Below are 72,089 nucleotides of genomic sequence, written 5' to 3'. Positions count from 1 at the left end.
AAGTATTTGCTTTGCTTGACCCAAATCCTTCATCTCAAAGGACTTACTCAAGTCTTTCTTCAGCTTGGATATCTTGTTGATGTTCTGGCCAACTATCAACATATTATCCACATAGAACAAGAGCACTATGAAATCCCCATCAAGAAATTTCTGAATAAACACACAATGATCGGAAGCGGACTTCATGTAGCCATGCTTTACTATAAAGGAATCAAACTTTATATATCACTGTCTCGGTGCCTGCTTCAATCCATACCAATTCTTTTTTAGCTTGCATACCAGGTGCTCTTTGCCTTTGACCTCAAACCCCTCTGGCTGGTCCATGTAGACATCTTCTTCAAGATCTCCATAAAGAAAAGCTATCTTGACATTTAGTTGCTTAACCTCTAGGTTCATACTTGTGGCCAAACCTAATACTACCCTGATAAAAGTCATCTTAACTACAGGAGAGAAAATTTCATCAAAGTCAATACCTTTCCTTTGACCGAATCCCTTCACAACAAGGCGAGATTTGTGCCTTGGATGTGGATTATTCTCCTCATGCTTGACTTTGAAGATCCACTTATTTTTGAAAACTTTTCTTCCTTTTGGTTTCTCAACTAAGTTATAAGTGTGATTCTTATGCAAAGAACTCATCTCACCATGCATGACCTTCAACCACTTCTCTCTGTCTGTACCTTAAAAAGCCTCTTGATAGTACATAGGTTCTCCACCATCAGATATTAAAACATACATGTGTGGTGGATACCTGGTTAAAACTTGTCTTTCTCTCTCTGACCTCCGTACCCCATCTTCTTGTGGCTTAGGAGGATGCACTTCTTTTTGCTCAGGTGGTGGTTCATGCACTTCATCTACATCTTCTATATCAATAGGTTCTATCCCATCATGAGCAATAGGATCATCATCATAATCTTTAAACCCATAGTTCTCCGCATTCTTAATGCCTTCTACACGTTCCACAGTAGGAACTTCTGGTTCTAAGTCAACAAGATCATCCATAAAAGTTTCTAGCTTCTTACCATTTGCAAAGTCTGTTATGGTTTGGTCTTTCAAGAACACAACATCTCAACTTTGGATTACCTCCTTGTTGATCGGATCATAAAGTTTGTAACCAAACTTCTCATCCCCATAATCCAGAAAAATGCACTTCTTGGCTTTGTCATCAAGCTTGGATCTCTCATCCTTGGGAATATGAACAAATGCTCTGCACCCAAATACCCTCAAGTATCCATAATCAACATCTTTGCCTGTCCATACTATCTCTGGATAATCACTATTCAGAGGCTTCGAAAGCGATAGGTTGATCACATGTACGGCTGTGCGCATTGCTTATACCCAATAACTCCTTGATAACTTAGACTGAGACAACATGCATCTCATCCTCTCTACAATGGTACAGTTTATCCTCTCGGCTATACCATTATGTTGCGGTGTCTTGGGAACGATCTTCTCATGATGAATCCCATGATTCTTGCAATACTCTTCAAATGACCCAATGTACTATCCCCCATTATTTGAGCGAATACACTTCAAAGGCTTCCCTGTCTCTCTTTCCACCATGCTATGGAAAGTCTTGAACACACTAAGTACTTCATCCTTGGTCTTCAGACTATATGCCCATATCTTTCTGGATGCATCATCAATGAAAGTCAAGAAGTACAAAGCTCCCCCATAGGACTTCACTTTCATAGGACCACATAAATCTATGTGTCTAGCTCAAGGACATTCTCCTTTCTATGAGAAAGGAATCTTTGGAAAGACACCCTGTGTTGTTTTCCAACTAAACAATGAGTACATCTATTTAAATGCGTACCTTTTATGTTTTGCAAGACCTTTTTCTTAGCAAGAACTTCCATGCCTTTTTCTCCCATATGACACAGTCTCTTATGCCATAGTTCGGAGGAAGCTTCTTCTTATGCTGTATTTAACTCTGCTTTACACAAACTAGCCGGTGTCTTGTAAAGCGAGCAAGTTTTCTTCCCTTTGGCTACTACAATAGAACCTTTGCTCAGTTTCCATACTTCGTTACCAAACGAGTTTTGAAAGCCATCATCATCTAACTTCCCAGTATAAATTAGGCTTATATGAATGTCAGGGACATGTCTTACATCCTTGAGTGTCAAAGTGTAGCCGACATTGATTTCTAGATGAACATCCCCAATGCTTATTATCTTTGAGATGCCACTGTTACCCATCTTTACCCACCAAATTCACTACAGCTGTAGGTAATGAAGAATCCCATGTGCGGTGTGACATGATAGGATACTTGTCACAGCCCAAATTTCTAAACAATTATAAAGTGAATATTTGAAATATAAATATCTCAAACATCACTATGTTCAATTGTCTAAAAACCCAAACTATGACGGGGTGGATACAACTCATGCCAAAACCGAAAACCCACATCATAAAAGAATCAACTTAACAACAAAATATCTCCAAAATTTCTCAACCATGACTTTATTAAAAGACTATCTTCCGTCCAAAAATCATCAATATAAAACTCTAAGAATAATAGGTCTTCAACATCATATTCTCATGTCATATGAATATGAAACTATATTATTACATACTTCCAATAAGAATCGGATCTAATAAAAGAAACTAATGGACTGCTCCAAGGAAAAATCCAAATCAAACGCCATGATTCCACTGCCTTCCACCTATGTTCCCAAGAACAAACCCACGTTGCCAAAACAAATCAAACATGGGTCAGCAAAATGGAATTTGCTGGTATGAGTAAACTAACCACATAAAAACAATGCCATACTTTAATCATCCAACAAACACTTTATATGTACCCATATCTTAATCATTCTCAGCTTGGAAGACAGGTAGTTCCATCATTACAACCGACATAGTTTCTTCCCAAGCAAGACTTCCATTCTATTAACTCATTATAATAACTCATTTTAATAACTATGTAATTGAATTAAAACTTACCGATCTCCACTTCTGTATAAGGGTAGGACCGCGTCCCTGCACAAAATATTATTAAGTCATACCCTCCTGCAAACGGAAGTTAGAATTTCTAAACAATATAAGTAGATATTCTATAAGTATTCAAATGCAAGTTCAAGCACACCCGCACCATCAAATCAATTTATCTTATTAATTAATTAATTACTTTTTTTATACACCCACCTTTTAGTACCTATGTACCATAGGTCATTCCTGCCACATTCAATAAATACCCGGGTCATTCATGGCACAGTCAATGAATACTCAGTTATAACGCTAACGGGCCATTTAAGGCACATTCAATAAATGCCCACCTATCACATGACATCTTCAGTCATAAAATCTCATTTCCAAAACTTGAGGCGTGGAGAGATTCAAAAAGGGTGTGGTTAATTTGTTGAGAATACTATTGAACTTTATTACATATATTATTTCAGAGAACGGAAGAGTATCTTGTTTCTTATATTATTGTTTACGCATTATTAATATATCGATGTCTAAGTGTCATAACGTCATATATCATAAAAGACTGATATATCACATAGTAGTTAATACATGATAACCCGTAAAAACTCAACTAGATTACTCTAACTTCATTCTTACGGTATCAATTTTTTTATTTCCAACTCTCACATATATATTCATGTAATATATAGAGTACGAAATCGTTCCACTCTTAACTCTCTAGACTTAAACGAATTCAACTAACCAAACACAAGGAACAATGGTGAGAGTAATGTGTGATGTGAAATTTCGATTCTACGATTATACTATGGATTCAAATAACTCTAAATTAGCTAAACTAATAAAAATATAGATGAATCAAATATGGAGAAAGCTAGAGAGAGATTGAAATCCACTTTTTAAGTTCTTAACATGCTAGAATAGATTTGTATAGAAAACCCTAGTCTAGATATTCTCACACAAGATTAAAATATAAAGACTAGACCTTTAATGATCCCTAATTACTTTATACTATCTCTAGTCAAAAAATAATTAACATGAGAGAAAGCTTGTTCCCATTCTCATGGAAAACTCACTATTCTCTAGTTTAGGTTAAACTCTTCTTATCTCTAAGTCAAGAAAAACATAAACTTAAAATCCTAAACAACCAATCTATACTAACAAATCAAGTCCTCTCAAAGCTTCATTCAACTCCCTCTAATGGAAGTTTAGCTTTGATTTATGGGACTATCATGAACAAAATAATGAAAAGAATACAAAATAGAAAGAGAAGCAATTGAATTGAATAATAATTAAGCTTTTATTAAATGGTTCTAATGGAGGCTACAAAGCTAAATCTAAATTAAAATAAGATAATAGAACTAATTACTTGAATTCTAAAACTAATTGTGATTCTAAATAATAATCTACTTGTTCTAAAACTAATTAATTGAATGTAAAAAACTAGATCTAAAACAAGTTATTGGAACTAATTAATGGAGTCTAACCTAATTTTATAATCTAGATCTAACTATCCTTCAGAGCTAAGTCTTCTCCATACAAATGGAAGAGACCAGATCCATTTTTTCGTGCATGGGTTGAGGAGCCATGTTTTGGGCCGAAAAATCGAGCCCAAAACCTAATTTCTTCAGTCTACAGAGGCCTTTTCAGCTTGATTTGACTTCCATAGACTTTTTACCTACTTTTGCTCCTCTGATTAAGTCAAGGCTTGAACCATTGGAAATCTCTTTCCGAGCTGGTCGTTTTGACATAAGGTAGGCCCAATTCTGAGGTCTGAGTCCAAAGATACGACCTTCAGAATTTCTCTGACTTTTGTACGCTGTTTCTGCCCGCGTTGACTTTGACTTTTCAGCTTTGACCGGGCTTTAAAAAGACTTTTTCTCCTTGAATCTTGGTCTTTTATCATAGAACTTCTTAGCAACCAACCCTTGCTTCTTTATCTTGCAAAAGGGACGTATTTCTGCACATATTCTACTCCAATGCCTGAAATACACAAAATCACGATAACAGTACTAACTCTTACTTATTAATCACATAATTGGTCTAAAGCAATATTGTTAAAGGAGTTAAAACTACAGTTTTGGGCTCTTATCAAACCCCCAAACAACATTTTGCTTGTTCTCAAACAAATATGAGAAATCAGAATAAGTGACCAAAAATGGAGTTCTGACTAATCTCGTTTCACCGAGTGCGATTATATTGACCATATGCAACAAGGCCTTAAACCACTAGGAATTCCCTAGTGGATGAGTTATAGCCTCGTGAGAGTTTTCCAGTAAAGGTACTCACAAACTTCATCTATACTATAACGACTAAGAAATAAAACTATTGTTTCCTTATTTATGTCTCAATGATCTATACATCTCACTAGTATTTAAACAAGAATGATCATTCTAAAACTTAAACTAATACATGCATAATAATAAAATCATCTTAAGATAAACAACTATACAATGAACTATGATATGAAATGCAATGGCAGGTCCGTTTCTGAAACTTTTACCTAGCATGCCTAAGCAGGTTCTCACAAGGAATGTGTCAAAACACATAACACTCTGATTTTTCCACTCAAGTTTGCTAACTCCAGTGTGCAGTGGGCACACATTTCCTCACAATCTCAATGACAATCCAAGGAAGCCGAGGTCAATCAAACACATCTACCACTTACTATCACACCAACCTATTCCTAATTGAGCTAAAGGTCTTTATTAGGTGATACGGGGCGTAGGTATTGGTTAAAGAATGAAGGAAATGGATATTCAAAAAGACAAGTCTGAGAAAATAGGGTCTTCATATTATGTAACTAGAGAAAACCTTGTTCTTTTGCTTTTACACTTTGTTTCCATCCTTAGCCTTTTTATTTTAGCTTTTTGATTCTTTTTATTCTACTTTTGGATTTTTTATTTTATTTATATTTTTCTTTTTCTTTTCTTTGGATGGAAACTTCATTTCTTTTTCTTTTCTGAAGCAACTAACTAATTTTTGTTTACACAGGTTTTTCTCTTTTCTTTTCTTCACTCATCCTATTTCTCATACTTATCCAGATAGGTAGGCTGATTTTATTTTTTATTTTGTTTTATTGGGTAAATGATTTGTGGTTTGTGAACAGGCTAATAAAAGGCACAGTGGGGCGACTAGCGGATAATAAATTTTATATAAGTGTGAATTTTTGGCTATATCGATCCAAAGAGGGCCTAAATTCTCGCTTAGGATATGGTGTGGTGATCAAGTAAGTGGATGTATGATTTCTCTACTCGGAATTGACTTCTCCCTTGTGTCATCACTCAGATATTTCATTCTTATGAGACTTTTAGGCTAGATGCTCACAGGATATGTATTAAGTACTCTAACCTAGATCTCAGAAAAATACTACCAAGTACAATCAAAGATGCTCATGCAAGATGTTCGTGAAAAGATGTAATGACTATTACCTATGTATTAATCTATATTTCAAAAATTAAATCCTAATTCAAGTACTACATGAGATTTCTAGACTAATATCATCATGGAGAAGGGAACAATACCATTATCACTAAGTGCCTAGTATAAACAATATTTATGATTTTTAATTTTTTTATATAAAGAAAAGTGTGTAATTTACATTCTAAAAGTGCCTAATTTTTGCAAATATTTCTATCCCACCCCCAAACAATCGAATGCTTTGTCCTCAAAGTGTAGAGAGATAAGAAAAGAATTTACCATAGAAACCTGGCAAAAATTGGCAGTACCTGTAACAGAAATATTGTAAAAATGATATGATAACATGAAGCACAATTAAACTGTTACGTACTAACTAACACAAACTCTACTGGAGTAAACATGACAAGTAAAGGGTGGCAAAAAAAATTTGAAATGAAATACCAAAATACGCCACCCCCAAACAAAATTGGAAAACTCTTTTTAAGTTTGAAAATTTTTGTTTGGCCTATACTCCAGAAAGTTGGTATTGTACAAAAACTTGGGTCTTTTAAAGTCAGATTCCCTAGACTTAATGTGATATATATGTATTAATATGCAGTTTCCCATATATCAATAATAGAAATAATTGTGGATCTTTCCATAAATAGTTAACATGGAAAACACCATCAAACAAAATTAAGCACTAAGATTTCCTATGGGATGGCTTAGTAGAATAGGAGTGAATTCTGATGGATCTGGAACCTAATCGAGCATAAAGTTTCTTCTTTTTCTTTGAACGAAAAGGTGTCCAAGTGAATGATCGTGAGAAAATGGATGGTTGTGGAAGATATGTAGGGCATGGATAAGTTTTAGATTGAAGGAATGGAAAAAATGAGTGCGTGGTTTTAGCATAAAACTTATTGGTGGCATGGGTTGGTATTATCACACATCTAAAAATGAAGGTACCAGGTGGCTCTTTAGGTAGTTCTTGAGAGGGTGGATCATCACAGGCTCTTAGAAACTCGTCAAATTCCTCATCTAGGTTGTTCGCATCCATATAATTATGGTATTCATCTCCATCTTTGAGGAATTCATCTATCTCGTCTATTGTGAGGTTTAGTCCGTCTCTTGTAGGGTCGGAAGGCAGGGTGAAAAATTCTTTCGCTAGTTCAATTATGTTCAAAGAGTCAAAATTATGATCTTTGTCTTCTTCCATAAGAGGGGTATCTACTCGTGTGGGGACAAGATCGTTGGAAGCAGTAATGTGATATACAAAACTCTCAATAGACTTAACTTCACATTTTACAGGAAAATCTAGTTGTCTCTGCTTTTGTCTAAACATGTTAACTTCCATAGAAAGATTTCCAAAAGAAAGAGTCATTGAGCCATCCCGGCAATTGATTTGGGCATTGGCGGTTGCCAAGAAAAGACGCCCTAAGATGATGGGAATAGAATCATGAGCAGCTTTTGTGTCAAGAATAACAAAGCCGGCTGGATAGTAAAAATCTTGCACTTTAACGAGAATGTTTTCAACTACACCCTTGGGATACGTAATAGAACGATCGGCTAACTGCAAAGTCATTTTGGTTGGTTGAAGTTTTGTTAGATCCAGTTGTTTATATAAATAAAAAGGGAGTAAGTTAACACTCGCTCTCAGGTCTAATAAAGCAGTTATTATGAAGGTATCACCTAAGGTACATTGTACAGTAGGACGACCAAGGTCCTTGTACTTAACAATTTCGTTATGTTCAAATAAAGAGGGATATTGTTCAGTTAATAAGGCTTCATTGGGTATGTTAGTTTTCCTCTTCTTGGTGCACAACTCTTTTAGAAACTTAGCGTGTCCAGGTAGACTTTTTATAGCATCTAGAAAAGGTAGGTTTATAGTCAGATTTTTAAACACTTCCCTAATCTCATCAAAATTTTCATCCTTTTTAGACACAATTAGTCTCTCAGGATACGGTGGTTTATCTATATATTTAGCAATATTATTAGTCTTTGCTTTATCTCTAGCCGTTTTCCATCTAGGTGTCCATATTGGAACCTCTATAGGTGTAGGGTCTTCAATTTCTATTATTGGGTCTTGTAAGATTTTCCCTTTTGGTTGTGGTTTAACTGGTACTTCTACAGTTGTAGGGTCTTTAGTTTCTATTACAGTATTTGGTATAGTTTCATTTTCAGCTTTTGTTTGTGGGTAGTCTTCAGGCATAGTTACTTTGTTATCAACTACTTTCCCTGAACGAAGGGTAGTGACTGCCTGTAGGTCCCCTCGGTTTATATTACCATTAGAGTGAATACTGTTTATTTCAAAGGCGGTATTTGTTGGCTTAGGATCAGGCACTGCTTGACTTGGAAACACGCCTATTTGGTTATTATTTTGGTTAGGAGACATGTCAATAACCTTTTGGCACAAAGACTGCATCATTTGCATCGTTTGTTTCATCATATTAGAGTTTTGATCATGCTGATCTTTCATCAAGTTGGAGTTTTGTTGCATAATTTGATTTTGTTTTTCCAACAAGGTCACTACTACTACTTCTGTAGATGGTTGAACTGGAATTAAGGCTTGTTGAGCGTTCATGTCTTGATGTTGATAGTTATGGGTCATGGGCACTAAACCTCTATTCTAGTTACCTAAGTTCCCTTGTCCTTGATGTTGAGTTAACTGGTTGAAGTGTGATGGTTGTGGTGGTGGTTGTGTATAGACAAAAGGACAATAGAAGTCGGAATGCTCAAGACTAAAACAGACATTACAACGAGTATAGTTAATGTTCATGATAGGAGTGGGTTGTTGTTTAACAGAGATGGCATCTACCTTTTTAGTGAGGGCATCGATAAGAGTTTTAAGCTCGGAATCAGGTTTAACCTCAAAAGAAGAAATAGTAGAGTGGGAAGAGTCGTTACCTCCCCAATTGTTGTTCCTCTTAGATTGATCTTCTAAGAATGAATAAGCCTCCAAGGCTCCTTTATTAAGAAAACTACCCCCAGTCATGATATCTAGAACCTCCTTATGATGATGTAAAAGCCCCTTGAAAAAGGCACGAACAAGCATGTCCTTCGCAAGATTATGATGCGGGCATTCAATGAGAAGATCAGTGAAACGATTCCAGGCCTCTGAAAAGGATTCATGAGGATTCTGGTGGAAGAAATGAATCTTTTGAAGCATTTCATCTGTCTTCAGTGGTGGGTAAAACTGTTCCATGAATAATTGAACAAGATTAGCCCATGAGTCCACAAAGTTTGGCGTTTGGGCAGTTAACCAAGACGTTGCCTTGTCGGCTAGGGTGAATGGAAACACCCTAAGTTTAACTTGATCTAGACTTACGCTAGGATGATGGAATGTAGTGAGAACTTGGTCTATCCTACGCATATGCTGGTAAGGCTTCTCATGGTCTAAACCATGAAAAACTGGTAACAAGTTAAATATATTAGGGGGAATTCGAAAATCCCCCACTAGGTCTGCAAGAATGATGCACGACTTAGGGCCATCGTTTAGGGCTTTATAAAAATCAGAGAAAGGAGTCACTTGTTCTTTAGCCATTGATGCAGGTGTAGTGTGTGAAATTCTAGATAGGCGTGTGGTATTTATGTCTACTAAAAACAAGTCTGATTATACTAGAATTAAAACTCCTCTGACAGAAGAGGCGAGGAGTGGAAGAAGGAGTACCTGAATGCCTCCTTGCTACGCTTTTGAATAGTGTCTTGTATACGCGATCTCAGTATTTGTATGATGTTAAAAACACTGAATAACTTAAAGAAATGGAATTTTGGACTGACCTGTGAAAATCGGGCTGCTCCAGAAGAGGGTGCGGGTCGCGCTCAGAAATGGCCTTGGTAGGGTGCGGGTCGCGCTCCTGTCTAACTCAAGTTCCAGGTGGTCGAGTGCGGGGCGCGCTTGGAAATAGGCTACCTAGGGCGTGGGTCACGCTCGTGCTTGACACAATGTCCAGGTGGTTGAGCGCGGGGCGCGCTTGGAAATAGGCTATCTAGGGCGCGGGGGGCACTCGTGCTTGACACAATGTCCAGGCGGTTGAGCGCGGGGCGCGCTTGGAAATAGGCTATCTAGGGTGCGGGGTGCGCTCTAAAAAATTTGAAATTTTTACAGTAGTTTGCTAAGATGTCTATCAAGTAGACAGTAAAATTTCAAATCAATCGGAGCTATGAAAGTCCTTCTACTGCCCTTCAAAGTTTGTGAAATAGTTTTCGGACACAATACAAATGATAAGAGCCCAAAACTGTAGTTTTAACCCCTTAATAATCATACTGTTAGACCAATTATGTGAATAATAAGTAAGAGTTAACACTGATTACGCGTTTTTATGCATTTCAGGCTTCAAAGTCCATTATGTGCAGAAATGTACCACTTTAGCGAGATACAGGAGCAAAAGTCAGCAGAACTTCCGAAAGCCGTATCTTTGGACTCAGACCTTGGAATTGGGCATACCTTATGTCAAAACGACCGGCTCGGAAAGAGCTTTGTAATGGTCTAAGCCTTGACCCAATCAGAGGAGCAGAAGTGGACGAAAAGTCTGTGGAAGTCAACTGCAGCTGAAGAGGCCTTTTTGGACTGAAAGAATTGGGTTTTGGGCCTGATTCTCTGGCCCAAACCCTGGCTCCAAGCCCATGCACGATTTTTTAGATCTGGATGTATAAAAACAAAAGCTTCATTCTTTGTTAATGGTAGATAGTTAGGTTAGAAAATAAATTAGATTAATTAGCCTCCATTAAACCTTAATTCTAGATCTAGTTTTCATTAGATTAATTAAGTTTAATTTCATTTCAATTCTTGTTTTAGATTAAACTCTCAAATTATTGTTCTTGATTGATTAGATAATAAAAATAGTTATGTTGACAATTTCGATTTATAGATCTAAATTCCATTATTGTTTGTTATCATTTCATAGTTATTAATTAGATTTCGATTATTGTTTAGTGAAATCGCATAAAGTTAGAATCTTTTCATTATGTTTAGTTTAGATTTAATGGGAATTGTTAGTTTGATGAATCAAGGCTAAAACCTCCATTAGAGGGGTTGATGAAGCCTTGATGAAAACTTAATTGTTAGTGTAGAATTGTTTGTAGATTCTATTCCACTCTAGAAAGTCGTGTTTCGCCATGAGAATGGGTGGACGATTTCACATGCTAGTTAGTACTCGGTAGAAATGCCATGAACACTAGGGATTAGAACTCGAATTTCTTGCCTTAAGAACGTGAGAATCGAGATACAAGAATCTATACTAGGTTATTAAGTTGGATTCGAGGTGGATTCAATTCCCCTCTAATCCTTTATCTAGATTCAAAAACAAGCATATTTCCATAGTATTCGTAGTTAAATTCAACGTAGACTCATTTTAGTTTCATCGTGAGTATAACACCGCCCGTAAAAGCTCTCATTGACTTAAGAGCGACTAGTTAGACTTAGAAAACAATCCATGCTAGGGAACTAGGAGTGGAACGAACTTCATACTCCATTTAGTGCAATTAGCATTGAGAGTTGAAGCTTTGATAATAGACACGTAAAAGGAAAAGTTTAGTTTACTTACGTTGTGGATTCATCGTTCATTTCGTAGGTAAACTATTCATTTTATAGTTATCAAATGGCGCCGCTGCCATCTTAGTTGCATTTTAGCATCGTTTTCTTTGTAGAAGTAGTCATTTTTAAGTCCCATTAAACCCACCCACCCTTGTTTGATTCATACTGTGGTTATTCGTTGCAGCGTCGAAAAATTCCGGAAAAAAATACCTGAGCGCCACGCTTCAAGGAGAGCCACCAGCTATGTTCTTGAATTTCATCAATACACCGAAGCGCCAGCTTCAAAGAGAGCGACCAGCTAAGTTACTGTATTTTTTCTTCCCACGAGGCCAGCCAGCAAGGAGAGAGCGACCAGCGCTAAGTTCTGGAACTTCGAATTTACCGAGAAGCGCCAGCTTAAGACAGAAGCGCCAGCGCTAGCTGAAATTTTCGGATTTCCCGGTTTGATTCGAACTTCGAAGTTGTCAAGTTTTTCAGTGTTCTAATCTCTTATATATACACACCGAACACGCGTAAACAAGACGCTTATTCAAACGCGTAGCAAGGAGGCATTCAGTACTCCTTTCTTCCACTCCTCGCATCTTACGTGGAGGAGTTTTAATTCTAGTATAATCAGGCTTGTTTTTCGTAGAAATAAATACAACACGCCTATCTAGAATTTCACACACTACACCTGATATTATGGCTGAAGAAAGAGAGACTCCTCTCTCTGACTTTTATAAAGCTTTGAGCGATAGCCCTAAATCTTGCATCGTTCTAGTAGACCCAACGGGGGATTTTCGAATTCCCCCAAACATATTTAATCTGTTACCCGTTTTCCATGGTCTAGACCATGAAAAACCTTACCAACACATGCGTAGGATTGAACAAGTCCTTACAACATTCCACCATCCTACGGTTGGTGCGAACATTAAACTAAGGGTATTCCCTTCACCTTAGCCGATAAAGCGCGTCTTGGTTAACGCGCCTGCCTAATTCTCGTGGACTCGTGGGCTAAACTTGTTCAAATTGTTTATGGAACATTTTTACCACCCCTAAAGACGGATGAAATGCTTTCCAAGATTCATTTCTTCCGGCGTAACCCTCATGAATCATTTTCTCGAGGCATGGAATCGTTCACCGATCTCCTTATAGAGTGTCCACACCATAACCTAGCAAAAGACACGTTAGTTCGTGCCTTTTCAAAGGACTTCAACATCACCATAAAGAAGTCCTTGACATAATGAATGGGGTAGTTTCTAAAGTAAAAAGGAGCCCTGAGGCTTACAAATTTTGGAAGATCGGTAAAGCGTAATAATAATCGGGGGTAGTGACGATTACTCCCGCCCGCTAGTTCTTCTAATACGCTTAAAGGCGGTATGTTTGAGATGAAACACGATCCCGAGCTTAAAACTCTAATCGAATCACTCACTAAAAGGTAGAGGCCATTTCAGTACAACAAAAGCCTATGCCCGCCATGAATGTAAATTCAAATCCATGTAGTTTCGGTTGAGTCCCGAGCATCCCGACTCCCATCGTCCCTATAGCCTATGAACATTCTTGTTCTATTAATAGTGAACCTAACGCCGGAGACAAAATCCCAACTTCGGTTAGAGAAATAACCAACAAGTCACACCTCCGTGGTACAATAATCAATATGTTAGGCCAACACACGCTTATAACCAAGCTCCTCCGGGGACAAGGATTGGTCGTGGTAATTATAATAATTATAACAACCAAGCACAACCTCGACAAGGTCAAGCACAAGGTCAATATAGTTATAATAATTATAATGCTAATAGAGGTATCGTTCCGGTAAATAATAACTACCACAATCCGCCCATAAATAACCAACAAGTCACACCACCCATGACCACTACACCCACACAACCGGATCGTCTTGACACCTTCATACAAGTGAGCCAACAACTTTTCCAAACCATGGCTCAATCTAACCAACACATTCTACAATCCGTTAATAATTTAAACCAACAGTTAGCCCAAGAGAAAGCCCAACCCAAAGGTGTGTTTCCAGGTCAAGCGATACCTAATCCTAAAACAGCAAACACAGCCTTTGAGGTAAACGGTAATACTAGTACGAAAACTACAACCGTAGGGTGAGCTAAATGCCATCACCACTCTCCGCTTAAGAGTGGTTGATAACAAAGTAACTATGCCTATAGTTACCCCACCAAGATTTCTACAACGGATATCGAACTAGATACCAAATAGAAACTCAAGAGCCTACCACCGTAGAAGTACCGGTTAAACCACAACCTAAGAAACAAAAAGCCAAGGTTAAACATCCTGTTGATCCATATGCTAATTATAGAGAGAAAACACCGCTTCCCCAAAAATTAGCCATGTTAACTAGGGATACAAATTATGAGGAGATTAGGAACGCGTTTTCAAAAATCTAACTATAAACCTTCCCTTTCTCGAAGCTATTAAAAGCTACCACACCATGCTAAGTTTCTTAAGGAGTTGTGTACTACTAGGCGTAAGACCAATATACCAAAAGACGCTTTTAATGCGTAACAATTCCCAACGCTTATCCGAAAATAATGGAATTGTTAAGTACAAGGACCCCGGTCGCCCTATCAGATAATGCACCTTAGGAGATTCTCACACGACGACAAGGCTTACTAGACACGGGGGCTAGTGTTAACTTACTCCCATTTTATTTGTATAAACAAATAGGTCTAGAGGAGATGCAACCTACTAAAATGACATTGCAATTAGTCGATCGGGTCTATTAAGTATCCTAAGGGTGTGGTTGAAAATGTGCCGGTTAAAGTCCAAAATTTTACTACCCAAATTTACTTCGTTGTCCTCGACACGTAAGTCACTAACGACTCAGTACCTATCATTTTAGGGCGCCCTTTCTTGGCTACACGCCAACGCTCATAAACTGCCGCGATGGTTCGATGTCCTTGTCCTTTGGCCATCTTTCTCGTTGAGGTAAATGTTTTCAAAACGAGGACACGCGATATCCGATTCACCTACAAATGGAGAGGTTAGCATGATCGAGAGCTTAGCTCAAGATTACTTCAAAACATGTTTCCGGAGAAACAAATTAACAAATTCCTTTCCTTCGAAATTCCGACTTTAACAATGACTCCCCGGTAGTAGAGCGCGAAATCGAAGAAGAATTCCCCGCAACTCTTTTGCACCACTTCTTTTTACCACTTCAGAGTCCCCTTGCCAACAACCATTCATCCCTTGATGCTATGACGGAAGATGAATTTTTCAATCTTTATCCCAGTGATCCTTTTGACCCACCTATTGAGGAATGTCTTGCATATATCAAGATTTCGATGATATGGACTTGAGAGCTTAGCCGAGAATCATTCACCTTCCATCACCAATATTCCCCACCCTCCACCTTTTCAAAGGAACCTCGAAGTTTGCACTCGATCCTTTAGTTTCTCCCGTGCTTCATGATTTTTAAATCCACCTAGTAAACAAATACTTCCCAAGGATAAACCACTTGACACTTTCATTTTCGGACTTGAGACAAATTCCCTAACTACACCATGAATGAGTTTTGTGCTAAACCCACATCCTCATTTTTTCCATGCTTTTTCTCTAAAACTTATCCCAATCCACCATATCTTCCACAACCATTCACTTTTCCACATTTATTCACTAGGACACCCTCTCGCTCAAAGATGAAACCTAAGGTGTATGCTCGGTTATGTTATAGGTCTATCCGGCCATTTCATTCCACTAGGTCGTCCTCCTAGGAAATCTTGGTGCTTGATTGTGTTTGGATATGTATGCTGTGATATTTATTTATGGAATGATCCACAACTATTTCGGTTGTTGATATATGATAAACCGCATGTTCATACATATGTTTAGATAAAGTCTCGAGTATCCGACTATCAGAACGACTCAATTTCGTGTTTGGTGCACTTCCTTTCATTTCAATATATTATTGAGTGCACCATTCAGGTAACCGGCCCTCCCTATGGAGTGTGTGGCTGTAAAGTACCGGATCCTAAGTCCACGCTTCACATAATTCACGCTTTCCACTCTTGCATGTTTTCTCGGTTTTTGAGTCATGTTTCTATGGTGTGAATTATGTCTTTATCGGCTTATTGTTTTCCTTTTATATTAAACCTAATTCATAAAAAGTAAAAAAGTTTAAAGATATATAAAAATAGTAATCTAGCACGCCTCGAATCGACTTTAAAAGACCCACGTTTTAAAACAAATTTTACAAACCCGTTTTCAAAAATTTGTTTGGGGGTGTTGGTTTTTCCATTCTTGATCACTTAAATTCCTATTCTTACCCCACCTCGCCCCTTGAAGAGTAGCTAGATTTCTACTTGTTTGTTGTTTTGATGTTGTCTTTTATTATTTTTAGTAGATAGGATGTTACGTTGTTAAATTCGTAGTTAATTTTGACTTTTGTAGTGAAATGTTGTTTGAATGACAATATGAATATAATGTCGTTATTTTCATTGTGCGTGATTAGTTAATGTTGATCCCACCTTCCCAAACTGTTTGGGGTGGTGTTATCTATTCCAAAGATGATTTTATATAAACTTCATTCATTCTACACTCACAACCCACACTACACCTAACTTCCATCACTCACCTTTCACTCCCACGCTTCGCCTCATTTTTCAATTTTCAAGAACTCCGAAGACTTCAAGCTTTCTACAGAGCGACTCAAGGCTCAGATATTTTTGTTCTGAATTTTGCTCGAAGGCCAAGGCTTCAGTTTGAGCGACTTCAAGCCAAACACTGGAATTCCAAAATACAAAGAGAGCCGACTTCGCTTCTAGTTGAATTTCGGCCCACCGCGCTCCGTGGACCAGAAAAATTCCAGTTTTCCGAAGTTGTGCCCGGTTGTTTTGCAGCTGTTCCAGGCGTAGTTTTGAGATGACATCTCCTATAATAATACCGTAACAGTCTTTCAAAGATTTGTTCCAAAGAACTACTTATGGTGCTTGGTTTTGAGGTGATCACACACGTAGGCTAGGAACCGCTTATGGGTCTTGCTAGCAATTGTTCTTGGACTTGCCATGCCCGCTGAAATACAAGACCCATGATGCTATTAGGTAGATAATATGCATGTCCCGGGAGTGGAGGTAAGTTTTAGTTTCATTAGTGTCCGCTTATGTCCCAAGCAATTTCATTCATTAACCCCATAATGGGTGGAACTCTTATAGAGTTCAAGTCGGTTTTGTATTTCCTATATTAGTATGTTCTAACCTTGTTTTTGCGATGTTCCACAATTTCACGTTTCCATGGTATTTTCCTACCCTCTTTATTTAAATGCTTTGAGGACAAAGCATGCTTTTGTTTGGGGGCATAGAAACACGTGTAATTAAGTCATCTGTTAGGATATAGATATGTATAATATGCACTTGTTTTCTAGTTAAAATTTCAAAAACTCAAAAATATAAATAAAAAGTATGCTATACACTTAGGAATATTGGTATTGTTTTTTCTTTCTCCATGCTCTTAACGATCTAGAAGTCTCAATGAGCTTTTGCATCGTAATAATAGTTAGAAACTTAGGTTAATATGTAATGTAATAATCTTTGCATCTATCTATAAATATATTACATGAGTATCTATGATTGTTTGGCAAGAAGTTTCTGAAATCTAGGCTAGAGTACTTATTCTACAAATCCTGTGGAGAATATAGCCTAAAGCCTTATATGAGCCAAACATTTGAGAAATGACACAAGGGAGAAGTAAAATCCGGATAGAGAAATCACACGCCCACTTGCTTGATCACTAAACCATATCCTAAGTGAGAATTTAGGCCGCTCTTTGGATCGATATAGCCGAAAATTCAAACCTATGAATTATTTTCCGCTAGTCGCCACTCGAGCCTCTTCTTTAGCCTTCCATACACCACAATTCCTTTTACCCCTGTTACAAAACAAAACAAAATAAAAAAAAGAGAATAAATCAACCTACCCAATTTAGAATAAGTCCGAGAATAGAATGAGTGAAGAAAGAAGAAGAGAAAACCCGTGGTAAACAAAAATTGTTAGTTGCTTCAGAAAATAAAGAAAAGAAGTTTCCATCCAAAGAAAATAAAAATAGAAATAAAATAAAAACTCCAAAAAATAGAATAAAAGGGAGTCAAAAGCCAAAGAAAAGAAAAAAGAAAAATATGGCTAAGGATGGAAACAAAGTATAGAAGCAAAAGAAAATAACAAGGTTTTCTAAGTTACATAATAATCAAGAGACTCTATTATCTCGGACTTGTCCTTTTGAATATCCATTTCCTTCCTTCTTAAACCATCTCCTAATCCCCGTAACACCTAATAAAGACCTCTAGCTCAATTAGGAATAGGTTAGTGTGATAGTAAGTGGCGATGTGTTTGATCGACCCCTTCCCTTGTTGTCATTGAGATTGTAAGGTAAAGTGTGCCCACTCGCATTAATCGGAGTAGCTTAAACTTGAGTGCAAAAATCGAGTGTTGTTTCTTGACTATTATTGTGAGAACCTATTTAAGGACGCTTATTCCGAAGTTCTCGAAAACAAACCTCGCTAAACATTTGATAGTACTACTCATTGTATATATATGTTTATTGTAGATGATTGATTATTATGCATATATTAACTTAGGGTTTTGACTGGTTATTCTTATGTAATTGCTAGAGAGATGTATAGATAGTTGAGCATGAATAAGGAAACAATAGTTTTATTTTCTTAGTCGTTGTAGTATAGATGAAGTTTGTGAGTACCTTCACATGAAAAACTCTCACGAGGTTATAACTCGTCCCACTAGGGAATTCCTAGTAGTTTAAGGCCTTGTTGCATATGGTCAATGCAATCGCACTAAAGCTAAACGAGAGTAGTTAGAACTCCATTTTTGGTCACTTATTCTAATTTCTCATATTTGCTTGAGGACAAGCAAAATGTCAAGTTTGGGTGGTTTGATAAGAGCCCAAAACTGTAGTTTTAACCCCTTAATAATCATCTTGTTAGACCAATTATGTGAATAATAAGTAAGAGTTAACACCGATTACACGTTTTTATGCATTTCAGGCTTCAAAGTCCATTATGTGCGAGAAATGTACCACTTTAGCGAGATCTGAGGAGCAAAAGTCGTGAGAACTTCCGAAAGCCGTATCTTTGGACTCGGACCTCGAATTGGGCATACCTTATGTCAAAACGACCGGCTCGGAAAGAGCTTTGTAATGGTCCAAGCCTTGACCCAATCAGAGGAGCAGAAGTGGACGAAAAGTCTGTGGAAGTCAACTGCAGCTGAAGAGGCCTTTTTGGACTGAAAGAATTGGGTTTTGGGCCTGATTCTCTGGCCCAAACCCTGGCTCCAAGCCCATGCACGATTTTTTAGATCTGGATGTATAAAAACAAAAGCTTCATTCTTTGTTAATGGTAGATAGTTAGGTTAGAAAATAAATTAGATTAATTAGCCTCCATTAAACCTTAATTCTAGATCTAGTTTTCATTAGATTAATTAAGTTTAATTTCATTTCAATTCTTGTTTTAGATTAAACTCTCAAATTATTGTTCTTGATTGATTAGATAATAAAAATAGTTATGTTGACAATTTCGATTTATAGATCTAAATTCCATTATTGTTTGTTATCATTTCATAGTTATTAATTAGATTTCGATTATTGTTTAGTGAAATCGCATAAAGTTAGAATCTTTTCATTATGTTTAGTTTAGATTTAATGGGAATTGTTAGTTTGATGAATCAAGGCTAAAACCTCCATTAGAGGGGTTGATGAAGCCTTGATGAAAACTTAATTGTTAGTGTAGAATTGTTTGTAGATTCTATTCCACTCTAGAAAGTCGTGTTTCGCCATGAGAATGGGTGGACGATTTCACATGCTAGTTAGTACTCGGTAGAAATGCCATGAACACTAGGGATTAGAACTCGAATTTCTTGCCGTAAGAACGTGAGAATCGAGATACAAGAATCTATACTAGGTTATTAAGTTGGATTCGAGGTGGATTCAATTCCCCTCTAATCCTTTATCTAGATTCAAAAACAAGCATATTTCCATAGTATTCGTAGTTAAATTCAACGTAGACTCATTTTAGTTTCATCGTAGTATAACACCCTTCGTAAAGCTCTCATTGACTTAAGAGCGACTAGTTAGACTTAGAAAACAATCCATGCTAGGGAACTAGGAGTGGAACGAACTTCATACTCCATTTAGTGCAATTAGCATTGAGAGTTGAAGCTTTGATAATAGACACGTAAAAGGAAAAGTTTAGTTTACTTGCGTTTTGAATTCATAGTTCATTTCGTAGGTAAACTACTCATTTTATAGTTATCAACAAACAACTAAAAGGTTAACCAATCAAAACAGAGACAAAAATCTCCAAAATTTTACTGGAGACTCCAGACAGATTATGGCTATTCCTATACAACTTTTAGAGCAATTGGAGTTCTAAAAACCCTCCTTACTGGCTATTGTTCCAGAAATTAAATGTTTGCAAAACTGCAAAAACACACGGGAAACACTCCACTAGTTAGGAGGTCAAAACAAATAAAAAACTCGTTAAAATTTTACTGAAAACTCCTGACTTAGGATAGATACTCCTGTAAAAATTTTAGAATTTTTGGAACTGCCTAAGTAACCTTACTCGTCTGTTTTTCAAGAACTTACAGTTTGAAAACTGAAATGCAGCACTGTAAAGATCGTATTTGTTCACAAGGTAAAACAATTAGGAAAAATCTGATAAAATTACAGTAAATCAATAACACCATAAGGATTACGCTTGTAAATTTTTAGAATTTTTCGAAATTTACAAATACATTTACTGCAGTGTTTTCCTCTGTGAATCCGCAGCCCCTATGCCTAAAACATTGAACAGTTCCGAAAATTCAAGAAATAAGAATGAAAAATTAAAAAGGTGGGTGGGTAGAGAATGGGGGATTGTCTCTTGAATTCAAGCAATTGAATTCTTGTCTTGAACGAGATTAAGATGGCAGCGGCGCCATTTGATAACCCGTAAAAACTCAACTAGATTACTCTAACTTCATTCTTACGGTATCAATTTTTTTATTTCCTACTCACATATATATTCATGCAATATATAGAGTACGGAATTGTTCCACTCTTAACTCTCTAGACTTAAACGAATTCAACTAATCAAACACAAGGAACAATGGTGAGAGTAATGTGTGATGTGAAATTTCGATTCTATGATTATACTATGGATTCAAATAACTCTAAATTAACTAAACTAATAAAAATATAGATGAATCAAATATGGAGAAAGCTAGAGAGAGATTGAAATCCACTTTTTAAGTTCTTAACATACTAGAATAGATTTGTATAGAAAACCCTAGTCTAGATATTCTCACACAAGATTAAAATATAAAGACTAGACCTTTAATAATCCCTAATTACTTTATACTATCTCTAATCATAAAATAATTAGCATGAGAGAAAGCTTGTTCCCATTCTCATGGCAAACTCACTATTCTCTAGTTTAGGTTAAACTCTTCTTATCTCTAAGTCAAGAAAAACATAAACTTAAACTCCTAAACAACCAATCTATACTAACAAATCAAGTCCTCTCAAAGCTTCATTCAACTCCTTCTAATGGAAGTTTAGCTTTGATTCATGGGACTATCATGAACAAAATAATGAAATGAATACATAATAGAAAGAGAAGCAATTGAATTGAATAATAATTAAGCTTTAATTAAATGGTTCTAATGGAGGCTACAAAGCTAAACCTAAATTAAAACAAGGTAATAGAGCTAATTACTTGAATTCTAAAACTAATTGTGATTCTAAATAATAATCTACTTGTTCTAAAACTAATTAATTGAATGTAAAAAACTAGATCTAAAACAAGTTATTGGAACTAATTAATGGAGTCTAACCTAATTTTCTAATCTAGATCTAAGTATCCTTCAGAGCTAAGTCTTCTCTATACAAATGGAGGAGACCAGATCCACTTTTTTGTGCATGGGCTGAGGAGCCATGTTTTGGGTCGAAAAATCGAGCCCAAAACCCAATTTCTTCAGTCCACAGAGGCCTTTTCAGCTTGATTTGACGTCCATAGACTTTTCTCCTACTTTTGCTCCTCTGATTGAGTCAAGGCTTGGACCTATGGAAAGCTCTTTCCGATCCGGTCATTTTGACATAAGGTAGGCCCAATTTCGAGGTCTGAGTCCAAAGATACGGCCTTTGGAAGTTCTACTAACTTTTGTGCGCTGTTTCTGCCTGCGTTGACTTTGACTTTTCAGCTTTGACCGGGCTTAAAATGGATTTTTCTCCTTGAATCTTGGCCTTTTATCATAGAACTTCTTAGCGACCAACCCTTGCTCTTTTATATCGCAAAAGGGACGCATTTCTGCACATATTCGACTCCAATGCCTAAAATACACAAAAGCACGATAACAGTACTAACTCTTACTTATTAATCACATAATTGGTCTAAAGCAATATTGTTAAAGGGGTTAGAATACAGTTTTGGGCTCTTAGTAATACACGCATACACACACACACACACACACACACACACACACACACATATATATATATATATATATATATATATATATAAAGTCTTAGCCTAATGCCAAGCACGCATATAGCCCTAGTCCTATCATAATAGACCTAATCATTTGCCGAGTCAAAAGTCAAACTTGGTCAACTAGTCAAAGTCAACCTGCCAAGGGTCAACAACAATCAACCAGTCCTAAACTCATCCAACCAAAAACTCAAATACTAAGGCCTAAAGTGTTTAGTCTTTCCTAGGCCCAACTAAACTTAAGCCCATAAGTTATAACCTGACCCACTTGGATTTATTTTAAGTTCTATGGACATCACTCATCCAAAATAGAACTGGCCCAAAACTAATAGGTTTCGGCCCAACACAACTTATTGATTTCGACCCAACCAAACAAATCAAATCTAAAGCCCAAGCCCAACCGAAACAAAACTTACTGTTCACCTTCTCCTTCCTCACCTCACCAGCGCCTCCACCACCAATGCAACCACCACATCCACCACTCACCACCACTACTAAACCACACGGTTTTAATCCCTACCAAAAACCCAAACTATCTATACCACAAAATCGCAATTCCCTCCCTTCTCAAAATTCGTGTTTTGTCTGCCATTGATGCTCCTGTCAAGGTTCACAGCACTCAAACACAATTCAACCCACACCGAAACCACTCGGTTTCAATTCCCAATCAAAACCCAACACTATTGTACCATCTACTTGATTTTCCCCACTCACAAAATAACATTCGACGGCAATTGAAGCTCTTTCAGAGCTTCAACAGTATCGCTCGGCACCACTGAGCAGTGTCCACTCCACACAAAACCCTCAATACCTTACCCAACATCCACCATGTTCAATTCAACAACAAACCCACAAGATCATCCACATCAATTACAACCAACAAAAATAACTACCTATATCCACCATTAACAATTTATAACAATTTATAGGATTTAAATGAAAATAGGCAGTTGATTGTTCAATTTACAATGTCGACAAATATGTTCATTCCCAAGTTCGGCAGTATGTAAACTAAACAGAACGAACAGAAAATAATGAGCAGTGAAATAAGTTTCGTAAAATTTTTAAATAGCAAACTAGGAACAAAACTATGAATTCAATGAAAAGATAAAACTATCTACTCACTCGTGATTAGCTCCGACTATCAGCTAGCTATCAGAAAAATATTTTTCCTTTTCCTCTCTCAGTAAAACTCTTTCTTTTTCTTTGTATAAAACTCTCTGTATTTTTGAAAACTCTGTGTGAACTCCTTTTTGTTTTCAAACTCCCCTAAAAACAAGGAAGGAAAGTTTGTCTCCTAACCCTACTGGGTTTCCTATCCTTACTAATATCTATCCTATTTTGTTTTACCTATTATTATTATTATTATTATGGTAATAGGAAAAGTAAAAGAAAAACACAGAGTGTTATAATACTCATATATCTATCACCCACTCTGTATCCTAACATGAGGTGCTAACACAACACTTATCACAATTTGACACAATTCCTATTTGAGCATCGTCTGCTAGTGCGGTATTATCTCGGCATATTCTTCCGTTCCTCTTTACCTTATCTTCATGTACACAGTTATTCTTCTCATCTCTCTTTAGTGTTCTACACTCATACCTGAAGTGTCCCTTGGTGGCACAATAGTAATATTGTCTCTCTACCTTAGGAGTTCTAACTTCACCCCTAGATTTGCTTATGCCATCACCTCTAGAATGAGATGGTTTTCTGCTCTTACCTCTCCCCCGCTTCTCTGTGACAAGGATCTCCAAGTGAGAGGAGCTGCTTCGTGAACCCCTTCTTGTCTCCTCTTTCAACAATGTCCCGGTAGCCATCTCCATGGTAATTATTCCATCCTTAGCGGCTCTGCCAAGAGAAACTACTAAAGTATCCCAACTGTCGGGTAGAGAGTTTAATAGTAGCAAAGCCTCAACTTCGTCACCCATATTAATGGTATTATGTACTTTATTAAGATGCTCAGACATTGAGGAACTTTCTTTGTACCTCGTGTTAGCAAACTTCTTAATGAGAAGTACCTTGTTTCCAGTCGACTTCCTCTCATAGAGGTCTTCGAGTTTCTTCCACAAACCAAAAATGGTAGTATTTTGGGATACATGGTGGAAGACACTGTCATTAATCCACTGTCGAATGTGCCCAATTGTTTTTCTGTCAAGCTTGCTCCAGTCAGCCGCCGCTATTGCATCTGGTTTTACTCATTAATTCTCAATGAGTTGTGCCAAGTCCTTGCAATAGAGCAAGTCTTCCATTTTGGCTTTCCAAATAGTGTAGTTACCTCTATTCAGACTAGTCATGTGAGTGTTTACAGAATGGTCCATCTCAACAAGCTATTTCAACTCAAACATCCTCTCAGAAATTTTATCAAACCCCTTCCGGGAAAGATTTGGATAACTATCTTTGTGATTAATCTAACCACAGCTCCGATACCACTTGTTGGGAAAAATGATACCAATCGATCCCCTCAAAGATAGGTTGAATGAGCACTTTATACTCCAATCGAAAAATCTAAACTTTCACCACAACCAACCTAGCAACCCTAACTTTCTAAGCAATCAACAACTATCACAAACAATTAATAATAATGCAAAGAAAGTAAAACATACCACAACACAAGATGTAACATGGTTCGCCCAATGATACCTAATCCACATGAGCAAATCATTTATAAGATTGGGAAGGAAGATTACAATCACTCCTGACAAGTCTCTCCAACACTTACTAGATCTCTCTTCTACAAATCTCTCTCCTTACAAGTTTTATCTCTTTGCAAGGGTTTTCTCTCAATGTTGGTTGCTCTCAAAATTGGTTTTCTCTCACTCCTGTGTTATACTAACATATGAGAGTATTTATAGACTCCCAACTTCCAATTTGGTTTCCTAAAAGAATTAGAAACTCAAGTCCAATAGTCAAGTCCAATTGGCTTCCAAAACGAAACCAGTTTCCAATACTCTACGAGGTGAAGGACCCAACAATCATTTCTCCAATCTGGTATTCAACTGGGCAAGACTAGTTAACGGTCAATGGTAAGGTGGAAATCTTAGTATCGAAACTGCACATACCACTAGAGTGTTTGATACTTAATTGTACTTAGTTTCTTCTTCGCTACAAGTGTGAAGATCTCTCTCACTATAAGGCAGCATGTACGTTGGCTCTCTTTCGTATTGTACCTCTTTCTCATTATCTAATATATGTTACTGTGTGAACCAAAATTACACCCTTTAACCTTACTACCGATCAATGTGTATTTCTCTCTAATTCATCTCTTATAAATTGGACAAACACTTTCTTTTCTCTTTATTCTTTACCTCTCTCTATTTTCAGTTTTCCTCCCTCTTCTCTTTTCACCTCCGCCTCTTTTATATCATTGCTCTCTCCTTTTATCCGTCAATCTCTTTCTCATCCTATGGTCACTCTTTTCCATACGTGTCGCTATGTGGACCAAGTAACTTTAGTGTTTCGCGGATCTGATATCTTGCTACCTATCATCTCATTTTTATTCTGCACCGGGGCCATGTGACATATAACCTTGTAGGTCATGAATTAGGCTATTACAAGTGCCCCCTCTCGGTCCCAGGAAGTTCAAAGTCCGCAGACTGTGCTCAAAGAAATTCGTGGGACCGAGAAATAATCTTATTCTTACACTTTATCCTATACTGCGTCCTATCCCTCATTTGCTCTTCCTATATTGACACATGTCATGGGCACGTGTGTTGCTTGACTTGACTTTTCAATTTTTGTGATGCCACACGTTGTTCTTTCCTTGGTCTCTTTTTTGGCCCTTAGATTTTGCTTCCTCCGCATTTTCTTCAATTCCTTACCCCTGGTCGTTCAAGTCCCGCTCAATATCTTCCTTCCCTTCCTTTCATTCAAACACTCACTCTCTCTTCTTCCCACTCCGAAACTTATTCCTCATTGTTCATCTCTCCGAAATCCCTCCTCCATTTCTTTGTTCCGGTGAGTTGCTTACAAATCTTGCACGCGTTCCGGTCCAGTGTCTTAACCTCTTTCCTCGTCACTTAAGGTTCGTGATTTTCTATCTTCTCATTATGTTTTTTTTTTTCTTTTCCATGTGCATTTTTCTCTTTTGGCACCTCTAAGTTGCCTTTGTGCGCTCTTCCCCTTCTTAGCGTATTTCTCTCTCTTGGCCAAATCTTTTATGCTTTCACCATGTCTGGTTTTGATTCGGAGGATTCGTCCGCCACTAGGTTTGATAGATTTGAGTCACTGAACCCAATTGATCCATCCGTTGTCTCCTCCACTTTTGAAAGACTGATAGCTCTTCCTCTGCCCCCATCATATTACCGTAGACCTAATCTAGATACGGTCAAAGTTGCTTATGGTATCCCTAGTGACGTGGTCTTAGAACACGTGCTTGACATCACTCACTTTCCTCACTTAATTAGTTAACCACGTCCAGCGTGTCTAGTTGCTACTGTGGGACAAATAGCATTCGGCTTGCATTTCCCTTTATCTCTTATGAATGTCGAAGTTTGTAATCACTTCAACATTCCGCCATGTCAAGGTATCAACAATTTATGGCATGTTATGTATGCCGCTAACTACTACTATAGGACTAAATCTCCAAGGATCACCCTCCGCGATATAATAACTCATTATTACATAAAGAATTGAAGAGCACCAAGTTTGGGAGCGTATGGCTATCAGTCATACTGTATAGGGAAGAAATCTTTTATTCTCCGCATCACGACGTCCGACAAAGTGTGGCATTACTATCCGTTGTATGTGTTTGGGAGTTTCCTTTCCACGGATATCCCTCCCGAAGTTTCTCTCAGGCATTTCAACTTCCTTGAGCGTGATAAGTGTAAATTCTCGGTCCATATGTCTTCTTGTTTATCACGTTCCTAACACGTTTATTCCTCCATGATCCAGGTTGGAGATCGGACTCTCGCTCCCACATCTACGCCGACGTTTCTTCTGAGATTTTCAAAGAACTCCATAACTTGGGGGGTGCTCAGTGTGATATTTTTGGCATCGATTCTGACAAAGGCAGCCCTCTTCTCCTTGATCCTTCTCTTAAGGACATTGGTAAATATTATGACCCCTCTCTACCGTTTTCTGCCGCCCAAGGAAAGGAAACCAAAATCTTCTCCACTCTAGACTAAGAAGAAGAAGTTTAAGAGCAAGACAACGAGTGGTAAACACGTTTCTTCTGTATCCGCGACTAGAGGGTACACTTGTATAGTCACCCATTCCAAAGCCCTTGCTTAACGAGCTGCGACCTTTAGATCTAGCCCTCTTTCCAGTGGGTCTTCCCTTCCCACTACTAAAGACGCCCATACCTCCTATTTTTCCCTTGATGACTGGGAAGATGACTTCTCAAATCTTGTCTCTCCTCCATATTCACATGCCATTGATATTATGAAGCTCAAACTCTTTGACAGTGATTCTGACGGCAACACTCCCACTGACTCAACTGTTGAAGGGCCACTTGCCAAAAAGAGTAGGATTTTTGTGCCTGCCGCTGAACCCTCCTAAATAGCTTCTCCCTGTTCTACGACTCTTGCCCCTCCTTCACGGCGCCCTGGTAAAGATCCCGTATCCTCTAGGCCTGTCGAAGTCTGGCAACCCAAGTTCAAGGCTTGCGATTGAGAAGTTACCACCCGAGATTCAGCTTTGGAAAATTCGGCCATGGTCGTCGCCTCGCTCTTCTTTAGTTCTCATCTTCCTAGCTAGGGATCAATCGTACGTATGGCGATTCAAGCTTTTTTGCCTCGCATAGGCCCACTATCTATACTGGCTGGGAGAGGGTTTGTCTCTTGTCCCTCTTTTATGTCTCTTCCTTAGTTGTAACTTTATCTAACTGTTTCATTGTACCCAGATGAGCCTGGACATTGGTTATGTTATCCACGGACTAACCAACACATTGTCTCAATTAGACAAGTTGAAGCTGGAGATCAATGGTCCTGATGGGTGGAAGGTTGCTTGTGCTCGTTTGGAGAAAGAACGTGATGATGTCCAAGCCACGACATTGAAGGCTCAGAATGATCTCAAGTCGACTGAATATGCTCATCGAGACTATGTGGCTGGGATTGATGCCAAGATAGAGAGTCAGAAAGAGGCAGGAAAGGCTGATTTTGACCAAGCTTTGAATGCCGTCACCGAATGTTATAGTGACTTGGAAGCCAAGAAAGTGTCTCGAGAGCCGAAACAATAGTTGGCGAACCTCACTGCGGCTGGTAGACTCCTCCCCGTGCAGCCCCAGACTAGCGATGCCAATCCCTCACCTGAATCATCCACCTTTGTGCTCGAGACTACTATTCCCCTTCTTCTTCTTCTTCTTCTTCTATGGGCTGCCCTATATAGGCGAGACTAGTGTGGTGACTTCTCTTGATGTTGAGCCGAGAGAATGCAGCCGTGACAATACCATATGGATGCAACAGATGATCAACAATCTTGACTTTTGCTCCTTGATGTTTATTCAGACTGATTGTTTTTTATTCTGGCAATTAGAATCTTATTTTCCTTTATGTTTTGTATGTATACTCCATATCCTGGATTTCTAGGTGCTCCTAGCAAGACCTCTGTTTTGTGTTATTTTCTCCTTTTGTTTCTCATTAGACTTTGCATTTTATCTCCAAATTTTGTTTTAGAAGTACTTTACTTCTCTCACTTTGCTCCCAAGTTTGATTTAGACACTAGGTCCGCGAAGGACACCCTCCCTTTGCTATTGTCTCCGGTTTGCAATGAAATTTGTCGGGGACATTGATAAACACAAATTTATAAGAATAACTATTAATGTAAAAACACAAATAATTACTCAAATAAATACGTATTTAAATCAATACTCTACTCTCTCTCTCTCTCTCCCTCTACTATCAGGTAATATAGATCTAGTAAACGTTCAAATTCACTCTTAAACTACCAAGACTAAATAGAATTCAACTAATTTAAATCAAGAAGAAGTGTGAGAGTAATAATTGGTGAAGTTAATTTTACTACTATTAAACTACGAATATAAATAAACTAATTATACTAAACAATTAAAACTAGGGTTTTGATGGAAGGGAAGTTAGGAAAGAGTTTTAAATCCACTTTTTAGCAAATCATTGATATGTCTAATTAGTTTTATTGTAAAACTCTAATATTTTATGTTTTCCCTCAATGTTCCAACACATATATTCAAACTTTGTTAAATTCGATCCCCAACCAACCAATCTCTATTTTTTTTTTTATTGGCAAACTGTTTTAAATGAGATCAGTAACTCTTTGATATAGGCGGGGTTCGAGCCCCAGACCTATGATATCATCACCCAAAGGTTTTACCGGCTTTACTAGTCACCACCTGCTCAACCAATCTCTATCTCTATGCCAAAGGTTGATTAGTGTTAGAAGAGAATCAATCCACCAATCTCTTGTGAGGATTAATTAACTCATAGTCTAGTACTAACATCTCTTATCTTTAGAACAATGAAATACTAAACTTTAAGCACAAACAATAATTAAACATTCAAAATCTTCACTTAAGCTTAATATAAACTCTTCATAATGGGGAATTTAGCCTAACTTCATTGGAATAACATAATAATAATGATAAAAACAATGAAACATAGACATAAAGAAGATGAACTCTGTGAATTTTATTGATGGTGGAAGAAAAAGGAGGCACAAATCCTAATTTCTAACCCAAAAAACTAAAGTAAAGTTGGATAAGACAATAGATACCTAGACTTGAATTTAACCACTACTTCTATAGAGAACAAATAGGATTTTACATATTGTGGTCGAAATTATATCTCTCTATAGGCCCATGAGCTTCGAAATCACACTAGTGCACTATAACAGAAGAGGTCTGTTGCAACTTGCAACGCACCAAAATTGTTAGTAAAATTCATTAATTACCCTGCCTTCTAGTGTTGCTAAACATTTGCTGTTCTATTAGCCCTAGCCTTACTTGGATTTACAATTGCACGTTTGCTGAGCAGCAAATGTTCAATTTTTTTTTTAAGGAGATTAATCTTTTGCAACACTGTTATCATCCTTATAGTAGAAGTGATTAGTAGCAATTGTACTTTGGTTATGCCCTTGTTGCGACGACATTGGTGTCGCTTAAAGGCTTCTTTTTATGCGCCTCACTACCCGGGATATTCAATTTGCGTCCAAAGTTTTTGGGCGGGCCTCCAACAAACCCCTAAAAACACTTCACTCTCTCTCTCTCCAGCCGCTCCATTTTCTTTTCTTCTTCACTCAAAAAGTTTCGACAAGACTTAATCCTCCTTCCTGCTATGGTAAGCGCTCTTTCTCTCTCTCTCTGACTCTCTTTTTATTACGGTTTAAAACTTTAATTTTGATTTCTTTTGAAACCTCGTATTAAAGGGCTTGAGACAAATTTAAGTTCTTGTCTTTGATGTTTTAACAGACCAACGTTCTTAATTTGGTTTTCCTTTAATCTGTTGGCCACCACAAGAAGGCTTCATCGGTTGAGGTATCTCTACCAACAGTGGGTAGTCGACGTCTCTTTTTTCGCCTCTCTACCGCCTTTAATTTCTAACCATCCATGCAGCAGCTGATTCCTCAATTTCAGCTTACATGAAGTACCTTAGAGAGTCTATTCCTTCATCTATGGGTTTGGCTTCGGGCATTCTGTCTTTGGGGTTTGAGCTAGTTTCGTCGAGTTCACCTTACCTTGTTTTCGCCAAAGTCGCCTACCACAGCTAGTTTGGAGTTTTTCCAGTGACTTAAATTAAGGAAGGCTATTTCGAGGTTCAGGAATCACAGCTAGTTTTAGAGGTAGCTCTTTTTCTTTACTGTGAAAATGAAGTTAGGGGTTTTATATTTTGTTGGTCAGATAGATATTTATAACTTTTGGGGTGGTATTAAAATCGGTAGTTTGTTGAAAGGGAAAAATCGGTAGTTTGTTGAAAGGGAATGATTTATAAGTTCTGACACTGTTAAACATGTAAACGGATGTTTAATTTAATTACATATTTCTCTAGATTTTGTTGTTCTTTTGATATGGTAATGTAAATTAAAGAAAATTTACTTCTTTCATATTGGCCTGAGTTAAATTATTTAAATGCTTATGTTGATCGATGATTTAGACAAGTTTTTTTTTTTTTTTTTTTTTTTTTTTTTTTTTTTTTTTTTTTTTTTGTGGCATTTTAGTGTTGATGTGAAAGCAAAATTTATTGATGTAACCTGTCCACTCCAAGGTTTAGTATTCAGTCCTATCCCCTTTTGTGGAATTTTGTTTACTAGAACTTCTAGTTTTAGAAAGGCCTGCTTAATGAAGTTCTCTATTGCACAAATGTCGTGTTCTTTGTACATGTTATGTGATTAGATTATGTTCAATTTATAAGAGTAGTGTTGGTGGGTGATTTTGAGGTGCATGTTGAGATGGATGCCTCTTATGTAGTTCACCTATCCTGAAAACATTGAACTACTTATGTACTTCAGCAATGAATGTAGTAGATATCATTTCGAGTTAATTTTGTAGAGATTTCTAGATTTTTCTTTGTTTCATATCATTTTCATTGATTGAGCATTACTGTTAAGAAATATAAGGTTTGATTGCTCATACTTTCTATGAACGTTGATGAATTTTATGTTGCTTTGGTCCAATTAGTGCCGAATTGATTGTTCAATGTGTTCTAGAATATCTGGCTTTCAGATGTAGTGCATAGTGAGAGGCACTTGTATCTTTGTAGTATTCTCAAGGTTGGCTGGTTGCATTATCTAGGAAGTTCATTGTAGCTGTTGCAACTTCCCCATGTTAACAGTAAGTTGAATACCTGCAGGTTCATTTGTTATATGACTTTTAAATTTGTAAATCTGCTGAAACTTACTGAAATAATTCTACTACTAAGTACTAAATAAGAATCTACATTAATTGCGACATACTACTTCGAAACTAGGAAGTATGAGATGTAAACAATGCATACAACATATATAGTTTAAGTGTTGTAAGGGAATGGTGTTCTTGGTATGACGCTATGGGTTTTGTACATGGCTTTAAAGTTTTGGTCCAATTTTGACATTTTCATTCCATAATTTCTAAGTAATATGTGGCAGAGTGTAGGCTTTGAAAAGAGTTGGTGTGTGATAAATGTTTTGAATGAGATGACCTATGTTTCATTAAGAAACGTGTTCAATTATGCTTTACGTGCTTGGTTTTTGTAGGTGTTGGATCAATGAGTGAACGACTTGGACCTCGAGAGAAAGACTTGGTTTTTGTAGGTGCAGTGCTTTTCAAACCCCTTTTGAACCTTGGTGAGAGTCTTTATAGTTTTGTTTTAATTCGGTTCGACATCTACATTACTGTGAGGTACTTGTGTTTTAGTCTTTGCTTTGTTTACTTGTTTCAGGATGGTAGTAAGTCTAACACAATTTTGAGTAAACACTATTAAGTTCTACATTTGAAAATTTTCAATCACAAGCATATTTTATTATTTGATAAACATATTAGATAGATTACATTGGCTTACTGTCCTTATTGTTTCTTCCTATTAGCCATTATTCTCTGTTGTTAAGTATATATATTTTTTTTCTTTATATATTCGTTGTACCAGCAGATTGACATATTAGTTTTTAGTAGATTAATGAAGAAAACGTGGACGGGTGTTGTCTAAATGACAAACTATGGACATTTGTGCATTTTGATAAATCCTAGTTTTGAAGAACTTGTCTAAGTTAGTTGGTCGAAGAATATGTGATGTTATGTATTGGCAAAGAGTATGTAATTGTGTAGATGTTTCATATATGTTTTTTTGTAATAGATTATATTAATTAATTATACTTTGTTCGGATTCATTGTGTAATGAAATGGGGTTATTATTATATTGCATTTGGAAGAACTCTTGCAAATTCAATAGAATCAAAATATATTGCGTAAAATACAGTTGTTGACTATAAAAGGTACACTAGGAAGGCGGGGGGTACACCCTTTTTGCAACACTCTGTATGTATCAATAGGGTTAAATAATTTGCGACAAAGTTGAACTGTTGCTAAGTTTTTAGCAACATCAAGGGTGTTGCTAAAAGTCAACATTTTGCAATGCCATCATGTGTTGCTAAAAAATGTTTTTTGCGACGCTAGTTGTTGCAAATAATTTGAAATCTTTTAAAAAACAATTTAGTTTTGGAAAATGAAGTAGCGATGCACATAAACTATAAGTAACGTAGGGAGGCGTTGCAAAAGACTATATTTTTTTGCGACCCCATTATTTACGTTGCAATTGATCTTTTGTGACTCATTTTATTGCAACGCCTTTGTGATGCCTAGTTTAGTGTTGCAATTGATCAATTGTGTTATATTTTCATAAAATTAGCAACGGGGTATAGCGCTGCAAATGAACTTTTCTGTTGTAGTCCAACATATAGAATTTAACTTAAGTCAAATATGTAGTGTTTTACTGTTATACACTTTTTGTTAATTTATACTATTTCAAATGGGTCGAGGCCTAGACCATAATAAAGCTATTTTCGATCCGGTTTTTTTTATATAGAATGGGCCCAATCAGAGCTCTGAGTCTAAAGATATGTCCATTTGAAGTTTTCTTAACTTTATGTAGTTTTCCATCCGAATTAACTTTCGCTTGATTCCTTTGGCTTGAGATTTTTTAGGGTTTTTTTTTTCATAAATCTTGGCCTTTTTTCTATGATTCTCACTTAACAATCAATTTAGATTCTTTTCATGCACAATTAACATCATTAAAGCAACTCTAAAGTCTGAAATACGAAAAAGCAAGTAAATAGTGATAGACTCACATTATTAATAACATAATTAGCTTAAGTAAAATATTATTAAGGAGTTTAATTCGGACCTTAGATCCGCGAAGGGCTCTCCTCTTGCTATTGTCTCTGATTCACCCCCACAAATGTTAGTAAAAAGGTTTTGCGTTTCTTTATTCATCCAGTTAGTCTTTTTACAAAATAATTGGAAGATGTTTGCTCTCTATTTCACTGATATATCATTCTACACAAAATATCCTCCAAATTCTCGCTCAACACTCTTAAGAAGCAAATGTATTTTCCTTTAATTGAAAGCTAAAAATAAAAACAAGCACTCATATGTAGAACTTCTTTAACATTATTATGATGTTCTATGGTATTTCGGCTGTCTCTCCCATTGAAGTCTGCAATTGGTATGTTCCAGACAACCCTTTCTCTACCACGATATAAGGTCCCTCATAGTTGGGACCCAATTTCCCATCACTCTCTATCTTGGTGGTTGGGGTAACTCAAGATCCCCCACCTTGAACCTTCTGTGGTGTTCCTCTAGTCTAATTCGCACTATGTCCCTAGTTTCGTATGTAAGGTTCAAGTCCTTTGACAATATCATTTCATTTACACCATTTTTACAGCCCTGTTTCTAGTTGTCAACGCCTCTATTCTATTGGGATGATCGCTTCCATGCCATATGCCATAGAAAGTGGTGATTCTTTAGTCGAAGTTCGCGGAGTTGTACGATACACCCAGAGTATATGATTTAATTCGTCCGCCCAAACACCTTTCCGCTCCTCCAACTTTCTCTTCAAATTCTCCATAATTATCTTGTTGGATAACTCAGGCTGTCCATTCCCCTCGGGGTTGTAAGGGGTGGAGAACCCTTATTTTACCTTTAAAGCGCTTGGAGAAAAGCTCGTATCTTTCCTCCAGTAATCTGTGTTCCATTATCAGTGATAACATTATGGAGTAGACCGAATCTACATATGATATTTTCCCACAAGAACTTCTTCACTTGCTCTTCTTTAATCTGCTATAGCGCCACGCCCTCTACCCATTTTGTAAAATAGTCCGTTGCGGCCAACAAAAATCTCCTTTCCCGCTCATCATGGATAGATGCCCAACGATATCTAGGGCCTACATGGCGAAAGGCCATAAATTGAACACATTATGTAAGGGCTCAACTGGTGCATAGATCAGCAGTGAGAATCTTTGGCATTTGTCACATTTCTTGGCGTATTCTATCGCGTCTCTCTTCACATGGGGCCAAAAATACCCCTACGATATCAATCGGTGGGCTGTCGTTCTTCCTGCCGAATGACTTCCACAATTCCCTTCATGTACTTTCACCAATACCTCTTGCATTTGTTGCGGCCCCAGCCATTTCAACATCGGTTCGCTGAAATTTCTCCGTTACAGCTCCCCGTCTAGTAGGGTGTATCTCTGAGCCACCTTCTCCATTCTTCTCTTTTCTTATTTGTTCTCTATCTCCAACCCAACCATAAAATCTTTTATGGGTCCCATCCAACTGGGATCAATCTCATCGATTAGCCAAACCCTCTCCTCCTCTGATGTACTTGGCTTGCTTAACACCCAGACTTCAATGGATTTGCCATCTGTCCCAGGAAGCACCGCCACCACGTATGCCAATGTGTCGGTGTGCCTATTCTCTCCACACATGGGGCCAAAAATACCCCTACGATATCAATCGGTGGGCTGTCGTTCTTCCTGCCGAATGACTTCCACAATTCCCTTCATGTAATTTCACCACGTATGCCAATGCGTCGATGTGCAAACTTGATCTTAGTGAACTTGGCTGCCTTCCTTCGCAGGACCTCCAGGTACCTCGCCATTTTTGGGTAGCGAGCAACAAACCCTCCATTCACCTAACTAGGTTAGAATCAGAATAAACTAATAATTCTTCCACCCCCAGATCCCTTACCAAATCCAATCCTTCTATCACGGTTTCGTATTCGGATTCATTGTTAGAGGCAGCGAAACCTAGTTTCATTGATAACTCTAGGCGAGTGTTCTCTGGAGTGACTAACGACACTACTCTATTTTCGTTTCCTGTATCTGTGGCCAACCCATCCGCAAATACCCTCCATGCGTTTCGCATATCCCACGGATCCATTGGGTCACGGCTGACGTTGCCTTCTTGTTCCATAATCATCTCTTCCACTCAAGTAGGGTCCTCGGCTGGGAATTCTGCTAGAAACTCCGCCATTGCTTGTGCCTATTCCATTGCCTATACTTGGTACTCAATACCGTACGAACTAAGCTTCACGACCCATTTCAGCATCCTCCCAGATTTGTCTGCTTTCAAAGACTGTTTGAATGGCAAGTTTGTCACTAGCACTACTGAGTGGGCAACATAATAGGGCTTCAACTTTAAAGCTGAGAAAATCATAACTAAGGCATATTTTTCGATTAGACTATATCTCGTCTTTGCGTATATCATTGTTTTGCTCTAAAAGTAAATCGGTTTTTCCACTCTGTCTACTATCTTGACTAATACTGAGCTGATTGCATATTCTGATACCCCTAAGTATAGGTATAGCTTTTCTCTTTGCCTCGGGCTTAACAAGAGCGTTGCCCTCCCTAAATAATCATTTAATTCTTGAAAAACCCTTTCACAGGCCGCAGTCCACTGGAATTTGGTTGTCTTTCTCAAGAGAAGGTACAAAGGTTTTCATTTGTCGGACGATTTTGATATAAACCTATTCAATGCCACAATTCTACCGGCCAACCTTTGAACCTCCTTTAGATTTTGGGGTGATTGCATTTCTATAAGGGCCCTGATTTAATTCGGGTTTGCTTCTATTCCACAGTATGTAACTATGTATCCCAAGAATTTCCCAGACGTCACTCCAAATGCACATTTTTCAAGGTTTAGCTTTAACCTATACTTCCGTAGTATGGCAAAAGTTTCGCTCAGCCCTGCGAGATATTTTTCTTCAGCCATCATACTCTTTTCTACCGTATTATCTATGTATATCTTCATTCCCTTCCTGATTTTGCTCCTAAACATTTTCTCCCCCAACCTTTGGAATGTCGCCCACGCATTTTTTTTAACCCGAAGGGAATTCTCGTGTAACAGTAAGTTCTCCCTTCCACCACAAAAGCAATTTTTTCCTGGTCCGGCTCATACATCATTACTTGGTTGTACCCCATCAAAGCATCCATGAAAGAGAAAATTTTGAATTCGGCCATTTTGTCCACTAGCTCATCTACTCGCGGCTTGGGATAACTATCTTTTAAGCATTCTTTGTTGACATCTGTGAAGTCAACGCACATTCTCACCTTCCCATTTTTCTTGGGAACTGCGACTATATTCGATAACCACTTCGTAAACTTGCATTCGCGGATTATTCCCGTTTCCTTCAATTTTCTTCCTCTCGAATTCCTTCTACATATTACGACCTTATGCCCCTCATCTTCTGCCTCACGGGTTTTGCATCTTTTCTCATGTGTAGTCTGTGACACGCAAATTCTGGGTCCAACCCTGAGATGTCCTCTATTGACAAACCAAACACATCATTGTTCTCTGTTAAAAAGGCCGCCAGATTGCCTTCCACTCCTCCAGCAAATTCGTTCCCATAGCTGTAAATTTCTCTTCATCTGCTAGACCTATGTTCACTATCTCGATCTCATCCATTGTTTTGGATTCTACCGGCAGTTCTTTATCCGCAGATATGATCTGTAATTGCTATGCTAGAGTACTCCCTTCCCCTGTTATATCCTTCCTTAGCCTGCGAACTAGCCTTTTAATCGTCAACTGGTGGATATTTTGTGCCGCTACCTGGTCACCCCTTATTTTGTACATCCCCGTTAGTAGGGAAACGAATTACCTGGTACTCTGGTAGTACGTGGATGAGATTGCCTTCATTTCATGGATCCATCTTCTCCCTATGATTACATTGTATTGTGAGTTGGTGTCCACTACCATAAAGCGAGTGAATAACGTTATTGGGCCCGCTGTTATCAATTATACTAGCTCCCCTATGGATATGTCATGTTGTCGTTGAACCCGAACATATTTGTGTGTTGGGACTTCATTTATTCCCTTTCGATGCTCATTTCCTCCATTGTCCCTCTGAATAATAAGTCGACTGATTAAGCTTCCACAGTCTATCAGTACCCTCTTTACCATGTAATTCCCCACTACGATTGTGATCACCAACGCACCCTCATGAGGTGAAATCACCGACTCCAGATCCCTTGGGCTGAACACTATCTTTCCCTCTCCCTCCGTGACTCCTGAAGCTAGCCGCGGAGTACTCACAACCTCATTGATCTGTCGTAGACTCATCGTCCTCCTCATCTTGTCCCTATATGCATTCCTTCCTAATGTTTCTCCTTTGAAAATGACGTTGATCGTACTAAAGATTCTAATCGGTGTTGGCTCTCTTTCAACTTGGTGAACTTCTGGACAAACTCCCTGAGCATCCTTTTTTCTATCATTCTCTTTACCAGCCACTTCAAGGCATAACATTCATTGGTTGCATGATTCCTGATCTGATGGTAAGCGCAAAACGGTTTTCCTGCCAACTCAACTGGAGTCCTTCATAGTGTTGTTGTCCCTTTATCAATGGTAAGATTTCCTCCAACGGTCTGTTGAGAGGAGTTTGCTTTACTTCGCGGCATGGTTTTCTCTCCCTAGTGTCCCTCCTGACTCATTCTCTGCTCCTTTATGATCTCTGCGTATCTCCCCTGTAGGATCCCCTTTCTCTTTCCGCAGTCTTGGTCTTATCCTTTTTGTCCACCTTGTCTACAGCCTGCACTGATCTCCCTGTCTTCTTTTGCTCTTTTGCATCTCTCTGCATGATGTCCTTGTACCGGATGTACCTTTCAGCCTTCGGATACAAAGCGTGCAAAGTAGTTATCTCGATCTTGGATGCGGATTCATGGACTCTAGTTCTCGGCCTCAACCCATGTTGGAAATCTATGACTATGGTATGCTCATCGAGATTTTCCACCTTCAAGGTTTCTTCCATGAATCTACAAAGAAATTCCTTGATCATTTCTGCAGACGTCTGCTTGACATTGAAGAGTGACGCGATGTCAACTACCCTCTTCTTTTGATGAATGAAGTGGCCTACAAACGCCTCTTCCAACTCTTCAAACTTATGTATGCTTTGCAGTGCCAATCTATAATACCAGTCCAAGGCTCCGATCCCCCTTTCAAGCTGTCAGGGAACATCATACAGCACATCCCATCATACATGTACTCTTGGCACAGCGGCATCTGCTGCTTGAAGTGGCGCAAGTGGTCAGCAGGGTCTCCTCTTCCGTCGTACCTTTCGAACCTCGGTTGAGTGAACCTCTTAGGTACTTCTAAATTCCACAACGAATCAGCAAGCGGGTTTTTGTTGAGACTCACCACCACCTGCCTCGCCATGTCCTGGTTTTCCCTCTCGGCTGTGCATTTCACTTCCCTATCCTTTTCAATCATTACTTGGACTAATTCCAGCGTGATGCCTCCCTCTTGGTTCGCCCTTGGATCAGGAGGAGCTTCCTCGTTCTCGCCCTCTTCTTCACTACCAACTAGACCTTCCGCCTATCTTCCCTCATACGTAATCTCTCTCTCTCTCTCTTCAGATCATTATTCTCGTTTCTCAACGTAACTATTTCTTTTTGGAGGAGTCTAGTTGCTTCCGCTGCCATATCTGTGACTTCCTCCTCTCCTTGTCTTCCTACCTCAACACTCGCCGCTTCTTCTTTAACTTCTTTAACTGCAACCTTCTTAAGTCTCCCTACTCCTCTTTTAGCTATTGTAGTCATATTCTATGTTTCTTCCTTTCCCACTTAGTAGTGGGTGACTCAACAGACGGCGCCAAATGTGTGAACCAAAATTACATTCTTTACCCGTCAATGTGTATTTCTTTCTGATTCAGCTCTTATAAACTGTACAAACACTTTCTCTTCTCTCGATTCTCTACCTCTCTCTGTTTTCGGTTTTCCTCCCTCTTCTCTTTTTGCCGCCTCCTTTTTAATATCATTGCTCTCTCCTCTTATCCGTCGATCTCTTTCTCATCCTATGGTCGCTCTCTTCCTTACGTGGACCAAGTAACTTTAGGGTTCCGCGGATCTAAAATCCTAGTACCTATCATCTCATTCTTATTCTACACCGGGAACATGTGACATATAACTTTCTAGGTCATGACTCATGAGTTAGGCTACTACAATTACTGTTTTACCGAAAAACAAAAACAAAAAAAAAAAACAAAACAGTCGATTTTTGCTGAGATGACAATATCGAACACTCACTAATCACTATGGCTGTATGGCATGATTTTATCTAGTGATATCATCTTTTATTTTATTTTTTTCAAGTTCTTTATCCATCTGAGTGTAAATTACTGTTGCAGCCCAAAATTGCAGCCGTGGCCCAATCCTGTCAAACCTACGTACAGTTGATGGTTATGAATTTTCCCTTTGTCGATTTGATGATTTCATTGTTAGACTTGCCAGTAAGATTTGATTACTTCATCAAAATGTTGATCACCTCTTGCTGAAGGGATACTCATGCACTACACCTCCTAAAATGAGTTAATTCCGTAACCTAATCTCAATTTCATCTGGTTACACTTTACCTTGACAAACAACGCTTTGGTCAAATCATGCGTACATTACTTGTCGCGGTGCAGTCAATTTTTAGCTAAGGTTCGATTGATCATATCTTTGTAGTAGAATTATGAAAAAAAGGTGGTCTGTTCATCTGTGATACTCTACTCCCATTTGTCATTGATAATGCAACATGCTTAATTAGTTGATTACATCGTTATTAGTACTTAGTAGTGTGTTATGTCACCAAAAAAACATGGTTTCACTAATTAATATTATCACAGAAGAATACCAGCTGTTAACATATTCCTTGATACTTAACTACGACAGCAAAATTATTGTAGGACCATCTCATCATCTGAAACAGGGATCCTGGCCTTGGGCAGTCAGACCGGCTTCCCTCCACATTCCACGTACATCAAACATGTCGGTTACAGTACTCTCAAACAATTATTTTTCACTGGTCTTGTGAAGCATCATCCCATTTTACCAACTCTTTGAAATAAGGGCAAATAATTGGGAGGCAAAACGCCTAATTGATGACTCAAAAGACTGTCAAGTGTCAACCCATAACACTGGATATTTCTTGTTCTTTTATGCTAAGGCGGATATTGTTGTTCTTATGCTTAATGCAAGTGTCAATTTTAATGGTATCATATTAACAATATAATGCACATTTTGATTGAAAGTATGTTCATTTTGAACATTGTTAGAGTCTTTATGGAGATAATTAGTTCAACAACGGAACTTCGTAATATTAATTTTCTGATCTATGGACTTTCTTTTTCCGAGAAATATTGTTAATTAGTTAATTACTTTTGGAGAAAAACAAAACTTAGATGAGTAAAGATAAGTTGTAAGTGCTAACTTAACCGATCAAATTTTTGCATTTAGTCATGTAGACATACCATGCACGGCTAAAAGCAATATTAAAATGGCTAACTAGTGACTAGTAACTATAACTATACATTGTATTGCAGCATATTTTGCTTATAAGCTAGAGCTTGAGCATATAGACATGTTTAGAAATCACCCAAATTAGAACAGTGAAGATTCAAAGAGCTAAGTGCATGTATAGCTACCAAAAATAAGAGAGGGGCTTGCATAGAGCAAGAGGCCAGGAAGAGCTATATGCATGTGGTTGCTAGACTGGTCGTAGTGACTACGGTCGTCGAGATTTTTATATTTGCCTAACTAAGTTATGAGAAGTATAACCTTTGATTTTTATAATACATACAGCCCATATTTAAACTGTAGCCTCCTGAAGAAAATGAGTTGTTATGTATGTAATTTACTAATTTAAATTCAAATGTTGATGCAAGCATGCTATCTTCACCCTTTGGTTTTTTTTCCTTTTAACTTTTAACTTTTATATGCAGACTACAATTGTGTGTTGATATTCCCCACACTTAGCCATTGCAAACCTCTAGCCTATATCAGAATAGAAAATGATCTGCTCTTCAGACGGTGAGATTGTACGTGGTCATATAGGATATAGACATACAATGGCTTAAAGCCTTGTTCACATGGCCGGTTAATTATCTGTTGGAAAACAATGTGCAAAAACAGGATTAACAATGAAATTGGAAGCTGAGGCGCGGACTAGGTCGCTCTCTTTAAGGTATTGCGGGTCTGTTCCTCCTGGTGCAGACAGGACGCGGAACCTCCAGGATACAACAGCCTCTGTAAATGTCTTGATGATCACTGCACAGCAAAAACCAAAACTGGAAGAGAGAACAAGAACTAATAGTCTACTGCCATTATCAGGGAGAGAAGTTTTTCTTCAAGAGAGGAAAGATACGAAAAACTGGTGTGTTTGGTCTGCTGTAAAGCCTTGTTTTTATAGGATTGAGAGAGTGTAACGTTCGCTCTCAACGTTTGGCCAACTCTCAACGTTACAAAATAAAAAGTAACGTTCCAAACTAAAGTGTCGGTTACGGACTTACAGCCAAAGCAAAAACGTTTTCTTTTCTTTTTTTTTTTTTTTTTTGTTTGTAAACATACCAAAACGATTAAAATAACCAACAATCCCCCACTTATTTTAATAACAGAAATCAAAATAAAGAAATATGGCAGTCACTATTAGTTCCAATATATCAAGCATAGATAAAGGTGTTCAAGACTTAAACCTTTACGTAGTGAAGACTACTCAAAGTATAAGATCCATAAGTGACGAAGTCTTGAACTTAGGTCTTGTGTATACAATGAGTTATCATCACGCATAACATACTCATTGTTCTCTTTCCAAACTCGCACATTAAAGGCCCTGTGCTTCCATCCTGGATTCGTGAATGATCTAAAGAATCAGCCTTCATTCTCATAGAAAGCGGCCTATACTTCCACATTCACTAGGTGAGTTCTATCAAGAGTGCTCCCCAGTAGCTTAGGCACTCCGTCCATAAGGACCATAGAACTTCATTAAGAGTTTTCCCAAAAACTACAACCTCTAATCGCCAGGGATCACATACAATTTACTTATCTAAAATTCGGAATGATAAGTATCATTGTATGTCTTATACTCAAACATTCTATGACTTGTTCTTCCCTTTGAACCTAGTTCTTGGGATCTCCAGTCCCTAGGTTGGGTTACCGTCATATACATTTATCTTATAATAGGCTTCAGTCCCATACTTCTGGCAGTAGTCCACACTTTTTCTCTGGCTAGAGCTTTAGTAAATGGATCTGCAAGATTATCACCGGATCTCACAAAATCAATAGTCACTGCACCCTTGGATATGTAATCCCGTACAGTACTATGCTTACGACGTATCTGTCGTGATTTACCATTATAAAACTTGTTGTGGACTCTCCCGATAGCCGCAGTGCTATCACAATGTATCAAGGTAGCTGGTACCGGTCTATGCCAAACCGGTATGTGAGTGAGTAGGTCCCATAACCAACCAGCCTCCTCACTTGCACTAGCCAAAGCAATCAACTCAGACTCCATAGTAGATTGTGCTATAATGGTCTGTTTCTTGGACTTCCAAGATACAACACCTCCACCAATGCAGAACACATATCCACTAGTAGCCTTAGAGTCTTCTGAAAGAGTATTCCAATTAGCATCAGTGTACCCTTCAAGAATAGCAGGAAACCTCTGATAATGAATACCCAAATTGATTGTTCTCTTTAGGTATCTCATTAACCTGCCTATTGCTTTCCAATGTTCAACACTGGGGTTACTAGTGTACTCAAGACAAAACACCTAATGCATAGGCAATGTCAGGTCTTGTACAATCTGTAGCATATCTTAAACTACCAATGATACTAGCATATTCCTTCTGATTCACAGGTTCACCATTATTAATAAACAATTTAACACTTGAATCAAAAGGTGAGCAAACAGGCTTACAATCGAAGTAGTTATACTTCTTTAACACTTTCTCAACGTAGTGTGACTGATTAACCATATGCCATCTAATGATCTTGTAATTATAATCCTTAAAATTACTTCTGCTTCTCCTAAGTCTTTCATATCAAAGTTAGAAGACAACAAGTCTTTGGCCTCTTTTACCGCTTGCAAATTAGACCCAAAAATAAGTAGATCATCAACATATAAGCATATTATAACACATATTCCATCATAGTACTTATAGTATATGCATTTGTCACTTTCGTTTATGTAGAAACCATTAGCAATCATAAAATTATCAAATTTTTCATGCCATTGTTTCGGTGCCTGTTTTAAATCATAAAGTGACTTCGCTAACTTGCATACCTTTTTACCATTACCTTGTTCCACATAACCTGCTGGTTGTTCCATGTAAATCTCCTCTTCTAAATCCCCGTTTAGAAAGGCTGTCTTAACATCCATCTGATGAACAACTAGATTATGAACAAAGAATAATAGATAATAATACTCGATTGAAGTTATCCTAGTAACCGGTGAATATGTATCAAAGAAGTCAAAGTTCTCCTTTTTGTCGAAAACCTTTGACAACTAGTCCGCCTTGAACTTTTCTATTGAACCATCGGTTTTAAACTTTCTTTTTAAAACCCATTTGCTTCCTATAGTTTTACAACCAGGAGGCAAATCCACTAACTCCCAAGTCTTGTTTTCCATGAGAGAATCTATCTCACTTTGAATAGCTTCTCTCCAAAACTCGTGAGTCGAAGAGGCAAGAGCTTCTTCTATGGAGGAGGATCTCCTTCCAAAGAAAAACGTCCACAAAATCAGATCCTAGATCTTTAGCGACCCTAGCTCTTTTTACTTCTTCTTGGTTCATTCATGATTAATGCGTGTCCCTATCATGCAATCTAGATACATCAGAAGTAGAAACATCTTTGGTAGGGGTCTTAGAGGAAGATGCACCCCCACTATTTCTAGATAAATAAGGAAAACTATCTTCTAAAAACTCGACATCGGATGATTCAATAATAACATTACTCTTCATATCCAGAAATCTATCGGCCTTACTATTCATAGCATAGCCTAAAAAGACACACTCATAGGCCTTACTATCAAGCTTAGAGATTTTGGGGTCATGCTTCCTTACAAAGGCCAGACAACCCCATGTCCTGAAATAACTCAAGTTGGGCTTTCTATTTTTCCATAGCTCATAAGGTGTAACCTTAGTCTTAGAACTAGCAATTCTATTCAAAACATAGCATACAGTTAAAACAGCTTCACCCCATAAACTTGAGGATGCTCCAGAACTAAGCAACATAGCAACAGTTAATTCCTTAAGTGTTCTGTTCTTACGTTCAGCTACTCCACTCATTTCAGGTGAATAAGGAGCTGTCGTCTCGTGAATTATACCATGTGATTGTAAGAAAAGATTAAAATCAGTAGAATCATACTCAGTACCTCTATCACTTCGAATTACTTTTATGTTTCTATCATGCTGATTTTGAACCTCAATCACATAAGCTTTAAAAGCATTTAAAGCATCACTCTTATTCTTCAACAAATAAACATAGGTAAATTTTGAGAAATCATCAATGAAGGTAATAAAATATCTTTTACCACCTCTAGTTAGAACACCTTTAAGTTCACAAATATCAGAATGTACTAATGCTAACAGATTTGTACTTCTCTCAACTGACTTGTGAGGTTTCTTAGTGATTTTGGCCTTGGTGCATGATTCACGTAATACAAAATCATCATTCTTCAAGATAGGAATTAAACCCAATGTGCTCATGTTCTTAACATACTTCCTATTAATATGACATAATCTACCATGCCAAACATTAACGTAATAAGCAATCATGTAAGCGTATAGAAGTTTTATTCATGTCGACAACATTTAATTTAAACATCCCATTACATGCATATCCCTTGCCAACAAAATTCCGGACTTAGTGATCACATAATCGATCACTACCTATCACTTGAAAAACCAATTTTGTTCAAAATAAAACCGAAAACTAAATTCTTCCTAATATCGGTGTATGAAGAACATCCTTCAAAACCAGCTTTCTTCCCGTAGTAAACACCAACTCCACATCACCGTAACCTACAACCTTGATAGTATGGTTGTCGCCTAATAGAACTTCCTGGTTCACAGTTGTAGTATAACTCTTGAACCAGTTTCTATCAAAACAGACATGCCTAGAAGCACCAGTATCAGCCCACCATCCCTCGAGACATTGACGAATTGACTTCGGTTATCATTGCCACAAAAGTGTCCTCCTCGACATTAGCCTCATTTCTGTTTTTGCGATTCTTTGCATAATGTCCCTTTTTTGCATGTATAACATACAACTTCTGTCATGTCTACTGGTGGCCTTTGGTTCATATTAACCTGGTTCTGGTTTTTATGTGGAGTTTTCTTGTTATTATTCGGTTTGTTCTTCATTGCCTTTTTATTAGGTTTCATATTAGAATTTGTTTTATTAGCATGCTGATTTATGATATTAACTTTAGCCTTGGCAGATGACATAGCCACTTCCTCATTGTGGTCCTGTTTTCGGGATTCTTCTTCAATCCGGAGTCTCATAATGAGACTTTCCATTGAAAACTCCTTGGATTTATGTCTAAGAATGTTTCTAAAATCCTTCCATGAGGGAGGAAGCTTATCAATGATGACTGCAACTTGAAATTGCTCGTCAATCTTCATTCCCTCAGAAAGTATTTCATGAACAATTATTTGTAGGTCGTGACACTGAGTCACAACCGACTTGTCATCTTCCATCTGGAATTTAAGGTAACGACTTACAACGTACTTTTTCGAGCCAGCCTCCTCAGTGTCATATTTCTTCTGCAGGGGATCCCACACATCAGAAGCAGGTGGAAGATAGCAGTATAGGTCGTACAAGTCGTCAGTAAGTGCATTCACGATATAGTTCTTGCACTTGAAATCCTCAGCATTCCATTTGTTGACAGCAACAGTAAGAGCAGGTTCCAACATATCTTCCGCCGTAGGTCGTTTCTCTGTCAGAACATTATCAACCTTCACCAAGGTCAGATAAAATGTCATCTTTGCTTTCCACCGTTTGAAGTTTTGACCGGCAAACTTGAAAAGGCGATTATTGTTGTTGTCGTTTTTGAAATGGCTTCCTTCCTCGTGTTCCATTGTTAAACAGACAAACAGTACCTTAAAATTGTTGGAAAACAATTTGCAAAAACAGGATTAACAATGAAATTGGAAGCTGAGGCGCGGACTAGGTCGCTCTCTTTTTAAGGTATTATGGTCTGTTCCTCCCGGTGCGCATTGCATGAGCGGAACCTCCGTGATACAACAGCCTCTCTAAATGTCTTGATGATCACTGCACAGCAAAAACCAAAACTGGAAGAGAGAACAAGAACTAATAGTCTACTGCCATTATCAGGGAGAGAAGTTTTTCTTCAAGAGAGGAAAGATACGAAAAACTGGTGTGTTTGGTCTGCTGTAAAGCCTTGTTTTTATAGGATTGAGAGAGTGTAACGTTCGCTCTCAACGTTTGGCCAACTCTCAACGTTACAAAATAAAAAGTAACGTTCCAAACTAAAGTGTCGGTTACGGGTTACGGACTTACAGCCAAAGCAAAAACGTTTTCTTTTCTTTTTTTTTTCTTTTTTTTTTTGTAAACATACCAAGACGATTAAAATAACCAACATTATCTATAAAGCGTTGTTTTATTTTGAATTCTTTGAATTATTGACGCGCTCATATTGTTCTTGCTACAGGCAAGCAGCTGTGATTTTGTAGTATGGTCCTATAAATTAAAATTTGCCTATTTTAGTCAAGGAATATAGCCTTTGGATGGATTTTATATTGTGGGAATCTGAAGCTATACTGCATCTATCCTCTTGAAAACTAAGTTGGTCAGAAATTTTCATTATGTCTATAGCCTTTGATCCATCTATCTTGATTCTTCTTTTTCACCTTAATAACCTTTATAGAGTAGCATTCAATCCTAGACATTGCTGAAATACCATGATGCTTGCAAGAAGTTAACTTGATATTAACTTCATTGCAACAATGATCTATGTGCTTTATGGTTATATATATGTTTAAAAAATTTATTGATAAAATCTTGAAGGGTTTAGTAGTATTACACTCGTAGATGTAGGATTCTCTCTGGGAAATTAGGGTCTCCCCTCCTCTCCCAATACACTGAAAAAAAACACACATTTGACTTTTTTTTTTGTGTACTTGAGAGGGAGACTCTAATTTCCTGTCTAGTGAGAGTGAAATCTTAAATGGCTAATCTAGTGGGGATGTAATACTAGTTAACCCTAAAATCTTAGCTTGGTTTTTCAAAATAAATGAAAAAGAACAAAAAAAAAGCTGGGATTTCTCTCTGTTTTGCTTAACTAGCAGGTAATGCAACTTTAATTGAACATGTGTAAGTGTGTAACTTTCTTTTCCTTTTTCTTTTTCTCGGTTCTTTATTCAGAATTTTTCTTCACTCACTATTCAATTGTTTCGCCTGTTCAAAATTTTCACTGAGGTTGCTGAAAGTATCAGACTTGATCATTAATCCCTTCACCATTAATAAAATATCCGAGAATTATTTTCGTTATCGTTGAAATTAATTTTTTAATTAGCTAGCTTCTGTAGTTTAGAATGGGCAAATGTTGGTATCTACCATAGCATGAACATTTTTAGACATTTAAAAAATAAATAACACTTTTGAAACTTTAAATTTTTTCGAACTTGTCCTATACAGGGTAAGCCTAGCTAACTAACCACTTTAGCAACCTAATGGGAAATTAAATATATGCTATAATACTGTAGCAAAGCACATGTTAGCAGCTGCACAAATTTTGATCATATGTAAAAGTCTATATAACGGGATCTTAATTCAAGATGAGCAGAATATACACAAACACAACATACAGAGAATTTCTTGGAAAAGCCAAAATGGGAAGCTCAGGTTGTCTACTGTTGGCAGTTATGTGTTTTCTGGGATTGTTTGGATCTGGTCTAGCTCAGCTGAAAATGGGTTTTTATGATCAAAGTTGCCCCAAAGCTGAAACCATTGTGCTAAACTATGTGAAAGAGCACATCCCAAATGCTCCAAGTTTGGCTGCACCTTTGATAAGAATGCACTTTCACGACTGTTTTGTAAGGGTTAGTATTCTGAGTCTTTGTTTAGTTCAACTTGTACTGCAAGTCCACTAAGAAGTGAAGGTTTCAGACTTTCAGGCTTTGGATAGAGTTGTTATTTATAGTAGTATTTGCTATCTTATTGCATTTGGTATAGTTAATACAAAAATGGATTGTTATTTTTCAGGGATGTGATGGATCTGTCCTTCTGAATGATACTTCAAATAATCAAGCCGAGAAAGATGCTTTTCCGAATCTAAGCATCAGAGGATTCGACTTCGTTGACAAAGTCAAGAACCTATTAGAAGCTGAATGTCCTGGCATTGTTTCGTGTGCCGATATTATTTCTTTGATTGCAAGAGACTCAATAGTTACTACGGTAAGTGAAGGACGTACTCCGAGATAATTAAGGGTGCGTGCTTCAGTGCACTTGTTCGGTTTATCTTTCTGATATTTACTCCTTCAATTCAGCATCATCTTATAAGGTCATGGTCTGATTACACATGAACATTGTCTCAGTTTGGATGTTCTTCACAAGCATTTTTATCCCTTACATATTCTGCACACGAGAATTTGAATAGAGATCTGATTTGAATATACATATAGTGATGCCTCAATTGTTCAACTGCAACAACAGGGTGGACCATACTGGAAAGTCCCAACTGGTCGTAGGGATGGGACTATTTCAAGAGTCTCCGAGGCCTTAAACAATATCCCTTCACCATTTAACAACTTCACCGATCTCCAAAGATTATTTGGGAACAAAGGACTGAACATAAAAGATCTAGTCCTATTATCAGGTATTTTAAAACTCGCTGAACTACTTTACTAGGTTCATTGTTTTCAACAAAATATTTTGGAGTAACATTCTAAACGGGATTTGCAGGTGCACACACTATTGGAGTTTCTCACTGCAGCTCATTTACCAATCGTCTCTACAATTTCACTGGAGTAGGTGATCAAGATCCAGCTCTAGATAGTGAATATGCTGCAAATCTCAAGGCAAGGAAATGTACAACTCCCACAGATAGCACAACCATAGTCGAGATGGATCCAGGGAGTCACAGGACTTTCGACCTCAGCTACTATACACTTCTAGTTAAAAGACGAGGTTTGTTTGACTCTGATGCAGCTTTAACCACAAACTCTGATTCAAGATCTTTTATCTCCCAGTTACTCCAGGGACCACTATCAAACTTCTTAGCAGAATTTGCGCTGTCCATGGAGAAAATGGGTCGAGTTGATGTAAAAACAGGATCATCGGGTCAGATCAGGAAGCAATGTGCACTTGTGAATAGCTAGGCTCATCAAGAACTTCAAATAGTTTCTTCATACCGTTTTTTCTTTTTCATGTCTTATGATTTGTGAGAATAAATTGTATTCGCCCGTGAGTTTCTTTAGTAGTATCTAAGAGTGCGTAAGGATGGTTTGTTTTTTACAATCCTCCAATAGTTTGAAACAAATGCTTAAGATAACTTAGAACAAGTTAAACTTAATGAAAGTGAATTCCTGATCTGTATACTATAACTTTTACTTAGATGTCTTACAATGTTAGTGGTTCCTTTAATTCACTCTTCGGCAATTTAGTCTTATCTCTCCCTGTTGTCCTTGTAGGACTCCCACATTTCCTAATTTTATTATGGCCCTGGCGAACTTGCACCTGAAAACATTAGGCTGTTGTATGTACTCCGCCGCTAATTTCTGAGTAACATCAGTAAATGCCAACCCTTGATCTAACTGTAGGACTGCTTCTCCATTGAGCACACCTTGGTAAAACGAACTATCTAACTTGAACGGTGTCTTGCTTGTTGGAGTCATGAATACAGTTGGGTCCTTGCTTATGTTAAAAATCTGAGTAACTGGTCTTGGGCATTTCTTCATGAGGAAACCCAGAACTCCAGGATCCAATGTAGGGTCTGCCCGCCCTGTGCCTATGAAGTTGTAGAGCCTATTGGCGAAAAAACCACAGTGACAGAATCCAACTGAATGAGCACCTGTAGTAAATCACCCAGGTAGATTAGTATCTATAGATAAACACGGATATGTTAGTATGAAACATGAAGGCAATCTTGATAACAGTTTTGATTGAACAAGCTCATCACCTAGTAATGTGGTAAGATCATCCAAATTGAGGCCAATATTTTGAAAAGCACTTAATACAGAATCAAGCTGCCTGGGATGTTAACGTCGCTTATGGTAGAAACAGTTCCATTTTTCTGCCAGTTTGTATATGGTATGAGGATCCTCCAGATAACGAGACTCCATCTCGAGTTGCTAGAGCCAATATATCTGCATAAGATACAACACCTTGGCATTTTGTCTCCAACTCTAACTTTATCTTGTCAATTAGCTCGAATCCCCTTAGACTTAAGTTTGGAGGGGCTTATTTTTCTGCTATAATTTCTCCTCTACTATCAAGAAGAATTGAACCATCACACCCCTGTAACGGCTGTAAGCAGTTCAGTTATATACCCAAGACAAAGAAATAAAGAAATAAAGGCTCATGAATACACCAATAATTGTAAGATAATATACTGACGAAACAGGTATTTAGCGAAAAAAAACAAAATAGGTAAGGGGTAGTGGCGTCAATATGGTATGTGCAGTGTTTCAAACTCAGTCGACGAGGGATTGCAGTGCATTGCAATTCAGAGTGTTGCATTGCAGATGGTTATTTTTGGTTGTTAGGACCTCATTCCTCTGGGACACATGCGTATATACAAACACCAAAGAGAGTGACTCAATATTTGGATCCTTCATTTTGTAAAATTTACTTGAACAAAGCCAAAAATGCACATATAATATATGCTACTTGCGAACAATAAGAAACAAGTCGTGAAAATAACAAGGGTAAGTAACAAAGTAAAAAGGGAAGAAAAGGACTTGATACCGATACAACATAAAACATCAAACAATTAGGAAAATTAAGGCCTACAATAAAGAAAAGAAGGTCAAAGCAAAGGTATTCAAATAGAACTGATACATAACGAACTTATGCAAATGATAATATTATTAACGGTTAAAATCTGAAGTTTCTGGAGATTCAAAAGTATGAACATTAACACATTTGGTTACCGAAAAAACACATTTAAAGAACCAAGATAAAGAACTTTTAAATCTTACTCTGACGAAACAATCATGGAAATGCAACCGAAGTAAGCCAGCCGCGATAGAAGAATCTCTCTTGAACTCTTGTTTCATTATTGTTTTCACCACAAGTTCTGCTTGGGGACAAGAGCTTTTGTAGAAATGTAGCTCCAGAGAAAGACCACTATTAACAAGTAGTAGAATTAGAAGAGAAGAGAACAGAGCAGAGCTGCCATTATAGAAGCTTCTGTTCACTGGCTCACTGCTCTGTCAGTGTCAGTGAACTACTTGAGCTTTAGTAGACCATTTGAAGCATTTTTATATGTGAATCATCAAGAAGTTAAAGTACTTGCTAATAGTTGCTATTGTCGTACAAAGATTAATTTTCCTACAATTATTTATTCATAAACAGTTTTTTTTTTTTTAGTTACTTAATTGGTTCGTGCAATCAACAATAATGTTCTCGAACATCAAGGTTTAATTTGGAATTTTGTAATATCTTTGCACAGATTTTGCATGGACATACTCACATACGTTAACTATGCCTGTAAGTCCGGCCTTGTATTTGCGGCATTAATTATGCCTTCAGTTCTTAGTGAGGTAGGCCTATATATGCATAAGAATCTAGAACTAGTCTGCACATTTCTCTTGTTACCACAAGATCTTCACAGAAATGTATCATTTGGAAGCTTTGATTGCTGTTTAATATGGCATATATATACGTTGACTGTAAGTATACTTCTTACATTATTTAATTGGTTATCACTACATAATCCTGGATCAAATATATTTTATTTTAGACTAGGGTATGCCCGTGTCTACGGCCTGCGAGACCTCGACGCGCCTGCGACATTACCCCGACAACTCATTGCACCTTCGTCGCATGTAAGCATTAATGATCTTAAAGCGTAAAATATTGGGCACAAGACCAAATAAACAACTCAATTTATAAATACCGCAAGGCCATTCCACTACCCATTATCTATAAGCCCAAATCAATTGGGCTAATTAACAGTTTTATGGGCTTTCAACAATTTATAAGTCCAAATTTCGATTGTTGACTTTTGGTTGATTTTTGGATAGATCCCATAAGATTGATTACACTTAATAAAATTACACAAACTCTCCAAACACTTGGATGGCTACGTATCATGACTTAGAAAAAATAACGACAACTATTAGATATAGATCTCTACAGAGCTCCACACCATTGCTTTTTATTAGATAGATTTAAAAAGAGCTTGTCACACACCTGAGTCATTATCATTAGGAATTTAATAAGTACATAATTGACAATTGTGAAGTTGAGATTGGCATGTCCCTGGGGCCGAAATGGGAATGCTGGGCCAATACAATCAGCTTGGACTGGATTTTTCACAAATAATACCAGCAACTCACCAAGGGATTGGAATCCACCCTGAATTGAGTCCTTTTCCTAAAGCCCAGCTAATACTTGCTAATGTTCTCATATAGAAAAGATAACATTCGAACAACCATTTCTTGCAGCATTCAAACAACTTTTAATAAAGTGAGACAGAACAAGACCACATGAGTCATTATTCGAGACAAAATAAATATACAACTAATACATTCCTAATTAGTATATGAAGAAGGTAAATGTCTAATTTTATCTTATAGAATTAATAGGATATTACACCAATAATTTAAGGCTTAGTTCTAGTTTGGGTGAAGAAAGGGCATGATTTTGATTGATGGAAATGGTTGCTCTTTGTGAGTAATAAGATGTCTATGTATCCAACACTGTGTGTGAGTAGAATTAGGAGTGTTGGAATCAAGCCAACGTAGTTATGAGGGTGGCTAAAATTTTATAGGCATTGAGAGTGTACATTTGGTAGGACACGTGTGATGGTTTGGATAGATGTGTGGTTGAGATGAGCACGTGTGTAGTTGCTCTAGGCGTTAGGTTGTTTGAACTAGCATATGACATAATGATGGTAAGAACACTATAATGATGGTATATGGTTGTAATGATTTGGGTATTACGGTGGGTGGCGGGTGGAGGCTAATGCTAATGATAGCAATGATGAGAGCAGTAAGTGATGATGACATGAAATGGAGTCGAGTGACGAGTCATGAGATGTTGATCTGATGTCGATCGAGTCATTAATACTTTGACAAGTGAGTGAGTGCTTGTGTTCTTGGAGTCGATCTCGCAAAGTCGTTGTGTGTGGATCAGACAGCGTACACTATAGTACAAAATATCAGGATATAGGTATTTATCGATATTCAATTTCTGGATATGTATCGTGGATATATCCTCCTCTTTGAGGATATTTGACATTATTTCACATGCAAATATCGTGGATATATCCAAAATATCGACAAATATCGTGGATATTGTGGATATTTATTGATATATCATGATACATTATTTATATTTATTTGAAATATAATGGTAAATATTAAATAAAATTGTTATATACACAAAATATCGCCAAATATCCTCAAATATCGCAAAATATTACAAATATCGTAAATATCATCAAAATATCACTAATATTTATAGTCGTATATATCTCTAAACATATCGTGATATTTATATATCTTTATCTGAAATCTGGATAGATATCCCCAAATATCGCGATATATCGAGATATTTTATACTATGGCGTACACTACGTGTTTGATAGGATGTCCCTTACAAAGAATAATACAATATGCTCACTAATATAGAAACACAAGCTATGGCTTAACACTTGCTTGCCGCCCTTTTCACATATAATTTTTCTGGTGTATAGCTTCGCACCCACTGTTTCCTTCATGACATTAGTTGATTTTAACACGACTTTAAATGTTGTGCAAGAAAGTAAGAGTGATAGTAGGGGGCAATCAATAAAGCAGAACACCTTTAATACTCACAAAAAAATTTCTAGTCGTAATTTCGACATTCGATGTCCTCGAAAGAAATGTGCATTGCAGAAGAGCATCATCAACGCGTTGTTATAATTGGCTATGACACGTCAACATTTTTCAACGATACAAATTGCCAAATCAAAGTTAAGTACCAGCGCAAAAATTGTTAAATTTAATTTTGTTTTCTGGACGACAAAACTTGTTCCGTGCAAAACTTTTTTTACTTGGCACAGGTAAACTTGTCCCGTGCCAGTCGAATTCATTTCAACCCAATTCCTTCTCCACTTCCAGTACTCGATTCATCATCCCATTTCACATTTTCAACCAAATTTCTTTATGTTTTTTTATCAACGTCGTTGAGCTGGACGTAAGAAGAGTATTCTGCGTGGGTCGGGGAGTTTAATTTTCATTCTCTAATCTTTCTCGACTTCAATTTCTATCTCAATTTCAACTACGAATATGGGCGGATCAAATATTGTCCACATTTCTACGTCTAAGATTTGTCAGTGATGTAAGAAATTAAGTTGGCCATTACACTACTTCATGTCCATACATTAATATCAAATGCCCAAAACCTGAATGTAATGTCATGATGATAGTGGTCATAACTAACAATGATGATAGAACATTAGAAGACAAACTTCTAAAGTGTGATGTTGATGATTGTCCCTCAAATATCAACATATCATTCAAAAAAGGTTGACATACCTGTATGTTATTTTTGCAAGGAAGCAATAAATTTCTGCCCTAGGTGTGGCTTGCGATCAATGCAATCTTTCAATGTGTGTTAGAGAAACAAGTCGTATCTCTTACAATTTAAGTGTAGGATATGTAATATTTGTACGTTGTTTAATTTCGTAGTGTATTGTCTTTAATTGTTTTGTGTTTTTAATTTCGTAGAATTTTATAAGATATTTTGTGTTTTTATATCAAATTAAGTTGTAATGTTTTGTAATGTTTTTCATTTCTAGTTGAATTGATTTGTTTTTAATTTCAACTTATAAACAAACACATTTTTTTAAGAAAATATACTTTCATTAAAATAAAATACAATTTTATTTAAAGAAAAACATACACGTAAACGATAAAAACATATTACAACATAAAACTTAAATAAATTAGTACGTTAAAACATAATCTAATACAACTCAAGTACATGTCTAAGAACATCCAAATAGCGTTCATGAACAAATTCAACTCTTTTAATTTCTAGAAATATACATTTCGCCACAGTTTTTCGCTCTTCACCGCTATTGAAAGCACAAACAATCCTAAGTGCACGCTGCAAGGTAAGATATTTCTTACAATTTTTGCAAATTCTCTCAAATCGTTACAATAAGACTTTATTGGTTCTACCTCCACGATTGTCGTTATGTCTGAATATTTCACAAGTTCTATCCTAAATAACTCGCCTAGGTCTATAATTTGACAACGCAATATTACGCTTCATTCTTTCAAGTGTAACCATATATGCTCGACACAATAATTTATTTTCAGCAAGGATGAATTTCAAATTACGTCTTAGACGAGGATGGCGCTCCATATTTTGTGAATTGGCGAGAGAAATATTAGTGAATTGGTGATCCATTTAACGAAATAAGAAAGACTAGAGAAAGAATAGTGAATTGGTGAAAAATAAGTGAAGTAGTGAAACAATATATATATGCCACAAGGCCAACGGACCTAAATATATCCGTTCAGACCCAACGGTAGAAAAGCCTGAGGGTACAAAATCGAGCTGTTTTCATTTTTTATTTTTAAAAAAAAAGAAAAAAATTCTGGACGGCAAATCTTGTCCCGTGCGGCTTATTTTTATTTTTCTCACGAATTTGGTTTGGAATTTGACAATTATTAGAATACAAATCGTGTTTTGGCAGTTGGGGGTTGAAATTGCCAAAATCATTTTCATTTGTCACATTAGAAATGAGATATAACAACGTGTTGATGATGCTCTAATAAGCTTATAATTGACCTATCCACTGCAAATCAATAAGTTTGATAGTAAGAGTGTAAAGATGTAAATATTGATATATTATCATAAAAAAAAAGGCTAAATCTATGGTGCGCTGGTATGCTATCAAATCTGGGCCACTCATACCAAGGGGTGCGTGTGTATTGCATGGCAAAAGTACTGATCTAAAGGCCCACATTACCTGCGCACCATACATCTCGCGCACTGAAGACATGCTAAAAAAAAAAGGGTAAATATTGATATTTCATTTCCAATCTTTTTTGAGGGGTGCTTAAAGGAACACTACGAATTATTTTTCTAAAAAAATGCCAGTGAAGGATAAATTTAGCTCAATCAGCCTAAATGAAAAGTTGCTCCCCTGATAAGGAATCCAACTTTCCAGCCCAAAGTACTTATTCTTTTCTTTCTCAACAGTCCATACTTACAAAAAGGTCAAATTCTCCTGACATGTCTTATCTTCACCGCCATCTTCAATGCTACATAAACACTCTTAAGTCTTAACACAAATTCTATCTTCCGCATATTATTATCCCAACGATGGAGAACCGTACACGAATACCCATTGAGCCCATGTCTACAACTCGGCCAGTCAAGCATCAACATAGTCACACCCGCTATTATGCACACAGGGTACGCGAAAGCCTCACAACTCGTTTTGTTAAGCTACTATGTTCAATTTTCTTGGGTATACTTCTCATTGTGGGAATCGTACTTTTCATTCTTTGGTTAAGTTTACGCCCACACCGGCCTAGATTTCATGTCAAATCTTTCTCCATTCCGGGGTTGAATTCAGAAACAGGATTGCAAAATGCTCGTGTTACATTCGACGTATCAGCCCGAAATTCGAATCAAAATATAGGAATCCATTATGATGCAATGGATGCTACAGTTTACTATAGGGACCAAAGTATAGGCCAAACTCCGTTACTATTCCCATTTTATCAGCCATCAAAAAATACAACATGGATTCATGGTGAGTTAAGTGGGGCCACATTGACTGTTGATAGCGCCAAGTGGCGAACGTTTGTTGATGAGATCGGGAAAGGGACAGTGGTGTTTCGATTAGACTTGAAGTCTTGGATGAGATTTAAGGTATCATCTTGGTGGGATAGTAAACACCATAAGATGCATACTAGCTGTGATGTTGCTGTGGGCCAGGATGGTGAGATATTGCCTACTTCTAAAGATAAGAGATGCCCAGTTTACTTCACTTGATGTTGTTTTATAATTCCAATGGCTCTTTATCTCTTTAAAAGTGGAGGTTTTCACTCTACGTGTAATTTACTCACTCTATATAGAGAGTATTATTGAGATACAAAATACATTCCGCACCACTTCAAATGAAGTGGTATGATTTATTTTTCTATTCTGCGCCAGTTCGAGTGGTATGACTTATTTTATTATTATTTTTTTCTTTATTTACATTTGAGCCAGATGAAATAGAGTGATTTGTTGAGGTTTTCATGCTATACTTGTAAAACCATAATACTCATTTTCTTTATCTATATATCTGTAAAACACTGTTAAATTGAGAAATAAAAATAAAGAGTCCAAAACTATTGGACTCAGCATAAGCCGAAGAGCATGGCATCTTCATCTTTTTTCCATTTCTTTGTTTTTATATTCTTATTTATTTATTTTTTAATTTGTTTGGTGCAAAATTTAAATTCTTCATTGATTTTGGCCGGGTGTGCATTTTGAAAAAATTATTATATAGCAAACAATCAATTTCATCATTAGTAGGTGCACAAGTGAGCACAACAAGCAACCGTGTGAAACACTCTAATGGTATCTCTGTGACTATTTTTTTTATAGATAAAAGGAATACACTTCCAAAACTAGGAAGAGCTTCCTACCTTCCTTACATCCATGCATAAAGTAATCAAATAACCTTGTCAGAAAGTAGGGTTCAAAGTAAAATCTTGAGGGGCTTGTTGTCCCCTAGCCGCGAGTACATGGACAATAATATTCGAGTTTCTGCAAATGTAAAAGAAATTACAATGATCAAACAAAGAGATACTGTAGTAAATATCATATGCGACTGATCTAGCTCCCCAAGATAAATTGGTTCCTTTGTGCTCAAGGACTTCACCAGTGTTTTCAAATCACAAAATGGTGACACGTCCGAGTTTCAAACGGCGACACAAAGTCTACTCCTCCTCGGATGGCTCGTGCCTGCCTCTTCCTCGGGTCGGGGTAACCTTTCACCATGTCCCATGTCTGCACCAATACAATATCCAAAATTATTCCATATAGAAAAACCAAGGCCTGCTTGGTTAGTATTACTATTCCAAGAGGCATCGGTAGTAAGGTAGTGGCAGTCATTTTCTATCTCGGGCCAGCTATCTATGTAATTGCTTTTAGCATAGGGTTCTTTCTTGTTAGTTATGAAGGTTGAAGCTCTACGGATTATGTTAATTGCATCTATGTGCCTGTTGTTAAAAATTAGATCATTTCTACTGGTCCATATTGAGAGCATGATAGAAGCAAGAGTACTTAGAGTGTCTCTTATCTCAGTCTTATTTTGTATTCTAGCTATAATGGTGGTGATAATAGAGGTAAGGGTAGTATCTTGATTCCAGTGGTCTGTCCTGATGGAAAGGTTAGAAGCATACCAGACGTGTCTGAGTAAATTGCAGTGAAAGAGTGCATGAGTAGTGGATTCCACCTGGTTATTACAGCGCGGACAAATTCCAGAAGGGATTAAATTTCTATTCCATAGGTTTTCCCTTGTGGGAAGGTTGTTGCAGATGGCCTTCCAGAAGAAAAGTTTTACTCTTTCTGCAGTGTCCAAGTTCCACGAGTGATTCCAAAAAGTTGGATTGTGGTTGTTGTTGTCTTCTGTGCTTTTGCTTAGATACTTGTACATAGACTTCATTGTTAGTTCACCGTCTTTTTCCCCCATCCATCTTATGGAGTCAACATGCTCATTGTGACTGAGCGGTATTTTCATGATTTCTGTCACAATATCTAGAAGAAAGATGCTGTGGAGAGCAACTATCTTCCAAGTTCGAGTTCCACTGTCAATGAGATCTTCCACTCGCTGATACGGGCTTGCACATGGTGGAGGCCCTATTGGTTTTCTACTTGGTAAGGTTGGTATCCAAGGATCCAACCATATGTCGATGTTTCTTCCTGTTCCGATATGCCAGCAAAGTTGGGGAAGGATAGCATCCCTTGCTTTGATAATGCCTTTCCATATCTTTGAGGCGCCTTTTGGGCATGTAGCTCTAACCAGTGACTGTCCACGTGCATACTTCTTCATGAGACTAGTGGCCCATGGTTTGTCAGGCTCTTTGATTATTCGCCAGAGTAATTTTGCTTGTAGAGCAGTGTTGTGATGTGAAGCAAGTCGAACTCCCAGCCCACCGCACGACTTTGGCTAACAAATCTTGTTCCAAGAAGTATAATGCACCTTATTTGTGTTGTTGTCTGTTTGTCCCCAAAAGAAGTTCGAGTTTACGGAATCCAAATTTTTTTGGATTGAAACTGGCAGGGGGAAAATTGACATGATGTACGAGGGAATTGCCGAGGTTACAGCTTTTATAAGCGTAAGTTTTCCAGCTTGAGAAAGAAGTTTTGCTCTCCACCCTTCCATTCTTTGGGTAACTCTCTCTAAAACTTCTTCAAAATCAATTTTTTTTTCCTTCTCAGAACTAGAGGAGCTCCCTAATATTTGCCATGGGTAATGGTCTTCCCAATCTTGAGGATTCTTTTGACAATATGTTGATGTCGATGATGAGTATTATGGCTGAAGAAGATACCGGACTTCTGAAAATTGATCTCCTGTCCCGATACATTTTTAAAAGTTTCAAGGATATCTTTCAGGACGTGTGTTTCAGCTATATTTGCTCTGCTGAAAATAAAACTATCATCGGCAAAGAGCAGGTGAGATATAGGGGTATCACTTCTGCTTATTTTTACTCCGTGAAGACGCTTCTCCTTTTCGGCATTAGTGAGTAGCCGCGAGAGAACTTCCATGCAGATTATGAACAGGAAAGGTGATAGAGGGTCACCTTGTCTGATACCTCTTTCTGGCTTAAGAAAGCCTGTGGGTGATCCATTAAGCTTGAAAGAGAGAGAAGTGGTGGAGATACACTGTTTTATCCATTTCCTCCACTTTTCACAAAAACCAAGTGCTTCCATAGTTTCCAGAAGAAAATCCCATTCGACTCTGTCGAAGGCTTTGCTTAGATCTAGCTTAATAGCCATGCATCCAGCTGCGCCTTTTTTCCTTTTCATAGTGCGGATAATTTCATGGGCAAGGACAATATTGTCAAAAATTTGTCTTCCTTTTACAAAAGCACTTTGGGATGGCGAGATGAATTTCTCCAAAAGCAGTTTAATTCGGTTTGCAAGAACTTTTGTGAGAATTCTTAAGCTAACATTGCACAGGCTGATTGGACGGAAATGGTTAAGAGTTTCAAGTTTTTGGCACTTTGGAATGAGGGTGATATTTGTATGATTCAACTCAGTCAAAAGGTGGTCAGAGTTCATGAAGCTCTTAATAGTGTTTAGGAGATCGAGGTGTATTATGTCCCAATACTTTTGGTAAAAGAGCGGGGTGAAGCCATCAGGGCCAGGGGCTTTGTGTGGGTCCATGGAGAAAAGCGCTTCTTTTATCTCAACCAGAGTAACTTCTTTGGTGAGCTCTTGATTTTCTTCTGTTGAAACAACAGATTCAAAGACGTTTAGATCACTAATTTTGGTAGCTGGGTTAGATGAAGTGAAAAGATTTTTGAAGTGCTCCTCAATGGTTTTACCAATCGCATTTTGCTCCTCTACCCATGTGCCATCAACTTTCCTGATCTTGTTAATCTCAATGCGATTCCTTCTGACAACAGTCGATAGGTGAAAATAACGTGAGTTTGTCCCATCACAGTGTAACATCGTATCTCTAGATTTATCCCTCCAGAGTTTTTCTTCGAGTTGGATGGCTTGGTTAAGGTCCTCCATCAGGTTTCGCTCGTAGATAGGGTCCGAGTTAGGGTTCAGCTGGCACTTTTTGATCTCCTCGCGGATGCTTTTGATTCTAAAATGGACATTCCCAAAAACATCCCTGTTCCGACCCCCACAAATGTGGCCCAATAAAAGCCTAATTCAATATAAAGTCCATGCTACAAAAAAGTCCACGCTCAGAGCCCATGCTCAGAGCTTTGCTACAAAAAAGCCCACTCTCAAAGCCCATGCTCAGAGCTTTGCTACAAAAAAGCCCACGCTCAGAGCCCATGCACAGAGCTTATCTACAAAAAGCCCACGCTCAAAGCCCATGCTACAAAAAAGCCCATGCTCAAGAGCCCATGCTCAGAGCTTATCTACAAAAAGCCCACGCTCAAAGCCCATGCTACAAAAAAGCCCATGCTCAGAACTTTGCTACAAAAAAGCCCACGCTCAGAGCCCATGCTCAGAGCTTATCTACAAAAAGCCCACGCTCAAAGCCTACATACCTACACGTAAAATTAATATCAATTGCACACATGTTTTGCGAGTCAAACAACTTCTACCAACTACATCCCACACAGTTGTCTGCCAGTTCTCCAACTTCATCCCACGAGCTGGCAGTTCTCCCGCCAGTTCTCCAACTTCATCCCACGAAATGACACAGTTCTCCGCCCGGTTCTCAACTTCATCCCACGAGTGACAGTTCACCCGCCAGCCACCAACTTCATCCCACACGATTTGTCCGCCCGGTTCTCAACTTCATCCCACGAGTATGATTCTCTCCCGCCAGTTCTCCAACTTCGTCCCACGAGCTGACAGTTGTCCACCAGTTCTCCAACTTTGTCCCACGAGCTGACAATTCTCCCGCCAGTTCTCCAACTTCAACCCACGAGCTGACAGTTCTCCCGCCAGTTCTCCAACTTCATCCCACGGGCTGACAGTTTTCCGTCAGTTCTCCAACTTCATCCCACGAGCTGACAGTTGTCCCGCCAGCTCTCCAACTTCATCCCATGATTGGACAGTTCTCCCACCAGTTCTCCAACTTCATCCCACGATTGGAATATTGGGGAACGAGGAAGTAACTATCACCAATCCTACCTATAAAATCGAACCTTCGTCATTTTTCCAGAACTACGCAATCGAGACTTGATCCCAAGCAATATCTTTGGGTACGTAGGCAACTTCAAAACCGAAGTCCAGCCTCATCTTTCCCCAATCACCATCTCCTTCACCATCTCCAAAAAACATTACTTCCAACCCTCATCTGGTGTGTTTTGGCAAATCTTGCTGAAACATATTTGGCGCCGTCTGTGCTCCTACCCTCAACCGCAAAAAAGTTGCGTCAATAGCTTCACAAAGAACAAACAACGGTGAAGGCTCTCCTCTTGCCGCTCAAGTTCAACACTTAACTTCTGTCGAATGAGAATTCCCTTTCTAAGTCCGATGGTTCTCAGCCATCTGCGACTGGGAGAGTGAGTATTCATATTGCAGATCCAACAACTCAAGTCGACTGTCGTCTCCAAAAATTGAAAAAACAGATACATGTATAGTTGTCAGGAGAAGTAACTACAGAATCAAAGCACTTCCTCACGCACCAAAAAGAATCGTGTGATTAAAGGAAGCAAACAAAACTATAATTATATGAAGACGGATAGTTTCAAGTGTGATCGTGAGTGAGTTCAAAAGCTCTTTTGCTAACTTTAATGTCGACCACTCATGGAGGGATAGACAACTCATCGAAGATATGAAGAAAAACAATGTTGGTATAGCCAATCCTAACCAAAATGCTATAAGAGATCGGCTCTCTCCTAGAAGAAATTATCTGTATGTATCACTTACCATGCTTTAGTAGTCTAACCTCTTTGAAAGGTCCTTCTACAAGTCGTGGTCCCAATCCTCGAGCTCATTGTCGACCAATGCATGTTTCACATTACATGGTCAGTTGACAATAATAGTTATGTAGATGGTGACTCACTTACAGAGGACCACAAAAAGAGTGATTGGATCCCAACCTTCCATCCATATACTCCAAATGTTCACCCTAGGTGAAGAAAGAACCAATTTTCATAATTGGCTCGGTCTTTTCCATTGCCAATTTGCAATATCTAATTTTACCTACCTTAAAAAAAAAAAAAATCTATCAATTTTTTTCAATTTTGGCGCTCCAAGAATTTTATTTCGAAAAGCTCTTTCAATTTGGTCATTAAGCAAAAAGACTCAATTTGATGACTAGTACACTAGTTCAACAATTCCGATCTGTTTGCCATCAATTCATATTGACTAGCTCGATCGTCAAGATATAACTACAAGAAATTAGCATACAACAAGGACAGTAGTTGACCTCGTCATGAAACTCGCACAGTTGATAGTAGCCCAAACCTTAGGGCTCATCGACGTGGCTGATTTGTTCCATATGATGATGTCGATGGCATTCCAATTGTAGCCTCACTGAAGAATGGATCGGCATATAATAAGGAGTGGTTGACTTGTCATGGAACTCGCACAGTTGATAGTAGCCCAAACCTTAGGGCTTATCAACATGCTGATCTGTCCATATGATGGTCGATAACCCTTCTATTTGTTGCCTCACTGAATAATGAATCGGCATATAACAAGGAGTGGTTGACTTGTCATGGGACTCGCACAGTTGATAGTAGCTCAAATCTTAGGGCTCATCAACATGCTGATCTGTCCATATGATGGTCGATAGCCCTTATATTTGTTGCCTCACTGAAGAATGGATTGGCATATAACAAGGAGTGGTTAACTTGTCATGGAACTCGCACAGTCAATAGTAGCCCAAACCTTAGGGCTCATCGACATGCTGATCCGTTCATATATATGATGATATCGATATTCTTCTGTTTATAGCCTAAATAAAGAATGGATCAGCCATACAACAAAAAGTGTTTTACCACTGCTCAAAAATGATGATACTTAAAATTCTTCTGCCTCAAAGTCATATTGATTCACTGCAAAAAATATTGCAATTTATAAGGAATGATGACATTCAAAAGTGGGACAAAGTCTCACATAGTCAAAATGAAAGACCATATATACATAGGGGCATCTTAAATATCATTTTACATTTATAATTTATATATTATTCATACATGCATACATTTAAATTAGCATTCATATATAGCATTTCATTCAAAGTATTTTAATCATTGTACTATGGGGGCGGCGACACCCCAAAATTTTATTACATTATCGTTACACTATGAGGGCGGCGACACCTCAAATTTCTTACGTTATCAGTACACTGTAGGGGCAGCGTCACCCCAACTTTCAATATATAATCGTTACAATCTGGGGGCGTCACTTCAAATTTCATTATCATTACAATATGGGGGCGGCGACACTCCAAATTTTATTATGATATTATTACACTATGGGGGCGGCGACACCCCAAATTTCATTTCGTTATCATTACACTTTAGGGGCGGCGACACCCCAAATTTCAATACATTATTATGGGGCAGCGTCACCTCAACTTTCAATATATAATCATTACAATCTGGGGGCGTCACCACAACTTTCATTATCATTACACTATGGGGGTGCGACACCCCAAATTTTATTACGTTATTACTACACTTTGGGGGCGGCGACACCCCAAATTTCAATACATTATTATGGGGGCGGCAACACCCCAAATTCCATAACGTTATCATTACACTTTGGGGGCGGCGACACCCCAAATTTCATTATGAGAATCTATTTTGTTCGTGTTTCAGTAAACCAACAATCAAAAATCCAATTCCCTCAACTTGCTGATAAACCCAAGCTGCCGGTCAAATTCAGATCCATATTATCATTTCAATTGCCAATCAATCACTACCATTTAATCAATTCAAAATAAAATAAAACTCTGTTTCGAAACCGATCATTGGTATCTTGCCAATCCAATGCAATTATATGCCGTTCAGTATTGTCAATACGATCTAAACTCGATCAGTTTATCAACAATTAAGCCTCTCTCACCGATCCCGATTAAAAAAAAACACAGCCACGTCACGTCGTCACTATTTCAATCAATCTGTTCAAATTGAATTTGAATTCCAATTCTTTGTTTTCTACCCGATCACCTTTGGTTGGTTGCCTTTATATCTCTCGACCAAAGCGGCAGAGTCATAGAGAACTGAACTTTTCTTTTTGAGCCTTGTAATTTGTATAACTCATTTTTGCCGATCAATTAATTTTATGCCGATCCTGTTTCTCCCTTTTTTCATTGCGGAACTTTGTCTAGCAAAAACACCGATCCTTCAATATATTTAGGCTACAAATTTTTGTATGATAAAGCCCATTAGCAAAAAGCCCACTTCAAATGGGCAACCCCTTTGATTTTAACTGACCCCATTTCTAATATTACACCCCCTTAAATTATTTACAAAACTGTCATTAAATTTTACTCATCCAAAAAAGTCCAAAACCCACCTTTGCTCTTTAACCTGCCCAACATCTAAATTTCTGATCATTTAATCTAATATCTCAAATAGCCCTTGTCATTTCTACCAAATTACCCTATTAAACAAATCACTACACATAATTAACTTACCACTCAATTTGCCAATTCAAGAGTTTCCTATCCAATAACTTTTTGAACTATTAAAAAAGCTAAATAACCCCAAGTCCCAACTTATAAACAGCCGATCCACTCAATTCAATTCGAAATGGCCGATCAATTAAATTTGGCCGATCCTCTTTGATATTAATCCTATCCCGATCGACTGCGCAAACAATTTGAGTATGTTGGTCAATCCTTAAATAGCCCGATCTATATAATGCCGATCCTTATGCCAATCAAACCTGAAATTCTTGCCGCTCTTGATAGTTATTCCTTTTCCATTTTAACTTCAGTTACCTGCATAAAGTATTATTAAATTTTATATACAAATCAGCTTGAAACTTGGCTTTAATACAAGCTAGATTTCAAAGCTTTGAACTGCCGATCCCTTTGAACCGTTGTGCATTTTATTGCCACTGAATGAGTGCCGATCCTTTGAGATTGCCGCTCGAGTTGCCGATACTTTGAATTGCCGCTCGCGATCCCATAAATGCCGCACTACCGATCCCATAAATGGCAATCCAATTTTGCCGACCCTATTCAACAATAAAAAAACAAGAAAATCTATTCTAGCATTTGAATTACCGCCGGAAAGAATTGCCGCTGAATTTATTGCCAATCAAACCGATCAATCACTCAATCAAACTAAAATCGATACTTTGAATTGCCGCTCGATACTGTTGCCGATCCTTTTGCGTTGCCGATCCTTGAACTGCCACATTTGAACTGCCGATCCATTTGCCATCCCTGAACTGCCGCATTTGAATTGCCGATCCCTTTGGACCGCCGATCCTTTTGCCGATCCATTAGAATTTCTCGTCGAATTCGCTTTCACCTTAGCACAATGTTACAAAGAGTCATCCTTAAACAGCTCCGGTTCACTTTCCTTGCTTTATAGATATAAAAGCATTCGCCTGATGCACCCAAACAAGAAAAGTCTTGGTTCGCCTGGTGCACCCAAACAAGAAAAGCCTTGGTTCTCTTCAAGCTAAATTCAAAGATGTTCAACTCTTGATAAAGAAGTATTGCATAGCTCTTGTGAGATCTCTTGGTTTACTAGTTCGCCTCTTATCAATACAATCTTGCCGCTCCTGTTGATATAACAAGTCCTTCTTCAATTTGAACTTTTAGTTTCCCATATTGATACAACCAACTCTCACCTTTAACTGCCGAACCTTTTGTATCTCAAGTCTATGTTAAACAATTTTAAAACCTTTTGTTCATAACAGTTACCCGACCCATCATATATCTGTCAGATATTTTTTATCAATACTGAATTGGGTATCTAACTTTGAATTGAGTACCCAATAGACCTCCAAATTCTTTTCAATTGCCTATTGAATTAAACAATCAAGTTACCCATTTGTTGAATTGGCAATTGAAATCGTTGTTGAACTTGACAATCATTTAAGCCGATCAAAACTAAAAGTTTGAATTGCCGCTCGAGTAGCCGATCCAATAATGCCGCTCGCATTGTCGTTGGTGTGCTGATCCATAGAATAGCCGCTGCTGAAGAATAGCCGCTTTGAATTGCCGCTGGTGCGCTGATCCATAGAATAGCCGCTGCTGAAAAATAGCCGCTAAAAAAGAATAGCCGCTTTGAATTGCCGCTGGTGCGTTGATCCATAGAATAGCCGCTGAAGAACTTTGAATTGCCGCTGGTGCGCTGATCTTTTGAAAAGCCGCTGAAGAACTTTGAATGCCGCTGCTATTTTTTTTTTACGAATTGCCGCTGCCTTACCAGTGCAATTCTGCTTGTTGGTGGCACCACGAAGTTAATGTAAGCACCATGTGTGAACTTGGGTCTGGTGGTGTCTCTGGTAACAATGGCCACAAGAACTCTGGGGAAAGTTGGAGCTCAAATTGTTTGATGGAAAAGTGCCACACTGTTTTCATTGGTTTTGAGAGGTGTGTGTTACTAAGGAAGCCAACGGTTTATGGGGGCCATTAATGGGATTCTAGTATTGAATGCCGCTGGCTCAAGTATACTTGATTTGCCGCTGCTCAACAACCAAAAGCTTGTGGCAATGGGTTTTGAAAAGACACAGGCAGAAGTCGCTCTCACAGCCGCTGATGGAGATTCAAATGTTGCAGTGGAGATTCTCATGACACAGCAGAGCTAGATTGTAATCAAACTTGTCCATAGATTTAAAGATACAAATATACGAGAGGTAGTCTTCAAAGTTATATGAGGTTCCATTTGGTACCTTTTGCTGTGTGGTAGTAAAACCAGATGAGACTATGCCTTGAAGGGTAAAAAAAGGAAAAAGGGCAGTTCGTGTTGCAAGTATAGTTTGTTGACCATCCGAGTAATAGGCATCAGCATGGATCAATGTACTGATTTACTAGAAGACCAACTCTATTCTCTGTAACAGACCTTGTATACAATCCTCACAGTGCAAAGTTGTTGTTGTTTTTTAAAAAAAAAAAAAAAAAAAAAAAACGTCTTTGCTACACAAGCTTTGCTGAAACAATCCCTATTCCATTTGTTTAGATCCCTTTTAACTCTTTTTAGTTTACTGCAAAAACGGTAAGGTTGTGAGCCTTGGGAATTGGTATTCCAAGCTTTGGATATTACATTCTTGCACTCTGGCTCAGTTGTCCACATAGATTGGAAATGAAATTGTTTCGGTGTACGAGCTTGAGGCGGTGTTACATAAACCACTATAGGCCCATGATCAGATCTGATGATTGGCAAGTTCACTGTTCTAGCATTCAGAAACAACGTTCTCCAATCTGAGTTCGCAATGGCTCTGTCTAAGCATTTTTTTATGAGATCGGCTCCGTTACACTTAAATCTTTTATTACTCCAAGTGAAAGGAACTCCTTCATATCCCAAATCAACAAAATCTGCTGTAAACATGAAATCAAGGAAGTGGGAAGCTTGAGTGACACGGAAAGGGTTACCCCCAGCTTGTTCTTCTTGACCAGTGGTTTCGTTTAGATCCCCGACAATGAGTCAGGGGGAGGAGTGATTTGCGGCAAGGTTAGTGAAGCTGTTCCAAAGATCTGATCGATGAGAGTGGTCCGGGTGGCCGTAGACAAAGGTGCATAACCATTCAGTTCCAATAGGATTGTTTTTTACAAGAGCTGCAATGTATCTTTCGCAACAATGGACAATTTCGAGATCGAAATTGTCATTCTAGCCAAGCCAAAGGCCTCCACTGCGACCGTTCGATGGGAAGTTTGCAGAATGTTGGAAACCAAGAGAGGAGAAACGATTGTGACTAGTAGACGCATCGACTTTCGTCTTAGAGAGAAAACATATATCGGGTTTAATAGAGTTCATATGTGTTTGCAGTTCACGAATTGTCGCAGAAACCCCGCTTCCACGACAATTCCAAGCAAAGATACTCATTGTTGTCGGCGGGAGGCCTCGCCTGGGCCTGCCGCCAAAACATGAGAACAAGTCTGGGAGGAATGGCGAGAATACCAAACCGTCAAGCCAGACAAAAGAACCCAGAATAAAACATAGAATTGTTGAGGGAGAGGAGAGATGGATTTGTTGGGTGTAAAACCCCAGAGATAACTATGATAAATGATAACAGGATGGTTTAAGTTATACCAATCACAATTATATCCAAAAGGAACATAGCAAATTTTAAAAGTGCGGATTGCATACAAATATACAAAAGTACTAATAAAAAGAAAGATATAATTGAAAAAAGGAAGAGCTACTAGTATAGCGTAACAACAAAGAGAAGTACGCAACAAACATGTCATCATAGTGCAATATGGTATACATTTGAACTTAAAACACAAAGGATAAAAACATGTTGACACAAGCAGAGATGTATTCAAATAAGTAGTTAGGTTCTTTAAAAGATTTTCTTTTGTTACTATTATGACCTTTCTAGAAAGAGCACTTGAGTTAGGAAGAACATACATGCATGTGACGGTGCTTATGCAATAATAATATGCAAAAGTAGGTATTACTATGATGAGGATCCAGTGATTATCATATAAACGCCAACTTTTCAAAGTTGAACATAAAAGATATGTAAATTGCAAACTGATGACCGAAAGCGTAAGATGCTCAAAGTCCCTTTTCTCTCCCTCACATCACTTTGCGTTTGCAAGGTCCATTTGCTTCTCCGGTGGTTCTGCCCCGAGCCAAGTAAATCATTTGGTGTGTCTCACGATCTCAAGACGGCGCCACAATGGGTGAAAGATGAGCATATCGACTTGCACTACCCACAACTTCAGGTGTGACCCATGTCTAGTGGGCAGGCAATAGGGTGATTTCCACCAATCACTCATCCCGTGGAGTAACTAGAAATTTAGGGGTCTTGATGATGGGGGTTTGAAGAGATTTGGATTGATGGTTTGCTTTTGGGTAATTGGTGGAGAAAGGAATGAGCTTTGGGCGGTAGAATAGTTCCCATTAGTATTTGCTTGGAAAATTGGAGCCCAAACTACTAGTTATTGGGCTAGTCTCACGTGATTAGGCCCATTTGAAAAGGATTTTGGTTCCAGTAGCCCCTAGGAGGAAAAGGCTTTGATAGTTTTGGACGTTTTGGAGTCACGTGGGTAGGTGTTTGGTCGAGAGACTTACCTCTCTCATCGATGTTGGCTTCTCTCTCATTTGTATTTTCCTTTGAGTTTAGAGCACCAAAGACAAAAGTCTTTTCCAGCAGTACACTAGGTAGACTGTGCGTAGTCGTTTTTTCTTTTGAGCCTTTGTGAAATGTCTCTATCACCTGAACACTTGAGACTGAAGCACACGTTTTTTCACGTGTTTGTTCTTGACTAATCTTAACGTGTGCTTGGTTATCCTTAACGTGCGCTGCTTCCAACGGTTCTATTGGAGCGAGAAGGATCCTGTTCCTCGCATCAATTTTTGCTATCTTATTACCTTCCTTTTCTGCAACTGCTTCCAGGTCCAGCAAAAGGTTTCTTGCAACCAGCTGACTTCCCGGTGATTCTTGGCTGATCCGTTCAACTTTTCTTCCTACTGGTTTCGCCCACTTTGGCGATGATTTCATTTGTGGAGACTGGATCATGGTTGTATGATCCCCCTCCAAAAACCAATAACACCCCTTTGGATTGTCTGCTGCTAGCAGATTCTGACATTGTGTTTCAAGGTGTCCTAGCATGGCACATTTGAAGCAAATAGGACCGGATTTCTCATACCGGAAAACAACCATTTTCTGTTTCCCATTAGGAAGTTTGGAATTGTTGCCCAATACCAAAGGGAGAAAAGGGTTTACCTGTACCTTGATTCTTGCATAACTCCCACATGCTTGGTATGTGTCCGGGAAAATGATTCCTGCTTCAGCCGCAATGGCAGTGACTGTTCTTTTGCTGGTTATAAGTGCTGGTGGAAGTTGGTGTAGCTGTACCCAAATGATGGCTGTGTCAAACTTGAGGTTTGAGATATCAGTGAGGGGTTTGAAATCTGTAATGAGAAGAAGATGACCCATAATGGTCCAAGGCGACTTCTTTTTCACATCCACAAGTGATTCTTTGTCTTGAAATTGAGCAAGGAACAGTGCATCTTCTTTGTAACTACCCAAGGAACGAATACGTAACACTTTTGGAAACTCCCAAAAGTTTCTGATGAGTTCTATTACCCT

General features: G+C 38.0%; 3 protein-coding genes, 1 long non-coding RNA gene and 1 pseudogene across 8 annotated transcripts; 3 read left to right on the top strand and 2 right to left on the bottom strand.

Moving 5' to 3' along the window:
• The first annotated feature begins 30,273 nt into the window (after positions 1-30,273).
• On the top strand, positions 30,274-33,140 carry LOC147477671 (uncharacterized). 4 transcript variants are annotated; one of them, XR_015209267.1, is made up of 4 exons: positions 30,274-30,592; positions 30,724-31,094; positions 31,930-32,082; positions 32,484-33,140. It is a non-coding gene; the product is annotated as an uncharacterized LOC147477671 (long non-coding RNA). The 4 variants fall into 4 exon arrangements; XR_015209268.1 differs by having other exon boundaries at positions 30,275-30,592; positions 31,975-32,082; XR_015209266.1 differs by having other exon boundaries at positions 30,275-30,592; positions 31,959-32,082.
• Positions 33,141-48,146: 15,006 nt separating this feature from the next.
• On the top strand, positions 48,147-50,588 carry LOC147477670 (peroxidase 3-like). Its single transcript, XM_086583621.1, has 4 exons — positions 48,147-49,093; positions 49,257-49,448; positions 49,707-49,869; positions 49,956-50,588. Exons 1-4 carry the CDS (start codon positions 48,830-48,832, stop codon positions 50,369-50,371), a joined length of 1,035 nt encoding a protein of 344 aa, XP_086439747.1. The 5' UTR covers positions 48,147-48,829; the 3' UTR covers positions 50,372-50,588.
• Positions 48,841-53,417, bottom strand: LOC147477669 (peroxidase 57-like; annotated as a pseudogene). The gene is made up of 4 exons (XR_015209826.1): positions 53,409-53,417; positions 52,193-52,423; positions 51,172-51,509; positions 48,841-51,063 (listed from the first exon to the last, which is right to left on the bottom strand). The product of XR_015209826.1 is annotated as a peroxidase 57-like (transcript).
• A 4,008-nt stretch (positions 53,418-57,425) lies between these two features.
• LOC147477668 (Late embryogenesis abundant (LEA) hydroxyproline-rich glycoprotein family) lies at positions 57,426-58,455 on the top strand. The gene has a single exon (XM_086583263.1). The coding sequence runs from the start codon at positions 57,540-57,542 to the stop codon at positions 58,215-58,217; it is 678 nt and encodes a 225-aa protein (XP_086439389.1). The 5' UTR covers positions 57,426-57,539; the 3' UTR covers positions 58,218-58,455.
• A 678-nt stretch (positions 58,456-59,133) lies between these two features.
• Positions 59,134-60,267, bottom strand: LOC147477667 (uncharacterized). Its single transcript, XM_086586054.1, has one exon. The coding sequence runs from the start codon at positions 60,265-60,267 to the stop codon at positions 59,134-59,136; it is 1,134 nt and encodes a 377-aa protein (XP_086442180.1).
• Positions 60,268-72,089: the final 11,822 nt, after the last annotated feature.

Source organism: Coptis chinensis, chromosome 9 (genome assembly GCF_015680905.1).
Source record: "Coptis chinensis isolate HL-2020 chromosome 9, ASM1568090v1, whole genome shotgun sequence".
In the NCBI taxonomy this organism is placed as follows: Eukaryota; Viridiplantae; Streptophyta; class Magnoliopsida; order Ranunculales; family Ranunculaceae; genus Coptis; species Coptis chinensis.
Note: the sequence above shows the minus strand (reverse complement) of the source record. Positions and strands in the feature narration are given on the sequence as shown.

What these genes read in the sequence shown, in the direction of transcription:
- LOC147477670 (XM_086583621.1), top strand. Translation starts at nt 48,830, where the DNA reads ATGAGCAGAATATACACAAACACAACATACAGAGAATTTCTTGGAAAA. An exon ending in TTCACGACTGTTTTGTAAGG is followed by an intron (nt 49,094 to 49,256) that starts GTTAGTATTCTG and finishes GTTATTTTTCAG; the next exon opens with GGATGTGATGGATCTGTCCT. An exon ending in GAGACTCAATAGTTACTACG is followed by an intron (nt 49,449 to 49,706) that starts GTAAGTGAAGGA and finishes CTGCAACAACAG; the next exon opens with GGTGGACCATACTGGAAAGT.
- LOC147477668 (XM_086583263.1), top strand. Translation starts at nt 57,540, where the DNA reads ATGGAGAACCGTACACGAATACCCATTGAGCCCATGTCTACAACTCGG.
- LOC147477667 (XM_086586054.1), bottom strand. Translation starts at nt 60,267, where the DNA reads ATGAAGAAGTATGCACGTGGACAGTCACTGGTTAGAGCTACATGCCCA.